Consider the following 72,089-nt stretch of genomic DNA (forward strand, 5'->3'; position numbering starts at 1 on the left):
GCTGCAGAATGAGCGGTTTTCACTCATGCAAAATTACATAGCATTTTTTATTATTAAAAGTCATTAATATACATATATTAACATTCTAATTAAGCAATTTTTTGTTTTAAAAAATGTATCATTTTATCTATATAAAAATTATTAAAAAAAATATTTTATACACTTAAAATATTTATTTCGAATTATGAGTATTTTCTAGAATTTCGGGAATTACAAAACATTTGTTTTATTTTGTTAGTTGTGTTTACGATAAAAATATATTATATTATTCTTTCTTATTTGTTCTTATAAAAATCAATAATAAATATATTAATTGTACTGATTATATTTTTCGCAACCTCAGAGTTACTAGTCTGAGACGTATTAGTTACAGTGGCGTAGCTATGGTGGGGTGAGGGTGCGGACCGTCCCGGGCGGCATTTGCTTGGGGGCGGCATATTTGCGATGGGATCGTCTAGTGTGGTACTTAACCCTAAATATATATATATATATATATATATATATATATATATATATATATATATATATATATATATATATATATATATATATATATATATATATATATATATATATATATATATATATATATATATATATATATATATATATATGTATCCACGAATTGCAAAAGCTTAACAATAACCAATTAATTATTTTAAGAAATGCTGATTTTTATGACCATGCAAAAAATATATAGGGGGGCAGAAATTTTAAGGATCGCCCCGGGCACCACATACACTAGCTATGCCACTGATTAGTTAGCTTTATAAGCTTTAAATCCGTATCATTTCCACTAGTAATAGAAATAAAAAAAATGTCGCTGTTTAATATTTGTTGTTTTCCTCGCAATATATAAGAAAATAAATTTGCAGTCCCATTTCAGCACTTAACATGTTAAATAGCAATCTAATATAATAAGGAAAAAGCAATTGCAATAAATAAAATATTGATTGTAAGCAACAAATGTTTTCAAAACCAATCGAGCAATCTAAGGATGCAACAATTGTTTCTTTTCAAGCTAGTTCTCAGTTAGCTAAAAATGCAAATCCTTTTCTGATGGAAAAGTTGATAAAAAAGCTTTGATTGAAGTCGCGGATTCACTATATTAAAAGCTGGAAAACAAATGGAAATAAAAAGAGCCATTCAATTATCTCGAAATACCTGTAGAAAAATTGATTGAATGAAAAAAATTAATCGAACAATTCATCAGTGTGTTTCATTTTCTTTACAATCGGATGGATTAATAAATATCTGTGATGTTTTAAAATTGCTAGTTTTTATTAATTTTTTTTTGCAGATTTTTATACTAAATAATAATCTTTGGAGATTATTTTATTGCGAGGGAGAACTCAAGCTGTTGATATTTTTACAGGATTCAAGGAATACGTAATATACAGTTGCGATTAATGAGCATTTTTCAGATATTTTGCGTTTATTATTACATTATTCATGAATTATTTCTATCTAGTAAATTATTTAATACAAATAGTGTAATTTATTAGACTATTTGTATTAAATAGTTTACTAAATAAAAATAATTCCTCTAGCAATATTTATATTGCTGAAGAAAATATCTTTTTCAAATGCAGTTACATACAGATGTGAGATGGTCTAGCCCAAGCAAGATTCTGCAGTCTTTGAGATCATTCATTTCCTTGTAGAAAGAGAAGAAGAACATTGGTGTTTCCTGGTTCTTAACCGATTTCACAGATTAACTTAGTGTGCTAAATTTAGAAAAATAACACAATCGGTGATTTGATTAGTAGTATTTCTGCATTAAAAAACAAAGGTTAATTATAATTTAAGACTTCAAGAAAAAAAATATTTTGACAGATTCCCAAACAACGGAAAGCAATTACAAAAAAAATCTATCGTGCAATACCTTCAGAGAAAGATTTAATGAATAAAAAAAAATCAAGTCCTACAGTTAAATCAGTTGAAAATAAATAGACATAGCAATTTTATTATGACAATTTAGCTGTTGTCAATGTTTCTTTGAAAGTCAGATCTTTGAAGAAGGATTTTTTAATTTGGTTTGCAATGATAAATATTTAAATTAAATATATGCGTTAAATACTTGTTTTGAGTCCATATGTGTAAGTGAGCATTTTTTTAATCTTAAATAATTAAAAAAAATCGGATGAGTTTGAAAAATAGTCACACCAAAGATTCTGAAGCATTACACAATTATTTTCTGGATTTTGCAGATTTGGTCATTACTTGATAACAAGAAATAAGATCAAGTGTTTTTTCCCTACTTTCTATTGTTATTTTGCGCACATAAAACATAGTTTTAGGAAGTTGAATACAGAATGTTGCCTCACATATGGTATAAGAATGTTGGTAACTGCGACGGCACCTCAAAAAGAAGAATAGGAATAAGAAATTTATGAGAAATCGCTGGCATTGTCGCAATTTGCCGACTCGGCGCCGTTAGCCCATTGTGCTTCCTATTCACAAAATTAGAACTAAATATAAATCACCCAGGACTAATTGTGCTTTGTGGTGCACGGAACAGATGCGAACGCCTCCCACATTGTGTACACACAACGGGCAGGTGAACCGAACGCACTTAACTCTCAGGCAATAGCTTTCGAATCCATTTTTACCTTATTTTTAGCGCACGGTTTGAGTGTGCATTGTCAGAACACAAAGAGTGTGAATGTGTCACTAATGCGGTGCAATCAAATACGTATTTGAGAAATATATATATGTACAAATATTTAGCCATTGTTCTCTAATATATTAAAATAGTATAGACTTGTAATACAGATCGATCATATTGGATATAATTTGAATAACAATAATTATACGAAACAGAGGGAATGATGTAACAACTTTCAATGAACAATTCAATGATTACATTGTCGTAAATTAGTTTAGACTTTTATATGCAGATAAACTATGTTCATATTAATGAGTCTAAGTTGCACATGTAATATACTATATTGTGGGATTTGTATCTTAAACTTATCGTGTTCGATCGTTAAAAAGTAACATATATCTGTGATGTTTTTTTAGAAAAAAAAATTGTTTTGATCCATAATAGCAATATAATGAGACGATGCAATGCGAGTAGCGTCGAAGTCGGTCAACACGTTCCATTATTGAAACGTGTTTGCCTATTAGTGTTTGGTTCACGTTTTCACGCTTTGAAACCCCTGTCGGGCGGCGCACGAGAATAAATCTCGCTTTTCGTGTGTATTATAACAATAATTATCATTGTTAAGTGTGATAATAAAGGGCGCTAGACCACCTAAGGACAAGACCGGCAGCTGGCCCTGTTCCTATTCCAAATTGAGCGTGTCCAAACTATCGCACGTATTCCTTATCACCTTAAAAATTCTGTTATTGGCGACGGCGCATTTCCGACATGCGAACCGACTTATCGGCGACGATAAACCCGCATGTTTATAAAATTTAACTCTTTAGCGTCGAGATAACCTAATAAATCGGCGTGGGGTTCATTTAGTAGGCTACATCAATGAGACAACTCCATTTAGAACAACTCCGAAGGCAAAAAACAACTCAGGCGTGTTAATTGGACGAGAAAACGTGCCAAAAACTACAGGCAAACAATCAATGGAAAATTTTGCAATTAATAATAACTTCCATGAATACGTGCTAAATGCATTTTTGGTGGCAAATAACAGGTAAGATAAACAAAGCGTTTCTGTTTTTGCTTATGAAATTACTTTCGTTAATAGTATATTTTATTACTTGGTAGTTCATAAATTTTATTTCTATCTGGAATTATATTAACAGCTTACCGCTCAGGTTTTCTGCCGAACTTTGCTAGGTGGCCGGCGATTTCGCAGAATAATGGCAAACAATTATCTTTCTTAGCAAATTCCTTAGAAACCTGTAAACCAATTAAGATATTTTATTGAAATTTATTATGTAGCTTCCTCATGATTTTTCGCATAAATATATTGAGAGATAGATTTTGAAAATTCATCTATGTGAGTGTACGACGCGCTCCGAATTCAGGACTTTCACAGAGATGAAATACATTATATAATCGAAGGAATGCAGTATATTAGTTTCTTCTGAACTATAGAACGAAACGTATCGTGAAAATTGGTCTTGTGATTGTGATTTTAATTTAAAAAAATATTTTTAATCACGCCAAAATGGACGAAGACGATGCAACATTTTTGGAAAAAAATTAAGACGCGTTGTCCAACGCTCCAGTGATTGTGAATATAGTGATATGTGCGAAAGTGATTCTACTATTTGAAAACATTGAAGAAGGTGACAATTTATTTATTGGTGAAGATTTGTTTTAAATAATAGTTTCAGATAAAATTTAAATCATCGGCAAACTCGCAAATACAAATATATAGAAACAATCGCACAATGGAACGATGCGACAGTAAGTGAATTAAAAAAGCGGTTTAGTTTACGTATTATATTTTCGAGTTATTTAAGCAATCGTAGACAGTTTGTAACCTATGGTGGCCGATTGTCAAAGGAATATTTTACCCCTTCGGGGGTTCCTCAAGGATCCAATCTGGGACCTCTGCTTTTTGTGTTATTTATTAATGACATAAATACAGCAATTAAAAATTCAAGTTTTCTTCTGTACGCAGATGATTTAAAATGATATAAATGCATTCGATCTGTTGTGGACTCCTTCTCTCTACAAAGTGATTTAGACTCTCTGTGGAGATGGGCTTCCGTTAAGTGTCGGAAAGTGCCATACTGTGTCATTTTCTCGATCCCGTTCGCCATCAGCTTATTTCTACCATCTCGGTGGTAACATTTTGACTAGAGAAACTTCCATTAAAGATCTCGGAATCACTTTCGAGAGCAAATGGAGGTTCTCTCTACACATACACGACGTTTGTGATAAATCTTCCAAGATGCTCGGCTTTGTTATGAGGAATGCCTTTCACTTTGACGATCCGTCAGTTATTCGCATCCTCTATGACACCTTAGTTCGTAGCATTCTTGAATCGGGATCTATAATTTGGAATCCTCGAATAGCCAAATATTCCCTTTTAGTGGAAAAAATTCAAAAAAGGTATTTAAGATACCTTTACAAAAGGACATTTGGTTATTATCCGTACTTATATCCCAGCGCCTTTCTTTTAGGGGCGTTGGGATATGATTCGCTGAATTCTCGCAGAAAGCTGTATGTCGCTAAGCATTTTTTCAAACTACTAAAAGGTGCTGTCGACAATCCAGCTATTCTCGAGGAATTCCAGTTTTGGGTTCCGGAACATTTTCGAGAATCACGATCGAGACCTCTTTTGATGGCAGTTAGGGCTAGGACATCCGCACTTGCCGACTCGCCTATAGCTGTGGCCATACGGCTCCTTAATACGCTTGCATTACATATTGACCTGTTTAATGTTAGCTACAAGGAGCTGATCCAGTTTGTCTCATTTAATTTTGATATTTTATAATTTTTTGTTATGTTTATTATTTTTAAGTATTGTTCTATTTATGTATATATACGTTTTTTTTTTGTTTTATAAATTTAAAATTTGTTTTCGACCATCGTGGCGCATTGGGGTAACCTGTTAGGCCACAATGGTCTTAATTTAATCTAAAAAAATAAAAAAATTAAATAAAAAATAATGGGTAAAGTTCATAAGTTCAACAAGTCCCATAATCGAAACTATGTGAAGAAATAGATTTAGACAAATTTTAACTATTTTGCTTTTTGTTAAAACTGCAACAATTTCAAATAGTCGATTACTTTTTAGACAAATTCAATAATGTTTACAAGTCAAAGTAAAACCTTTCTTTGTATGAGCGAATAATTCCATGGTTATGTAGATATATTTTTCGGGTATTCAGTCCTCAACCACATATGGAATGTTGAATAGAATGGTTTGCGAATTAGATACCGGTTATATTTGTAATTTCAAATTATACACCAGAAATGCAGGAATATTCGTAAGCACGGTGATGAATATAATAAATCGATATCTAGGCAGGTGGCAACGTGTTTATGTTGACAATTTTTAAAGTAGGGTTTTACTTACAAAATATTTATTTTCACGGAAAACAGAATTTTGTGGAACAATCTGGAAAAATAGGGGTCTGCTAGAATCTCAAAAATATAAAATTAAGCCTCCTACAAACGAAAACATGGCAGAAAAGGTAAAACGTTTATCTAAATTTAGATAATGAATAAGAAAAGAACGATATCTACTTTTCACAACAACCAGATGATAAACATGGAAAAAAACAGAACTTACAATATATAAGACTAAATGTATAATGGACTATAATAAATATACAAAGTGTTAATCGATCCGATCAATACATAGTTACATAATATTTCAAAAAACAATGGAATAAACAAACAAATGTTGTTATTTGTTTATTTCAATTAACGTTGTTTTGTTTGTTCAGTGTCGATTAAAATTTGAATCTTAACAGCAAAATTAAATTCAAAGGTTTTCTTTTGCGTAAGGCTAAAGGATGGACGCATAATTTAGTGTAATTTATCGATTCTGAAGACATTTTACTATTTCTACCACATCTTGCCGTGCCCGTGCTGTCGATCCACCAGCAAGGCTTTCGGATAAGCTGAAAAACCATCATACAATACAAAGAAAAAGTTCGGAGATATATGGGAGAAGAAATTGCCGTGATTGTTCTGCACATGGAATAAGAAAAAATACAGCATACATGTGCAGAATTTGTGAAACTCCTCTTCATATTGACGTATGTTTTTATACGTATCAAAAAATGTGAATAGTGTAAATAATAAAAATAAATATAAATAGTGATATGTGCGGTTTATAAGTATAATGGTGAAAATAAATGTGTTAGTGACAGTTGTAAGCAGAAAAAGGACGCCGAAAAATTTGGTGAGTGCAAATTATATTATATTTTAAACGGATGTTTTTTATAAATCGATTATACTAAAATATAAAAGCATTTAAACATACATATTATTCAATTATAAATATCTGATTTTTAATATTTGCAACTATTTTAAATTTACATAAAATACTAGGAATGAATAATACATATTTATTCGTTCATAATTTTATTCTTTAGAGATTCTTTTAAGCTCAATAATATTTTTTTTCAATTATTTAACAATAAACTAATACTGAAATAAATTATCCGAATTGTAACTTTTTCCCCCTGGTTTCTTAATCTGTGAACCATTACGGTTTTCCAAATGGTGAGGAAATTTCTAAAAAATGTTTATAAGTTAATGGATGATATTATTTGTAAGTTCTTTGATTACTGTGTTATCTAATTTATCTATATATAGCGTAACAATTTTACTTTATAATTTTGCAATTACATACAGAATTTTAAGTTGAAAAACTTTGTTAATTGATGTACTATCAACCGGGATATTTCGATTTCTTTTGATTGGATTGCTTTTAGCTTTACCTAGCCAGACAGTTGGACTCTGAAATTCATTTCTGTTCAAGCAGTATAACATAAAATATTATTTTTCATATGAAATTAATAATTATGGTTCACACATATTATTAAAAAAAACACGTGCCGCAAAAAGGCGACGTCTCATTGCATTGCGTCGCAATGGACGACTCTTTTTACAACAATTTAAAGTAGAATATAATTTATTTTTCATTAGATAGTACGTAGAAATAGTATTCCACCATCTCTGATTATCATATAGAGGCAAACTTGATAGTATTCCAGTATTTTTTTAATAAAATAAAACGCATAACGCAGGACTTGTGTAAGTTCACTGCCAATATGCAACGTTCTTTAAATAATCTATACTTACTTAATCAACATTTTTTATTATATAATTATAGTAGTCTATTATCGATTATTAATTATTAATTTAAAATCGATTACTTATAGTATATTTCTAATTTTTATAGTGAATATACCTAGTAAAAAAAGTTGACAGTTTCTTTATTTAACATAATAATATTTGTAGGTGCAATTGATATATTGTATAATTAAATTTAATTGTCTAGTTTAAACGATTTTTTTAACTATGTGAATGTACAATTTGTTATAGCTACGTGTTTAAATATGATATCTGTCTTTAAGTTTTTTACTGTTGAGATTATCTGCTTGCTTTCCGTTGATGTTGGCTTAATTGTGAGCAAATATTTTCATAAAATATTTATAATTCGAGTGCGTTCTTTGGGTGGTGGCAAAATCTTTAATTAATTTCACCGACTGAATTTTTCTACGTAGAAATATTTATTATTGTTTGATTAACTCTTCTTCGATCATCAATAGTAACTAAGTTAAAATAAAATCATTTTAATAAATCTTCCTTGCATAGCAAATATATTTTTGGAAAGACTTTTGTAAAGAAATTATTAAACTATCAAGTTTCTTCTTACTATTTTTTCTAAAATCTGCGTTTTAACTATTTATAATGATAAAGTTGGGTTAATGTCAGACAACTTTTTCAGTAAAAAGTTAGGAAATCTCGGATCTGGATCTAATTTTTTTGGAAGTCTTTGAATACGAGTCGGCACAAAAGCTAGGAGTTCTCAGTAATAATTTGCCTAGTTGTTTTGACATAAAGTCTGCAAAAACAATTAACCCTTTATTTTTTACGTAAAGATAAGTAAAAAGTAATATGTTATATATTATTATAAAATATTAGAAATAATGTCGAAATCGAGACGAGTGACTCTTTTTTACATACAGTTTGAGAAACGTTTTATATATAATAGTTTTAACTGTCCAATGTAAATTATAAAGTACTAATATTTAGTTTTATCCTATTGTCTCTAGAGAAAACGTCGGAAAAACTTTAAGACGTATCAGGTTAATTTTTTTAAAAGTTCCGGAACATGAGACTGCACAAAAGTCGGGAATTCTCGGGTTTTCTCGACATTAAAAAAAGTCTACTAGACTAAGTTTTGTGTATTATGAATACATACAGAACCGATTAAAATATAAATTGTAAATGATTCTGTAGGTATATAAAAACATTAAAAAGTATTTAAACTGTATTTTTGCAATGAGATTTATCCTTAAAATTAAAAAAAAACTTAATGGAAATAAATAAATACAACTCAATGAAAATAGTAAATTTAATGCTTAATTTGCAACTGTTTAATATTTTAAACCAACTTTTCTGAGAGATGAAATATTCTTGTCTTTGTGGTTTATATTTATTATGCATATCTACAATATAAAAAAAAGTTTTTCACTGTATAAATTTATTTTTATTTTCTATTTTTTATTTAAAAAATATTTTTTTTGTACGTTACGCATATCTTTATTCTGTATTTAATATAAAAACGTTTTTAGATCATGCTTAGATAATCCTAACAAATCATCTATTCCTCTTAGTTTCGTTTGGAAAATAAATAGGTACAATGCTGAAAAAAATGGAATACTTTGAGATTATATTTGTTTATGCTTTCTGACAAATCACTTTCAACATTAGTGTTTAAATATAACGACTCTAAGGTTTATTTATCTAAAATTATAAAATCTAAGTCCTGAGCAAAACTGGATAAAATTAATTTGTATAACTTACAGGTAAATGGTTTAAAATCAGCTTCGGGCTTCTAAATTTTAGTAAATTTTTAATACTACTAAATAATTATTTCCTAAGTTAGCATTTAAACTTTAGTGACGTTTTTCATAAAATATATATTGAAATATCACTTTATCGAATTAATAATTTAATTAATTCATATTTTTATTAAATTTTACTGGTAGTTGAGTGTCTTGCTAGATATTTTTACCAGTATGAATGAAAATATTTATAATATATTCTCAATATGATAACTAGGTACGCAAATATCACATTGCAAATTTATTTAGTGTCACATCAGCGTTTTTTATTTGTGTTTCTGAATCAAAGCTAAAATACTGTTGTATATACTAAAGTTCCTGAGCGAGGTGTCAATAAATCAATCTTCTATTTCCGTGAAGTGTATAACACGTGTCTCTTTAATCTAGCATATTGTTCTTTTGTGCAATTTGTAGTTTATGAGACAATAGCTTGACGAAACTCATTGTTTCCACACCATATGTGAAGACCGGAAGGACGTTTTGTTTCTTTTCTTAACAAATCTTCTTGCAGCGTTGATTTTAGCTTTCTAATGACTATCGATCGATATTTTCTGGAATTTACACATGTTTTTCTTTAATTTAATATTCATTTGCTTATTCGCTTATACTTATACATTTAGCTTGAGCCAAAATGATGAAGCACCCTTTGAGATATAATATGAGCTATCTCCAAATGTGACGAGAGACCCTTCATTTTGTTTACATCCTTAGTCTTTGAGAGCACATTACAAAATATAAGATAAACAGTATCAAAAATACAGTTTATCTTATATATGTAGACAGTTTCATTTTGACAAAATAATAACATAAATATGTAAATATAATAATACAACTTTTAGAAAAGCTTTAGAGTATAATACATTAGTAATTAGTATATAAATAAAATAAATTACACAAACACAAACAAAAAGAATTTGTTGGTCATATTTTGCTATGTAGCACAATTTTTTGGATTTTTATTTATTTTAGGCTGTCATGCATATTGGGGTAACTTTTTAGATCATAACGGTCCTAATTTAAAATTTTAAATAAATTAGTTATTAGATGGATGTTTTAATTAAATGCAATTTCATGGTTAAAATAGCTTGGAAATAATAATATTTTAGTCAATTTTACTAATAAATGAAAATTTATTATGTTAGTTTTCAATGAATTGCTTTAATATTATTATCATTGTATTGAATAATATCCTCTGTATAGGAATAGCGCTTAACTTTATTTCATTCACATTTTTTACCTTAAAACATACCTGGTTGTTAAAATTTACGCGATTTAAAAATGAATTTAAATGTTAAGATTTGTTATATAATATTTAAGGATACTTCTGTTGGAAAAATATCGCTGCATCGACGTACCGAAATAGATCAAATCCGCAATCTGCCAAAGGAGTGTGCGTTGCAAGCGGCGAATTCAATTTCTCGGCAATTAACCAAATTAACCATCTGTTCTGATTAACCGAGCGCGAGAAAATCTCCTCTCGTCTTGTATTTTTTTTCCAGCGACAACTCTTCGTCCGTTTTTTCCGCTTCGACTAAATGATTATTAATTACTCGACGTTCTCTGTCTAATTATGTTTCGCGGAAGAAGGCTTTCGGGGATTTATCGGTCGAGAATAGACGGTGGGCTCTTAATAACGATTACGTTAAATCGTCAGCAATTACGAAACGAGTACAAATGTATCTTTAGACAACGTAAAAATTGCCAATTAATTACGAGTTCTTTGCGAGCGAGAATTAATTAGTTTGGAAATTGAGCGAGCGTTTACTCGGGGTACAAAGGATTCGTTGTTGGCGTTGTTGTCGGAACGAGCGGTGCATAAAAATCATCATAGTCATCTTTCAAAATGTATACATCCACAGATATTAGTTATGTGTGTTACAGACGATGCCCGTAATGCAGACATTGTATAAAAAAATATTTTTTATTATTGAATGTAGGATATATATATTAGTTTTGATATATATTTTATCAACTTTCGACATTTTTTTTAAAATTTATAAAGAGCTTTAAAAAAGGTTAGGAATATTTTAGAAAATTTTACAGGCGTAAAAAATTTTTTTTTTATATATACGTACATAAATTCACAAAGTATTCATAGAACTCATAGACATACAAAACAATTTTTATGCCATTTAAATAAAAATAATTTATTAGTAAAATTGAAAAAAGCTAAAATTAGTCTGCAATACAATTAATTTTATTTATATATTCAATATTTTTTTTAAATAAAATAATTAATGAGGTAAAACATTTTTTACCTTTGTATTTAAAATAATCTTACATTAACGAATATCAATATATTGTACATATATTTTGTTCTAATCTTGCATTTTTTGTCGTTTTCAATGTGATTCTAATCAGTATTCCTTGAAAAATAAATTGTGATGGTTCGAAAGATTCTTTCAAAAAACATAAAAACAAATTTTTGTTGAAATAAGTTATTTACGTGGCACTAAAATTAATTACATATAATTTTAAAATATAAACAGGGCTTTGGAGTCGTTTCAAAATTTATCAACTCCAGCCTTAAACATTTTAATAAAATCAACCTTTTTGCTAACGTATATAATTGATAGCAATAAAAATAATGTCAACGATCTTTAAATTATAGAATTAGGTTGAATAAATTTGGAAAAATGTCACATTTATACTTAGTTTTGTAACTGCTACTTTTAAAAAAAAAAATTAAAAAAAACATTGTATTGGATGCTATTTTTAAAAACCGTACCTTTCACAAAAAAATATTATAGTTGATATTTTACGAATCCAACTTCACGTAAAAGGCAACGATTCCGACTTCGACTCAACAGCCCTAGTTGTAAAGCTATGTAACAGTTTATGCTAAATTGTCAATTATTACTCCACAAAAGAGTTTTTTTCGCTAATTTGTTTCACACATTCTCGGACATTAGACGAAACGTCCGAGATTCGAAGACATCGCCGCTAACGCATATTACAAACACACACAGCCCGTCTTATTATTATTTAAGTTAATAACTTAACGATCTGTGAAAACGGACGGGCTATCCGGCTCATCAGCAGATCGTAAGCGAGATTGAAGAGTGACTTATTGGCCGCACATGTGCCGCTCTTTTTACTGACGAAACGAAAAATAATTATAGACTCTGTCTCGTCACCGGCGGATCTTAATTGAGTTTTTTCATAGTCAACTTGGCGTCAATTGACCGACAAACTCCCTTTCTCCGTCTCTTTCCCTTGCTTGGGCAGCGCTCTCGCTCCGATTTTAATTACAAACGCCATTAAAGCTACGAATCGCAAACGCACAAATTGTCATCGGGACTATTTCTGTTTGTCTCGTTTTGGAAAATCAAATTAGAACTCGACGGCCCAAAAAAATCGTTTATGAAACTTGATTATGTTCGACAATTTGCTACGTCAAAACTTTTACGTTGTCTATTTTTGCTGCGAGATTAATGGATTGCGACTCGCCATCTACGTGTCAACGATCAGATATATAAAAAATGCTTGCATATTTTTGATAAATTGTTTTTAATATTAAAAATTAAATGGTCAAACATAAAAATAGAGAAACGTTTCGGGTGGATCGCTATATCTTTCAAGGGGAAGTTCGTAATGAAAATGTTCTAATTATTGACATAGATTTATCTTAGTGAGAAACAAATATTATAATTTTAGTTTTAGTTAGCTAGCATTTGTAGAAAAAGAGGTGGGACTGGGAGTAGTGTAATATATACATTACTAAGAGTCCTTGATAATATTATGAGCTGATACGCTGGCAAAAAAAGTTTATTTTCTAATTTCGGTTCAATTAAAAAAAATATGTCGATTCGGTTCAGCTTAAAGCATTTTTTTAATGTTTTTATGTATTAAAAAATATTTTCTACTATAATTTAAAACATTTCATTCCTTAAAGGTATATTAATTACAACTAAAAATATATAATATATGGCAAAAATATAATTTATTAAACGAAATAAATTAGTAGTTACCTCTAATTATTAAATATCTTTCAATGTATTTTCATATTACTATTTTTATTGACTCGTAGAATAAACTTTAAACCATAAAAAGCTCTTTCAACACTAACTTGTACTGCTGGAGTTCCTAAAATTACAACTGTAATTTTATATAAACGAGGATATATATTTTTATTTTTCCAAGCAAAATTTGTACATGGTTATTCAATGTGAATTCATTGTTTACATCTGTAGATATAGGGAAACTATACGTCTATGGCTAATTCTTTACTTCTTAAAAATCACTCTAAATCATCTACTTTTCATCAGATGTTTCAGTATATGATTGTGCCTTTTAATTTGTTCCAAATATTTTTTAAATGTTGCATAGCTTGCACTTTTTTTTGCACCGAAATTAACCTATATTTTTTTTGGTTCATCTCCAATTTTTATTACGACAAAAATAACGTTTTTTTTTCTGGTATTTGGATTCGTTACAGTTTTAGTTCGAAGCCCTGTTTTAAATTTTTTTTACCAATCTCAAAAATTTTATACAAGTTTCAAAATATATTATCGTATAAAACTAGATTAAACATTTATGTACATATTCATTGTCATCTAATATATTTGTCTTGCGTTTGGGGGATTTACAATTAAATTTTTTTTTTTTTTTTGTTAAATTTGCTTTTCGATGTTTACATAAAAGACATGTTTGTATATGAAAACTAAATTCTACTAAAATATGTACTAATATTGTAACCAAAAAAATTTTTGAGAGAAAATTGAATATAAATTCAGAAAACAGCTACATAATTATGAAATTCTATCTGCTGATAATTTACACATCCCTTGAGCATTATCTATGAGACTTGGCACAAATTCCTTTACATATATTGCATTTTAAACCTAGACTTAATTGCATTTAAAAACTAGAAATAATTGCAAGGAAATGTTTTTTAATGATAAATTCGTGCAACTTTAATCAAATAAAATCAAGTCAATAAATAATATGTATATCATATTATTAGGTATATAACCGTTATTTTTCTTATTTGTTTTTTTAAATTTAGCAATAAATATTTTAAGTGTACCTACTTATTATATTTTTCTAAACGTTTACGTATTATATTCATAATTTTATTGTATTAAATTGTAACCGCAGAACGAATTATTTCTTACTTAAACAAAATTACGTTATTAAAAAAATAATATAAATATGTATAATATATATACATATGTAATATACATTTTTTTTATTATTAAATATCTTCAGCCTAATTGAGATCTTTTCTGTTTTGTGAAATTTATCTTCTTACCATTATGCAATTTATTTAAAAATTCATTTTATATACATAAATTAAAATAATAATTCCGAATTATTATTAATAATTTCTGGAATTTCGGCAATTACAAAATATTTTTTTTATTGTTAGTTGTATTTTTTTGAATTGTATTTACAATAAAAACATATACTTTGTAATTGCCGAAATTCCAGAAATTACTCACATTTCCGAATTAATATCTTATTTCAGTGTATAAAATGAATTTGTATATAAATTGCTAATTATTGTATATTGTCGTAAAAATGTGCAATTTGTTGAATCGCACACTGAAAGCTCTCAACAGTTGCATCCGATTTATCGGCGCTCGAAAAAAGGTCTCGGCTATCCATTACCGCTCCCTTCTCTCGCGGCGCGAACGTAACGAGGGGGTTAATTGAATCGGCCCCGTCCCCTCCCCGTCGACAATCGATCGCATCGGCCTTTCGCCATTGGCCGAGTCGAGTCTAGGGGGCGGAGTCGGCAACGGCCCGACCCGTTCGCTCCGCGACTCCGACTCCAGTGAGCGCCGAACGTTCGCACGACGCGCACGCACACACCACACCGCTAGCCGAACACTGCTATGCGGCGTTCATGTTAAGGAGACCGACCGATCCGACGGACGTTAGCATGACGATTCAAAACTTGACGGCCGTCAAGCATTCGCACCACAAGGCCATGGCTCTCCCGACGGACACCACCACGCCCACCAACAACAACAATCCGAACAAGAGCGCCAGGATCAGCTTCAGCGTCGCGTCGCTCCTGGCGGACACGCGACCCTCCAAGCCGCAGGATGACGAGGACGAGTCGACCATCAGAAGATCCACCTCCCCTTCCATCCAGTCCTCGGAAGACGAGTACGAAGACTCAGTGAACCAAGAAGACTCGATAGTGGACGTGGAAGACCTGAACGACGGAAGACTCAGCGAAGACGAGTCTTCCTCGTTGTACAGGAGACAGAGACAGTTGATGCAAGACAGGGGGCAGAGTCTGACGGGGCAAGGCCCTATCAGACCGACCCCTTTCAGTGCTCTGGCCGCGGCGGCGGCGGCGTATCAGGCGGGTCTCGGGGCCCATCCGGGGCCCTGGGTCTCGTCGCCGGTGATGGGGCCTTTCGGACCCACCGGACCCATGTTCCAGGGACCCGGCTTTCCCGTGTCGCATCTATCGTCAGGTGGGTGTTTTTTCTACTTGGATTCTTATAAGAAAATAGTGCGTCGCATGTGTCGTTAAATCCGACAATAGTTTAGTTGTTCAATATTTAACGACACATTAACGACGACTTTTAGTACCTAAATTTACATACAGTGAATTTTTATTATTTGGCTAAATTTTTTGTCTCAACACATCGCGGTCCGTTCCCGCGTTTTCGCGTGATTGCGACTCTTCTCGGTCAATAAATGCTTAGACTTTTATATACAGATGGCAATAAATACATTTAAAATTATTTGGGTAGTTTTAAAAAAGTGTCACGTTTTGTCCAAATATAAAAATATATACTTTTTAAAATTCCGTGTTTAATGTGTAAATTTATATTAGCTAATATATAAGCAAATCGAAGTATATAATATTAAAAGGTATTTTATTTCTGTGGATTGTCCTAGGAATATTATTATTATTTGAATTCACACATTTGTGCAATATTCCTTAAACCGTACTTATACCTATTATATACACATATCAATTATTGCTATTTCTAGTATTAAATCTATGTACATCTGGTAACATAATATTTTTTAACATAAATAAAACTAAAAAAACGTTTATTTACAAAACATAACTATTTCCATTGCTTCTTTTTGTAATTTTTACAATATCATCTAAGCTTATTTGTAAGCATACACAATATTATTAAGATGAGAAATATGTTAAATATAAATATAAAAAAAATCTACAACAAAATTATATATGCTTAATGAATTAGATAAGACGGTTTTGCAAAATTACAAAATAGGGAAATAAGAGTATTTTAAATAAAAATATAAATATTAGTTGTAGAAGTATAATTGAAAGATTGGAATAGTTGTATATTCAATAAATATGTAAGTTAGAAAATAATATGCTACTAGAGTATTTTATTTAGATTTAATACTAGAAATAGAGATAATTGAAGGATAGTTAGGTATGAAAAAAATAATATACGGAGGTGTGAATTTGTATAATAATATTTCTAGGACAATTTGCAAAAATAAAAATGTAGTGGTTTTCTTCAATGGAGTATTTATTTATTAATACACACATGTATTAATAAATAAATTGGTTATATGGTTCATTTGCTTATATTTGTTTAGTATATATACAATTAGCAATATTAGCTAAATAAATAAATACTGCACAATAATACGAATTACTAGGTAGTATATATAATATTATTGTAGATCATTATAACACATATTTTTGATCTAAATATTTGATAATATAAACTATTAATGTAATGGGATTCTTAACAACGTGTCTATGAATATAATTAATTGATTAAACTTCCATTCAGTTAAAGTATAATAGTATAATATTTTACACTTCTATACAATAAATTAAATTATCGTCGGCAAACAGATGTACCTAACAATTTTCTACCTTATTTATTATATCGTTAATTTATATTAGAAATATGTTTATTAATAAAAATAATAAAAAATGATTGAATCTATGATTTACATCCACTTATAATATATTTATTTATTTTAGGATAGAAACAGGTGTTTATAAAATGATTGATCATATCATTCATATTATTTTAATTCACACAATTCTTTTTTCAATATAGTATATTAATATTATACATCAACTAAATAATAAATTTAAGCATAATCTGAATATAAACATATTTATAAAAAAATATTATAACCTAACATTTTTTTTGTTTAATCTAAACAATAATGTTATATATATATATATATATATATATATATATATATATATATATAAACTTAAGTGGATTATTATTATTCATATACTTAAAATGATTTTTAACTCTTACCTATATCCATATAAAAAGTAAAATATTATTTAAAAAAGCTGCAGAATTATAAAATAAACATGCGACGGAACTAAATAATTTGTGCTTTATAATTCTTTGAAATATAAACAATATTAGAAAATTTAATTAGGTTAACGATTTAATATAATAATGTTTAATTAGTCTGCGGGAAAACAATACTTCAGATAATTAAATAGTCGTTATCATAATATAATAAAACTTAACACGCAGGTCAATTGGCCATAAACACTATCTAAACACAAATATGTTACAATATTATTGTTTTGCTATAATACTTTACGAGCTGTCATTGTGAGTTATTTACGGAATGAGATATTTCTAGCACTGCAAAATTATATACCATATAAGTTTGATGATATTCGATTAAATGTTGACGCTTAAAGAAAATCATACGGGCGCATTTTTATGATCGACTAATTCATTTATGAACGGTTGTTTTTTTCAACCGACGATTGTTATAAATGAACGATTCCGATTAGCGCTCATTGTAGATAATATGCGCAATGAAAAATGGCGCTAGCTAGCAATTATGGATTAGTTCACACCTCCGAGAATTTTTAGAAGCAAATCTGAATCGTGCGAAAAGTTAACCGCTAGGAAGTCGGTTAATTGCGACGACAGCGACTAATTTTCCTCGTATTACGGTTAAGTGGATACACGCGAGTATTTTACGCGATTAATTGTTACGATCGGGTAAATTTCAAAGGTGATTTATGAACTAATATACTATCGATACACACCCACGGTTTATTGTGTGAAGGAATTTTTAATAAAAAATATACGCTATGGAAATCATAACTGCGATCGTTAATCAATTTAGGATCGAAATTTATTACCGATTATTGTTATTTTATTAACATAATGCTGTAAATTGTCATGTCGTACTTTTTACGCAATGCGATAAGTATAAGCGACACTTGATGTGAATCAAATAAATTGACCTTAATTAATTATTTACTGTCGACGATTGAATTATGTGATTGTTCTATTTTAATTTAGCGTCAGATTTTAGCTTTTTAATGAGTTATATATAACATTTTCAATTCTTTTCAATTTTAAGCTAATTGTTGATTAACAAAAATATAATATAAATGGTTAAATTAAATTTATTAAAAATATATAATACAAATTTAGCACTGAGGCTGAATTCATTTTAAATTTGGAGGTAAATAATCAATTAAAATCATTTATTAAATATACTAGACGTCGGTCCCTCACTATCGTGAGGTACCGCAGCTAGTTATTAATTGTTAATTTAAATTAAAAACATTTATTTTAACCTAAAAAAATATGTTGTAATATAATTTACTTTTATAAAAATATAATTAAATGAAAAATATTATAACATAAAGTGGTTGAAAAAAGCAATAAAGTAATCGAAGTATATTTTGATTATGTACTGACAATGTATTTGCAAAAAAATACATTTTTAAAACTATATATTATAAATTTAATTTTTTTCTTCTTCTAAATCTTTATTCAATATTATAATTGTGTAATTTTATTTTTAATGGTTGCATTTTATATAACAGCAATATAATCTAAATTATTCAATAAAAATACCTATAACAATTAAACATTTTATTACTTTTATAATACATTATTAGCTATAAATCATATTAAAAATACATCTAAAACTGAATTTATAATCTCTTTATTACACAATTAGACTATTCTATTATATAACTATAATCTAAATGTGTGATAAAAATATGCAAAATAATTTTAATCGTTGAATTTATTATCACTATCGCGCAATTACATCATTCTCTCTTACTGAAATGATCTAATTGTGTAATAAAATCGTCGCCATCTTTAATAATTGAATAGATGTTTGAAAAGCGCATATTTTACTCGTTATTAATACATAAACAAATATATATGCATATGGTAAAGCGCTAATTAATTATACGTAATGCGGTAGCGAGTGGCATTAAACGAGCGCCTTTTATATACATTGTTTTATAACTATTCATCGGCTCGGCCACAGGGTGAACAGGGTTTTATTGCCCGCTCTGTATTGTTACGCCGGAATAATAAACAGGCGCTTATATCGTCGTTTTTTATCGCCCGCTTCTTAATTAGGCACACGTAGGTACCTGCGTATCATAAGGGGAGTCGTGGAAATCCTTCGGATTGGAAACTTTTCCGGAAGCTGCTCGAATCTTGTTTCCGTGCCGGTGCATTTGTACTTGCGGCTTTTGAGATTTTATCGGATTTCAATTGATGCCCGACATTTCCCATGGATGATGCGCTGTAATCTACATAGATTCAAATGTCATCCACTCGCCCCGGTTTGTTTGTTTCTGGGAAAATAGGGCGGGTTTGTGGTATAAAATAACCATTTGTTCCCAAAGCGTCGGTCAATAGTGTCGAATAAAATAAATAACTCGGGAATTTGTCGAACTAAGTTATTGTATTGAAAACATTTTTTTTAAAGAAATATGATTTTTTGTGTAAAAATCTTTTTTTTTATATAAAAAAGCTATATCTATATAATTATTGAACATATTTCTTTTTTGTAATTTTAGAGTCATTAGAGAAGCTACAATTTGAGCGGAACAGCAACATAATTAAATCTTTTTGTAAGTTTAATTCATATATTTCATAAAATAATTATGTATTTTAATTATAGTAATTTAAAGCATGCTGTAAAATTTTGATCTTAATATTTTTCTTTAATAATAAATATTGCCTTAATACAAAATAGACCTAATTAAACGCAAAAAATATTTATGATTAAAATATGTTTTACAAAAAATGGCAAATTTTAAATTGATAGGTATATATAGAAATAGTTATTTCTATCTTTAAAAACGCATTTAAACCTGAGACTAAAAATACACTATTTGTATTGATTTAAAAGCTTTTAAAATAAAGATTTATTTACAATTTAATATAGTATATATATGTTATAGGTTTATAGCTTCCAATAATATCTGATATATTTTAACAATACAAACTAAGAAACCACCTGAATATACATACATATATGTATGTACCTCTTTAAAAAGGTTTTATTTATTTAACATTTACGTCTCTCATAAGCGATAAATATAACTATATTTAAAATTTGCTTCAATCTGTTAATAAAAAATACTATGATTTTACTTTTCTTTACAAATAATTTTTTTTTAAATATATATATAGTACTCTAAGCATTCAATTATTAAAACCACTATTTGTATTGATGTTAAAAGCTTTCAAATTTAGATTTATTTACAATTTAGTATCTTAAATATATTTTTATGCTGTGTTATAGGTTTATAGGGTTTAATAACATCTGATATATTTTTTAACGATGCAAATCTTAATATATTCCTTTTTAATAAACCATAGATTTATTTATTTAACTTACTTCTCTCATGAGGGATAAACATATATAGTATATATAAAAAAATGCATCACTCTTTATTTTTAAGTATTATCTAATATATAAAACATGGATCAATTTTAATTTAAAAAAGTAAGTCTTTTATATATATTTATTCTATTTGATTACTTACATATAAATATTTTGCTAATAAAACCTAGAGTAAATATTGTATCAGTAGATGTAAATGTAAATTTAATATTTTATAAATTTCTTATAATCGTCTGCGAAAAAGTTATGGATTTTTTTGTTGTAGTAAATCTCGGTTATTGTAAAATTGCAAATTTCTTTAATTACGTGGTATTTTCGAGATGCGATATTGTCATTTTATACGTAGGAAATTTGTGGGAATAAAATGGCATCTGTATGAAATTTTTGTTGCAAACTGCTGTTAACAAAATAAATTATGTGTCTAAAATAAGTACGTTTAAATTTACACATTGTTTTTCACACGATACTTGCTTTTAATCTTAGCAACGCTAAAAGCTCATTTATATTTTACTAATATCTAAAATTCAACCAGTTTACGTAAAAAAATATTTTCAGTGTTATGTTGCAAGATAGATTAATAGATTTTCTTATTTTATAAATATTTTCAAATGAAGCTTTGGTTTCATTCTGAATACGACCGAGAATCTCTCAAACCATTTGATAATCTGTAACATGTGCTTTTTAAAAACAGATTAAATGTTGTGAGAAAATTCAACCTTTTTTTCTGATTAATTAATGCAACAAGGGAAATAAATCTTTGCAACCGCCTTTATTTTTTATTCTATATAATGGTATTTTATACTAAAAGTTACTTTCTCAATTAATTTAAAAATGAAGAAACTTAAATTTTTTAGATATACAAAATCAATGTTGCAATCGTCTTAACTTTTTATTCTATATAATTGTATTTTTTAACTAAAGGTGACATTCTAGATTAATTTCAAAATTAATAAATTCAACGCATTTAAATTTGCAAATTCTAAGATATATAATTTTTTTTCATATTTCCTATACAATAAAATTGGTTTCTAAAATTCTCTTATTATTTTTGACTTGTGTCGGTTTTAATCCAGGGACGTAATTATAGCTATTTTCTATTTAATTAAGATTCTTAGTATATCATTAAATGACGCATTTTTCTGTCTGATTAGAATCCACGTCAAAAGCAATAAAATCATGCCGTCGCAGTTGAAACGCTCGGGTTTCTAGTGTTCATATTAATACTTTTTATAACAATAGTACGTGATAATTAAATGAAGCATATCTAAACCGAATTTTCCTTTGTTATCGCAATAGAAACGCTCGATATTATAACAATAAGTGATAATCAATGAAACACATCTATACCGAATTTATATGCGCCGTCGCGTTCCCACTACGATGGCGACGGCACGATTTTATTGCTTTTGACGTTACTTCTGAGAAGTGATAATTGTTTTTCGCGCCCTATTATTGACCAAAATTCGATTTGAATATACTTTGACCAACATTATTATATCAAAAGGATAGTTATCGTATTTTTAAAACCTAGTGTAATATCCAAGTGTAGGATATGCAAATTGCGACATTTTGCTGTACTTATTTTCTCTTGAAAGTTTAATTTGATATTTTGTATTTTAGACTTGACCAAATGAAAGTACTAAAAATATAATTAGTTTTAGAATTTTTAATTAGGTTAGGTTTGGGTTTGAACAGTAAACTGGCAAAATGAGTTTCATATACATTTTAGAACTGCATATAATTTCACTAGCGCCTATCAGTTGAATTATATTTTCGCTGGTACGATCTACTGGAATAAATGTATTTGGACTTTACTAGTGAAAATATAACTTTGCTGAAACATACACATTCACTGTAACATTTATACATCGCATATAAAAAATAATGATGAATATGTAAATGTATGTATTACTACATATTGAAAGGTTAAAACTATATAATTTACTAGTACCTGCTTATATTCAATACTAAAAATATATATCTACCAGTGAAAATGTATTCCGATATGATTACACTGAAGTGACATATTTTTAAATATATTTACATTCGAGACTGTTTTTTAATATTTTTATTTCATTAAACAATTATAGTATTTAATTAAATGGTATGCACTTTTCTGGGGAAATTCAATGGGGGAAAACTCTCTCATCTGCTTCTTCCAAACGACTTAGTTGTCTCTTTTTTATGATCCTGACACAGTTTTTTTGTGCGTTCTGTTGATGTTGACTCTCACAGCGCTTATTGCTTATTTATTTTTTGTGAATCTTACGTTGTAACATGACAGGCGTAACCACAATGAGTTGCAACGGAGTAACCACAATCAAAACCTACAAAGTTAGTGGTGAGACACCAGACTGAAATCAATTTATAAATTAATGATAAATTAATTTTTTTATAAGCTATTATTATAGCTTATTTTTAATAAATGCCACAATGTAAGACTTTATTTAATAAATCTAGAAAAACCTGAACTGTGATGATTGATTAATATTTTAAATATATAATAGTCTCTAATTCCGAACTCTCAGATACGATAAAAAATTACATAGAAATCGAATTCGGGTTTTAGGTATTAGTTATCGACTATTGGTCTATTGTGTTAGTTAATATTAGTTATTCTTTGGATTAATCATATTTGCAAATTAATGTAAATATTTTTTTAAGCAATTGCATACTATGGCACTTTATTATATATACGGCATAAAAAATAAACTAGATAAGATATACGAAATAAAAGCTTATCTAGCTTATTTTTATAAATCTGTACTCGTTTTTTGGTATGGGCTTAAAATGATTATAATTTACCACCGTTCAATAAATACTAGTACATTTTTAGAATGATAAGAACGATAACTTAAAAAACACATCAGCTTTATATAAGAACAACTAGTAGCTCCATTAATTATTAGATGAAAAAACGAGTAAGCATGTCAGAAATATAGTTGTTACTTTAATTCATATTTTACGGTTTCATATTTTACTATTGATGGTTCGATTTTAACTCTGATTTTATTCTGCGACTACACTATTTATATTTGTACATTAAAATAAAATAAAATATTCTTCAACGGATTTAATGAAACGTTCATTACCTGTATTAATTAAAATTTGTTTTAATTATTAATAAAAAGCTCATTAGTTAGATTAATTACCGTTTTACAAATAATACATTATCTCAGACGATAAAGCTAAATAATGTTATACGAAAACAATTGTACAACTTTTTTCAAACGAACGGTGCGATTTTTACAGTCGCCTGTTTCAGAACTTCCTCATTGTTGGGACTGCTAATAAACGCTTCTTTGTTGATTACGCGAAAATTTGCATATGTCCGTAATTAGCGTCATACAAAAAGGCGTCGAAAAAAACCGACAATGGCAAAACAGTTAGAAAAGGGTTTATATGTATTTTACTCGCGCCGTTACCGATTCGCATTGAATAATGTAATCGAAACGATTGTTTTCTATTGAGACGTACTACGGTCAATTTCACAAAATGTCTTGACGATAGTTCGGCCAATTTGTCGGGGCGTTATAAAAATAAGGCTATTGTTGAAAAAGCGAGTAGAATTTTCAATTACGGCTTAACGACCAAAGGCGCATATCGCGAGGCTGTAAAATTAAGGGGCAATAAATATAGCGCGCATTGTTTATGCCATTTAAACAAACTAATTTGTTGCTGTTTATTGCCGTGAAACAAAAATTCTGCATAGAACTTGTTGCAACGAAGCGGCGAGATAACTCGCTACTTCCCATAAGTAATTTACACAATGCATAATTTATATTCACTAGACTTAGTACAGTAATAAATTTATTCAATAATACTGTACAACAAGATATCTGACACATACATTAGATTTATATGTAAAATATATCCTGCATTGTTATATTTTTCTATTATAGTCAAAGTTTGAAGTAGTTTTTAATTACAAAAAATTAAAAAAAAATTTTTTAATTTTATTTTTCATTGTTATTATTATCATTGCAATTGAACTTAAAAACAAGAGCATTCAAATTAATAAACATTTGATAATTATAACTATAAAGTGGACATTTTGAGGATCACAGATTAAATTTTAACATCAGATTTTTATTGCGTTCACATATAGATATTTGAACTCATTTGAATATTTAATTACATGCATCTAATTAGATTATTTATATTTTAATATTTAAACATTCGTATAAAGGCATCATTAAATATGTATAAATGATGTATTATGTATCCTTTATTTTATTGTAATTAATTACTAAGATTGATTTATTAGTAATGGATATAAGATCTTAAAAATAAAATATTGAGAGTTACTGTATATTAATAAAAAACAAAAATCTGATGTTTGTATCAAATATCAACACTAATAGTTAATCGTAAAAAAACAGTTAAACCATCATCTGGTTATGAATAATATATAATGATATTGAATCTATCTAAACTAACTTCTGTCTTATAATTCGTGAATAAAAAAGTTTTTCTGGATTTATACAATTAATTGAGTGAATTTATTGACATTGTTTTACTCAATACATACACATAAATATATTATTTTAATTATCACTACAATGTGCTTTATAACTTTAATTACAATAAGTTTTCCTTTGAATTCCACCAGATACTAATAAGATTTGGTACTGGTCCATTTGGTAGTGAATCATTTTAACAGCATGCGACATATTAATTTATTTTAAATCGAATCGGCGTCTTAAAACAAGACCGAAGAACATGTTTTCTGGCCGATTTAACAGTTGTGTCGCTTTGCGAATCGGCGAGCGTAAAGACCGTCGTAAAAACGCAGTTTCGATTGAGACGTTTCCGCCTTTAATGAATATTCATCATAGACTAAGCATAATACCAGTAAAGTGCGACAGTGAAAAGAATCGGCTCGATTAACTGGTTATCCGGCGATTTATCTTAATTGCCAGATTCAAAGCGAGGCGGCGGTCGTCATTTGCGAGCGATTATGAGCTTTAATTACCTTTGATTTACGATATTAATTTCCTCCAAAGGGTTGCTTACCCCTGTATCGCCTTGCATTCCTAATTGGCTTAACAATACGCAGGATCAGCGCCGGGGATTAGATTAACTCGTCATATTAAAAATCGTCGTAAACTAATAATGCGCTCCTAATTGGGTTTATTTCGAGATGTCACTTAACACTTTGCTTGCGGAAATGAATCATAAAATTGCTTAAAAACATAATTTTGATTTTTGTACTAATGCGCATGCGCAACATAAGCGGAATCGCACTCAGCATTTTAGATGCGGCGCGTTAATTTTATTCACGTGCATATATTAAATTGAATTAAAAACGATTTTTTCTGCAAAATTTCAATTAAATTAATTTTCATAGCTCTAATAAGGATTATAAAAATTATTAGGCAATTAATTCAAGCATTATTATTCTGTTCATTGTGCTATCATTTATTTGAATTAATTAAAATGTTTTTCTTTACGATCGTTCTAATTAAATATTTTACTACGTAATAAATGCGTTATGATAATGCATTATTGTAGATATAATATTATTGTAAAATATATAAATAAATTAAATTCTCGGTAAAATTTTATTATTTTCATAATAAAAGTTTCATTTAATATTTTATTTAATTACTAATTATCGTAACAAGAACTTATAAGTTTAGTCTTCATATTTAAAACAATATTTAAGCCCTTATGGATTGAAAATGCCAGCATAAATAATTGTTGCCTTTTTTGCGTCCTTTGAAATTATTGCATCTTATTTCTGAATAACTGCTTAAAGTATTTAGATTTAAATGTTAAATTACATGTTTATTTTTGTTGTTACATCAGTATGTGTGTAATATTTTTTAGATATCGTTGATATTTTTTTAATTTTACGAAAAAAAATGTTTTTTTAATGTCTACAATATTATGATTAAATATGTTATAGTATGACTAGAGATTCCAAATATTCATTATTTTTAACAATTTAGATATCTAATAGTAAGCGATTTAATATTCGAATGAATACATGTTCATTATAAAAAAAATATTTATTTTAATTTTAGTATTAATGTATCACTAAATGTTTCAAACAAAGAAGTTCGAGATTTTATTTTAATTATTACTGTTACCAAAAATACTCATTCAGTTGTTGTTTATGTGTCAGCAATAGATTGCATAAAATAATAACTAAATATTAAGTGCTTCAAATTATAAATCAGTTCAAAGCTAAATTTTTAAAATATCTGCTGCCGAAAATAATATATATTTCAATCAACATTATTTAAATATTTAAAGTCATGTCTCGCATTATTTAAATATTTAAAGTCATGAATAGCGCAGTCATGTCTCAGAATAGCAACTCTAAAGTTGCGGGTTCGAGCCCCGGCAGCGGAATTCGAATTTTTATTTATAAAATTGCACTATTATTAAAAAATAGGTTATACATTTATTAATAATATATTGTTTAAAATTAATAATATTGATGTCACCGATTCTTAGACTTTCAGTTTGGTGGTTAATACTATTGCTATTAATTATCTCTGATTGACTTACCCAGTTGTAACGCATTGGGCTTACGCCTGTTAAAAATATTCGTATTAATTTAAAAGAGCTATAAAAATCAATACCAGCTATTGCACAAAGAAAGTCCACAGTTACAAAACATTAACTCGTAAATATGAGTAATTTCTGGAATTTGAGCAATTAAATATTTTTTTATTATTATTTTGTTTGCCAACTTTCAGTTGTTATTACGACCATGACTGTTGAAAATAACATAAAAAAAGATAAATTTCGCAAATTGGCTGTAGATAATGCATTGATACATCAAAGAAAAAAATGCTATTGATAAAAAAACAATATAAAATGCTTTTATTTGGATAAGAAATAACTTAAAAAATGGGTTAATATATTCCTTAATAAGTTTTGAGCTTAAGTATTTATTTAGAAAACTATGTATTTTATATTTTATTTTTAAATAGATAATAAAATTTTAGGTTTTCAAAACTTTTACTTAAAGTAAAAAAAAACAATTATTTAATGTTTAAGTTGAATTATAATTTGTTTTATATATTATATTTATTTAATTAAAAATTCAGTTTTTTGATCTAAAAAAAATATTGGGTTATTTATTTTATAGTTATTTTTATACCAAATATTTTTTTTCTACTTATAAATATTCGTAACTAAAATGTATTAATTATTAAAACTTAGTTTTAAAATAATTTAAATCTACTTATTATAAGAAGCATAATTATTTGGCTTTGAAAGCAAAATTGAATAAAAAAATAAGTAAGGAATAGGATAATTTTGTGAATAAATAAAAAAACAGACCTAATTGTAAATTTACACAGATTAAATTGTGTAATTTTAATGAGTAATATATTATCACTGAGTTTTTTTTGCTGTACATTAAAATTGAGACATTTGTTCAGAAGTATCTTAATTTTATTTATATAATGACAGTCATGGAGTTAAAGATATTATTAGTAAATATTACAAGCTATTTGTAATCTCTAGTTATTAAAAACTTATTGGTTTTATTTCACGTCACTGAATAATATGATCGTTAGACTTTAATATTTAGTATGAAAGGACACAGGTCTTATAAAATTCTATGTTCGTTTGCATACGAGTGTTTTACTACCTGAGCTAAGTCGGTTGGTTATAACGCTTGTGTGTGTGTCCATTGTTTTGGCTCGTAAATCACGTGCTCCCTTTGAAGTTTAACACTTTCACGGCGCACTAAATGCGCTGATGCATTTTTAATCTCTTTGTGCCTGAACGGGGAGGAGAGACTATTTTCGGACCTTTTTCCTCAAAACAAATTGGGCGCAGAGAAATTCGTCCATTCACCGTTTCGCACTTCGCATAGATAAGTGTCTTGCGTAATATATAACCACTCTCGATGTTTATTTATGCCGGTTGACATTTAAATTAATTGAAAATCGTTCGGCGTTGCGACAAAATATTTAACACGGATCGGGATTTGTAAGGCATTAGTATAATTTAATATTATAAATCGACGCTAAATACACGTTATTGTCATTTATCATATTTGCATTTCAAATTGAAACTTAAGCACGAAAGCTCGTCTTTAATCATAACGCTCGACAGTTGTGCTACTTTTTTTTAAGCGTCGTATATAATACGATTATCGACGTGAGAATGCGTATTAATTGAATATGATGAATGATAAACATAACAAAATTTAAATAATATTTTTTTTGTAAAGAAAAAAATAAACAAACATAATTCTTGCTATTTAATTTACATACTTAAAAAATTAAATAAAATTGATTTTATAGTTCATTGTTTTTATTATTATTTAAAACTATATGTTTATTTGTTGAAATTAACTTTGTATTAATATTAATTTGTTGTCGAGCGACGACGATACGCGGCACGAATGGGCTATATTGATTTTCTGCTGAAATATAAAAATGAGCGCTTTGCGCTAATTTATATAACCAATAAATGATCAGCTTTAGAGTTAATATAAAAAAATAGTACGTTTGGGTAACAACCCCTCGAAAGAGTTGGTTACTCCTGTCGCGTTAGTAAAAGAAAAATAATCGAGTGACGGCGCACGAATAAATCTATTAGCATCCGACGGCCCCCGGAATGGGCCGAGATATATCGGTTTTGAAACGGTCTCTTCGCGGAGAAAATATGCCGAGGAGATATTCACGGCGGAATGTCAACCCTCCGAGACTCCATTTATATTTTTTGACGTTTAACAAGCGTTCGAGATGTACGAGAACTTTTTCCGCCGCGCTTAAATAAGTCGTTTAACGCTTAATGACTTGTCGCGCATGCGCCGCATTTAACCCGCACCACGTGACTTATAAATCACGCCATTCACTAAACTCGCAGACTCTCCATCGACCGTTTGTTTCTTCTTTTAATCGCCAATGTTACAATACTTTATATAAACCTCAAAAGTATTTAATCTAATATTACATGTGACAATGTAACTGTAAAACAATATTTTTGACACAAATTCAGATTTTAATACTTTTTTTTTATGTATAAGTTATCGAATGATATCATACAGTTCTAGCATTAGTTTATACTTATTAAGTTCTTGTTCTTTAGATAACGTCGATTTGATGTGTTATGGTATATTTTTTTTATTTTATAATGATTTTAAGAAAAATAAATGAATATTATCGGGGGTCCAATTTATTCTTAAAAATATTTATTCATTTTATTGATATAAATCAGTGTTCTTACTAATGCTTACTCGCTGCCGCTCGTTCGCAACAAACCTGTTAAAATATTGAATCATATATAAACGTACATAAGTAGCAAAACATTATTTTGCTACGTAAATACGTATTAAAATTTATACATGCTAGGTGCGAACGAGCGGTAGCGAGTGAACGTTGGTCAGAACAGTAAGCACCCCATGAATGAATCAACTTAAAACGTGTTATTTATAATTGTGTATATACATATATAGCTATGCGTCACAATAGCCGCAGATTGTTAAATTCAAATATCTATAATAATCAGCTTAACCTATATATTTATAATACAAATTTTATACTGTAAATATAATATTAAAATTCTTAATTAATAAAATATATGCTTTGTATTTTAGTATATTAACCCTGAATTCATATGTAGGTAATAATAAAATAATAGTTATTGAAATACTATTTTTTTGCATTTATTTTGTTAAATTAACTTCATAGAATACAATCAATAGCAATAAGATATTATTATTATTTAAAATATAGTTAAAAAACCATGGTTACCTAATATTTTTTTCGCTGTGAAGCTGTTCATTTAAATTAATTAATTATTTTCAGGTAAGAAAAAAACCAGTTGATTATGAAAACAAATATTAAACAATAAAGATGCTTTAAATGTGAAATGTTCAGTTAAAAGCTTAAAATTTAGTATATATACAATATACATAATTAAATGTTGTAGGTTCTTACATCAATATTATAATTTTACTTATATTTAATATCAGTAATTTTTCACAAACATAAAAATATTAATACATTTTATTTTTAATTTAATTTAAAATATGTTAGATCTACGGAAAAAATTGCATTACAATTTTTATAACTAGCTCAAAATAGAAAAACAGTTACTAATTTATAGAAATTGCGAGCTTGCCAAACACAAAGATGTTTTCGATGAGGAGCTGGAAAAAATATGTTGGGTGGTGCTAATTTATTTTACGTGTGCACAAAAACTGTTTTCATTTTTATGGCCATCATGACGAATTTTTATTAAATATAATTTTTAAATATAATAAGTTACAATAAGTATATTACATTTTGCTGTTAGTGCTGGTTTTAAATATAAAAATTAAGTCTGCTGCGGGGACCCGAACCCATGGCCTTTGAGTTATTAGTTCAGGCTTCAAAAACTAAATAATCCCAATTTAATGTTATAATTAAAATAAGTAGAAATTTCTTTATAAGAAAAGGTAAAAAAAAACTTGTTGCGCTTTGGAAAGAATTGTGATTATATATTTATGTTAATTTGCAGCTTTGAATATAGATGCTGGCTTTCATTAATCTTATGGTATTAATTCATTACTTATTTATAGTCGGAAAATCTTAAGCATAAAATTGAGATTAAAAGCATATTTTCAAATTAGCAGATGGTATTAAATTCTGATTCAGTATTGAATTTATTATAAATTTAATAACTACTCACTTTTCTTTATATCTACATATATAATAAATTGTATCAATATGCCCAATTTGCGTCATTCGAGCACACCCTCATAAATTCTATTCGCTGGCACTAAAATATCAATTTTATTAATCGGCTTCTCGAAACCGGTCCTGAAAATAGATCGCCATTAGCGTTATTTTAAAAACTGACACCGACAATTACGATTTAAAAAATAAATAAATAATACACTTTGCATCAATCAGCGCGGTGATTAATTCGGATTCGGGTGGCATATTTTCACCGTCGCCTGATTTAGAGCCTCTTGAATTTATAGCTCTCGAATTGTCTCTTTACTAAACAGTACCGAACCGAGCTATTAATTATGGCTATAATTTATCCGGGAGCGTTAATTTGACCGAGCAACGAGAGATTCTCGCAATTGACTGTTAAAAGTCCGAATGTCATACGCGACGAGGAAAATGACGCCGGAACGCGAATCATTCGCGTTCCGGCGTCAAAGATCGGATCGTTAAGGATCAATTTAAATAGCTTATGAGGATCAAAGCGATCCTCTGCATATATTTTTAGGGTGGCGGTATGCGAAGCTGTAACGGTTATGCCTTTTAATTAAATCGTCCGCGCATTTTACGCGACAGGGTTTGCAATTTTAATTCAACGATAATTAGTAACAAATCGCATTTAAAATAGCAATCATTCTTATCGACATTTTAGATACAGATAGTCGATTATAAAAATTATTAAGTTAAAATAAATAAGTTACGTTGAATTTATGTATCATAATAGATTGCAATATGTAAGCTCGAATAGTGTTGTTTTTAATATTCGCTTTAATGTGAATCGTATATTATATTTTTTTTAACTCTAATGATCTTAATCGTTTAAAATCTGACAAACGCAGATTTCTCGGATTTAATAAAATACATAGAATAGATTGACGGTTGCTGCTTTCGGGTAAAGAGTGAAAGAGTTAATCGAAAAAATCGGGCAAAATTTATATCAGCCATTAAATTGTTGGCAGTTTTACGCGACAGCATCGCCGTGTGCCAAAAACAAAAGAAAAAATCGCAGTCGCCATAGTTTCGTAAGAACGGCCATATTGCTTTATACGGTCTGGCCGAAAGTCGCGTGCTGCACACGAACGCAACGTCGCAGGCATGCGAGCTTTCATGCCGCAGAACAACTAATTTACTATTAATTTTATACGTCTACATTTTTTCGATAATGCGCCGAGCATGCGACCTAACTTTACGACTGACAAATGATTATAAAAAAGTACTCTTATCACGTGACCCTTCTCATTCTCCTTCTTCTCGGGGCAAAATCGCAATTGAGCCTTAATAAAATATTTATTTATATATAAGCTAATGTTGCGTGTTTTATGCTTATTTGAAACGAGCTCCTTTTTACGATACACTTTCTAGCAATGCATTGAGCGCTCACCGCTGACATTTTCATTCAGTGTAATTAAAAACAAATACATCTAACAATTACATATACCAGTGATGCGCAAATTATTTTTTATTTCCGACCACCCATTTTGTTTCAAATTTTATTGCGACCTATAGATAATCTTTACGTAGGTAAAGTGAAATTTTTGCGTCACTTATGCTAAATAAAATACATATTTTTATAAATGCATGTGTAAGAAACTGAGAGAGTACGCGATCTGCGTTGCGTCGCTTGGCACTCCATCTGGCGGTTATTAAGGCCTTCTCCTGTTCGCCCCTTCTGCCGTCACAGATATTAACACTTTATCTACCGCTCACGCCAATTGGCGTCCTGAGTGTGCCGAAAGTTAAACACCGCAGACGCCAATTGGCGTCCTGTGTATGTTTTCGTTTCCATGTCAAATTAAAAATATATGTTTAGTGTTTTATTTGATTTTTTTTTAAGAGATGACTAAATAAATGTATGAATTTTCATTTTATTTTAATTTTTTTTTTTTAAATTATATTTAGACAAATGCGAAGGTTTTATAAATATATTTTATATTTCTTTCATCAGGCAGTTTCACTACCAGACAAACTTCTATATCTTTTGATGTGGTCCGAATATTTCAACAAATTTTTCTAGACATGTTATAAATGTAACAATGCATCAATTCAAGCCATTATTAAGTGGTTCTCAACATGTGGTTCGCCGGAAATAGAAATTAATTATTACATTTCCTTATTATTAGATTTTAAAATTGATTGATGATTTTAAAATTATAAAAGCAAGTAATCTAGGAATTTAAATAAATATAATTAAAATTGAGGTAACCAGCGGTTCTCAAACTTTTTCAAATTTCTAAAAACTTTTATCCAGCACACTTTTTTTTCGGACGGTGTAAAAAAAGAAAAAATATGATATTTTATACACAAACATATAAATATGTATATTTAAAAATAATTTATTGGGTAAATGGGTTTATTTAGAAATAAAGTCAAATTACATAAAATTAAAAAATACGATGTACATATATAAAAAGTACAAGACACTAAAAATTTATCATATCATTAACCATTAGATAGTATTGGATTACTGAGAATCTCAAGATTGTCAGATTAGTAAGATTCTATTGTATTTTTTTCTATCCTGCTATAAGGAAATTCCAACATATTTTTTGTGAGTAAATATTATCTCCCTTCAGATAATACTGGCTTACTGGAAATACTGAATCTCAGTGACACATTATTTTAGAAAGTGGGAATTTTTTCGAGTAATTATTTTTGAATTATTAGCACGATACACATAAAAACTTATGGATAAGAATTAAGTTTAAGTTATACTATCGTGTGAAGTGCATCTGGTTTTCGTGTGCTCGAGTGAATATTCGAAAAATATTACGAACTGTTTATAAAACATTTTTTAGTTAGATACGAGTGTAGAATCTACGTGAAAATAATTACAGTTTATGTTATTTAATATAATGTTAAATATATATAGATATTCCAAGTGACAATAAAAATAATAGTGATAGTGATTCAGACTCCTCTGTTCATGAAAGAAATCGTCCACATGCTATGATGCTCATGAGCAATGAGGAAGATGAACAAGAAAAATATTTAGAAGACACTTTACAAGACACAAAACTTTATTGAAGATGACTTGTTTCCCGTTATTGCAGAAGAAACGAATAGACACCATAATCGACACATCAACAGATACAAATTGCAAATAAAATCTAAAAAATGGGTGGATGTAACGGTATCAGAATTAAAAAATTGATATTGCTAATGGGCCTGGTAAAAAAAGGCTCATTACACCTGTATTAGACAATAAATCCACTAATAGGAACCTTGATATTTACAAAAACCATGAGTAGAAATAGGTTTTATCAAATATTACGTTACCTGCGTTTTTCCAATAATGAAAATGTTCCTGATAATGTAGGATTACTGTTCAAAGTACAAAAAATAATTGATTATTTCTCCGAAAGATTAAAAAAGATGTACAAACCAAGCCAAAACACATCTCTGGATGAGGGTATGATCCCATGGTGTGGAAGATTAAATTTTCACGTATACAACCCCAGTAAGCTCACAAAGTACGGTATAGTGATAAGAATGGTATGTGAATTAGTGTCAGGATACATATCAAAATTCTAAATATATATTAAGGACCTAGAATTTCGTTACAAGATTCAGTATCACATCTAACATCAGACAATAAACACAAATGGCATCATCTTTATATGGACGATTATTATAAGTGCTGAAATAGCAAAAAAAAATATATATGAAAAAAAATAGCATCTGTGGTACCATAAGGAAGAATCGGGTTTTACCAGAATATCTAAAAAATGCAAAATTACGAATATTTGAAACCAAATATAAACGATATGGGGTAATATTGTCGCAATTGTGAAAAACAGTAAAAAATCGAGACACTTTAAACTTTCATTATATAACTAGTTATTGTGAAAAGTGATTTACACGTGAAAGACAATGTAAATTATGTGTGTATGTGCCTGGAAAATTTCACATTACGATGGAGTGAATTACAACGGTTAGTGAATATTTTATTGCAAATGAATTATACATCAGTAAACTCGTATTAGTAAAAATGTCACAATACAAAAGAAAAGTTTGCTTGAAAAAAGTTTTTACAAATTTAAAAAGTTTGAGAACCGCTGGTTAACTAAATTTAAATTATTTTTATTAAAATTTCTAGGTTATTCGTTTTTATAATTTTAAAATCAAGATAATCATTTTAAAAATCTAATAATAAGGAAAAGTAATAATTATTTTTTATTTACGGCGAACCACATGTTGAGAACCATCTAATAATAACTTGAATTGATGCATTGATACATTTATAACATGTCTAGAAAAATTCAACGAAATATTCGGACCGTATCAAAAGATACATAAATTTAAATAAAAAAGGTAAAATTCGCGAAGTTTTGCGAAAAGGTGCCGGTATTTAGCGTAAGTCTGGTAGTGAAACTGCCGGTCGGTAAAGTGTTAATATAGATATTAATAATATCATTTTATTTCGCTATTGTACTAGTACTTGATTTTTGTTAAATAAAAGCCTTTATTTTTTTGCCCCCAAAAAAGTTTTTTCAACCAACAAAAGAGATTTGCCTAAGATTTGCGAACCACTGACATATAGTACAACAACTACGCCAATATGCTCACTAATATAGTAGTTTAAATTAAATGTTGTATTATTAACGTGGATTTGATTGAAATATATTCAAACTGAATTTTGGTCAATAGGAGAGCGCAAAAACAATTATTACTTCTCAGAAGGCAAAAATTCACGTCAAAAGCAATAAAATCGTGTCGGCGCCGTCGCAGTGGGAACGCTCGGTAACGTGCGTTTCCACTGCGACGTGACACTGCTCAGTATTGCCATATAGTGAACTTCCAGTTCAGGTCAATAGCAATAAAATCGCGCCATCACGATGAAAACGCTCGACTTATATTAAGACTTTCTATAAAAATCGAATAAAGCACATCTAAACCAAATTTTACCCAATAGGAGAGCGCAAAAAACAATTATCACTTCTCAGAAGGCAAAAATTCACGTCAAAAGCAATAAAATCGTGTCGACGCCGTCGCAGTGGAAACGCTCGTTACCGAGCGTTCCCACTGCGACGGCGTCGACACGATTTTATTGCTTTTGACGTGAATTTTTGCCTTCTGAGAAGTGATAATTGTTTTTCCGCTCTCCTATTGATCAAAATTCGGTTTGAATATATTTTGATCAATACTATTATATTATAAATCCGTAGTAATAATAATGATATTTTTAAAACATAGTGTCAGGTGAAGACTAACTATGGAGCAATATGCGAGATGTAACGCTTGATGGTTTTCTTAATTTGTGTAGATTAGGTTTCGGTTTGAACAGCAAATGTACGTTTCACAACCGTCAAATTGAGTTTCATAGACATTTTAGAACAGCATATCATTTAACTAGCGCCTATCTTATTTTTAAAACATAGTGTAATATCTAAGTGCAGACTAACTATGAAGCAATATGCGAGATGCGACATTTGTGTGTACATATTCTTTTGCTAATTTTCCCGTAAGAGATGAATTGACTTACTATGTATTATGTACTTGACCTAAAATATAATTTGTTTTAGAACTTTCATTAGGTTAGGTTTGGGTTTGAACAGCAAATATATGGTTCGATTCAGAGCAGCATTTAATTTTATTAGTTCCAATTAGTTCAATTATATTTTCACTAGTAGAAATATATATCTACTGGTGAAAATGTATTTGAATTTCATTAGTGACAATTGAATTTACTGAAAAATACGCATTTATTATAACATTTATAAATCGCATGTAAATATGTAAATATATTTATTATTACACACGGAAAAGTAGTAAATAATATAATTTAATGGCACCAATTTATATATTTTGCTAATATAGCTAATTGCTTATATATTAAACAAATTTAATCGAAACATGCATATGAAATATGAACAGAAAATATTATAATTTATTTATTAATGTACGAAGGTGTTTCTTTATTCCATTTAGGAAACCCGCTACATTTTTATTTTTGTGAATTATTCTAGAATTATTATACAAATTTACACCTTCGTTCATTATTCCCCTGGCCGTACTCGTTTTCTTATCCTTAAATTATCTCTATTTCTAGTATTAAATATATTCACATCTTTATTTCTTATTAAATATTTATTAAAATACTAAAACATTCAACTTTAATATATTTTGAACATCCGACTATTAACTTACTTGTCAGATAAATTATATTTTCACTGGTAAAAATATATATTTATTGAAGAAAATGTTTTCCGATATGATTTCACTGAAATGACATATTTTAACAAATATTTTCCAGATTAATTTGGGACTGTATTTTGTAGTTTTTATTTGAGACATAACCCAATAATTTCTGGTTTAAAATCAATGAATTCATTACAGATTTTTTTTAAGGGGAGGGGGAGGGGGTAGGGGCAAAGTTTGTCAGTCAGTGATCATTTTTTTAAAATATTATTATTAAGATTCATTAAATGACACGCATTTTATGGCCATATTTGATGCGGGCAAAAGCCTCCACCTGCCCTCACTTAAATCTCGTCTTAAGAGTAAAATATTTTAATATAAATAAAAACGAATACAAATATTTGGATTGGAGTCTCTACTTTTGATTATGATTAGATTGATGATCTCATTTATTACATCTAGAAAGATGTAATAAATATGATTACTTTTATTACAAAATTAATAATATTTATAAGCCACTTGATAAAAGAAGTGTTTTTAATTATTATTGAAAAAATTAAATTGTATATATAAATAATATAATTATATTGTACAATTAATATCAATTTAAGATTAAGTTGTTTACGTATGAACTATCGCTTATAATGTCAGTACAGTAAATTACTCAATTAATTATAATAAAAGTTATGTTAACATTGGCGATAAAGTCAATTATGCGTATTAATTCCGATCTATCGTCATTGTTGACGCATCTGAATTACTAACGAGGCTATCGACATTTTCATTGATAAGAAGCTTCTCGCGTTATGCAACATCTAGGTGCTAAATCAGTCGGATCTGTCGACGGTTTCTGGGGAGAGAGAAAGAAATAAAAAGAGCGTTAATAAGTTAGCGTATTTGATGGGACAGAGCTGTAAAAAGGATTCCGGAGTGAAGTGTTTAGTAAACTCGTCTAATTGAACACGTGTTGTACACATCTTTATCTCTCATCGCCGCCATCCATTTCTCGGCTTCCGCCGCATTTCTGCTGCAGATTTATGATCATGCGAAAATACCATATTGTTTGATATTTCCAACAGATTATGTTACGATATGTGCCATGTATTATAATATGGCGAATAGAAACGTTACAGTAGCGTTGGATAGGTTAACAGAAAATGTACGCTGTAAAACCGGGATACCGGAAAGAAATGCATTTTTGCATTCATATTTGTATTAGACTATTCATTATATATGATATTTTATATTATGGCTTATAATTACTAGATGTTTTTTTTTATTAAAATAATAGAAGCAGGGACAAATATATTTTTCAGGACCGTAGCCGTTTATTACCATAACTAAAGTAAAAATGGATAAGCCGAGCATCCAGCGGCTTCGTTCGGTTTTTACGAAATTAAAAATTTAATTATTCAAGCGTCACGCTTCGCAGTCGCAGAAATGAATTAGCCAGCGTGTTCCTTTGCGTATTTCAATTACGCTCTTGCGCGGATACGCGGGAGCGAATTTACGATCCGCCAAAAGTTGGAACAAATTCTGATCGGTCACGCGCGCTCGAGAACCGGTTAATCTTTTGTTCTCGCTATATGGAAGGTACTAAAGTTAAACGTTTGTGCTTTTGCAGACGCGAACGGAGAGCCGCCCAAGCTCAAGTGCAACCTGAGGAAGCACAAGCCCAACAGGAAGCCGAGGACGCCCTTCACCACCCAGCAGCTGCTGGCGCTAGAGAAGAAGTTCAGAGATAAGCAGTACCTGTCGATAGCGGAGAGGGCGGAATTTTCCAGCTCGTTACGGCTCACGGAGACGCAGGTGATTATTTTTTTTATTAATTTTAAAATATTTTTTCTCATCGTCGAACGACGACGATACACGGTACGAATCTATCCCTATCTACCAGTTCCACACTACTTCCTTTTGTTTATGCAATCATAAATGATGCAAAATTATGAGCACTAATATGCTTTAATCTTCTTCTTTATGAAATAATTTTTCTTAATAATGACCCTGATTTAGAGCTACGCAATAATTAGCTTAATGATTTCCTAAATTGTCCAGTAATATTTATGATACATTATTAAAATAAAGAGATTGTTTACAAAATATAAAAAAATACATAACTTGTATTTTTTTATATTTTTATCATTTTTAATTATTTTTTTTATTATGAAATATTGAAGATTAATAAGTTAAATTGTCTTAATAAGACTACATTCAAGGAACTTCAATATGTAAATTATATTTTAAAAATAAATATTATGTACTAATATTACATACTTAAACCAATAAATAATTTTAGCGATTTTGACGTAAAAAAATATATATTGCAACTTTTTTATTAATTTTTTGCTAAGTTAATCTTTAAATGACTTTTCTGCGATTGCCTTTTGTAGAAAAGCATTTAAATGTGATTTTTTTCTGTTCCATTTTCTTATTTTTTATTGTCTAATTTTGGCTTTAATTGTTTGAGATTTATCAAAATAAATAAGCATTTTTATATAAAAAGCAGTTAAATCTTGTTTCAAATTCACTATCTTTTTTCAAAATGGCGGTTATGAAAAAATCGTAGCTTTAGTAAAAAACAAAAATATTTTTTTTCAAATAATATTATTTAACATAAAAAGATGGAGATTTTTTAGATTGTAAAAATTAGCATTGGTAAAAATTAACTATTAAGCTAAATAAATTAATAAAATATATAATAAAAAATAATCTACCAATGTAGTATTATAGACTTTTTAGAGCATTTTCTTATAATTAAATTGATATTTACCGAAAAAATAAAATTTAACTTGGTTTGGTCAAGATATGAATTCCTTGGTTTAAAAAGATAAATTGAAATTAATTTAATCTTTATTGGCGTCAGATAATGCTATTTTTATCTTCTTATAAATTAATAATTTTTTTCTTATAAAGTCAAAATGCTAATTTGAGATAGATTTCAATATTTAAAAAAATTATAAACCTGTTTTTATATTTTGTAATTAATAAGTCTGAGTATTCATTAAATGATTAGCTTAATTTTTACTGTTCATCAATGATATTAATTATTTTTAAAAGCTGGATCAATTTAAACTAACCTAGTTTACGTAATGGTTTACCCAAAATTGATAAAACAATTATTTTCCATAAGTTTTCTTCAAATATAGTTAAATATAAACAAACTAACCTAACATTTAAACTTATTTTATTTATGCTAGGTTAGGTTATATTATGTATATAATATAGCTTTAAATTTAATTATTTAATGATCTGAAAAAACGAATAATATTTTTGATATCGAATTATTATGGTTACACTTAAAAAGACATAAGGATGTAATTCACAACTATTAAAATTATTATGGACATTTTTTAGAACTAACAGCAGTTAAAATCATATTTAATAAAAAATTTAAAAATTATAGGCATATTTCTTATAACAACACAAATTAAATTATATATACACAACAGCATTTATAAAATTATATTATAAAAATAAGAATACATGACTAATTAGATTTTCGTAGTAAATATTACTGCCGTTGACAATACTCACTCGCTTTCCGTTGATGTTGGTTTAAGTTTTTAGAAAAACGAGACATTTAGAGAAAAATAAATTTATTTATATTTTTTTGAATAGTCTGTTTCTAATTTTCATAGTTAATATTCCTACTTAAAAACTTGAAAATTTATTTATTTACAGGTTGAATTGATATACAATTAAATTGAAGTGTCTATTATAAACTATTTCTTTAATTATGAGGAGATTTTTGACAACTTTTACTCTACCTAAAAACAGATAACATACTCAAAAACGTAATTATAATAATTATAGTTACGTTTTTAAGTATGCTATCTGTGTTTAGGTAGAGAAAAGTTAGCAAAGAGCTCCTGAGAAATATCTGAGAAAAAAGTTTAAAGATACATAGTAAAATAAGAACGAATAACTTTTTACACACATAAAAAGTTAGTAGAACTAGATAGAAAGATAATGGGTTATGTTATTTTTTTTTTCTTCACATAATCTCCGCTATTTTCGTGGAATTTTAAATGCGTGTATTACTAACAAAGGTGACATTTATTTCATGATATCGAAATAATTATAAATAGTGTTTACAGTCATACCTCAATTTTGCGCTGTAGATGAATTCGCACAAATTGAGGCAAAAAACATGTACAAAAGTGGAACATACGTTACCAAAATAAAAATCGCAATTCATTATAATATTTCATAACTTAAAAAGGGATAGCAATTTTTATATTCTTCTTCGTCGCTGCATTAAAATCATTAGTATCAGAGGCATATTTAACAGAAAATGCATCTCGATTTACCCTTATTAAATAATCTGTTATCAATATTTTATACTGCATTTTCTTGATCGCGTTAATAGAAGTATGTTTGTATTGCAATCTCTTAATATTTTTACAAGATAAAATTATGAACTGAGTGTCAGACGCGAAAACGCGTGAGCGGATCGTAATGTGTAGTTCAAAACTTTCATCCAAAGATGCTTATGCTTTTATCTTGAATCTTTCCAGCAAGGAATCTTTTCGTTGTGGGAATATATGAAAGTCGGAAGTGGCTAGGTTTGTTAAATATAGAGCATCATAAACTACTTATGAGCCGGATAGTTGTGATGATGGATCAGGTTTTTTTACGTTAAAATCAATGGCGACTTGTCTTTTCCTTTTTGAGATAAATCTCCGAGCATCTAAAAATATTGAAACCACAACTTTGGCTTCAGATGGACCAGCTTTCTATTTTTTAGTTCATTGTTCCATTGTTAATGAAGAATCATTGTCATATGTTGCCATAACTAAACTAAGATCGACGATGTTTTCATTTTATTTTGACAGAATGTTTATTAATGTTTATCAGTAAAAAAACAAACTACTTTACAACGATATCTATATGTCATAATATAAAATATATATTAATATTGTATTATTGATTAACTAACGATATGTTTTTTGTTAATTATCCTCAGGTGAAAATCTGGTTTCAAAACCGACGAGCAAAAGCGAAGAGGCTGCAAGAGGCAGAGATCGAGAAATTGAAGATGGCTTCGTTCTCGCGGCACCCCCACCACGCGCTTTACCCCCACGCCCTGCAGCAGTACTTCCACCCGGCGCACCCGATGGGAGCGCTGCTGGGCGGGCGACCCCTAGGGCCCCCTTCGCTGCTCCCGCCCCACCTGGCGCTGCTGGGGGCGCATCAGGGTCCACCCAGCCCCAACCCCGCGAACAACCCCTCGCAGCCCGTGCAGCACACCCCCTGAACGCTGCCTCTCATCACTCGCTCATCACTCGCGCAGCGTAACGCCATAAGCCTTTATTGTAAATAATACCAAAGACCTGTCTAATTTTACTCTAGTTATTGTAAGATAAATTATTTAGTAGGACCTTTTTGTATAGACGCACATATCATAAACTCTGTAAATAACCATTGTATCGTCGTAAGGCTCGTAATTTTCCAAATCTCATGGTATGTGTATAAACGTAAGCGTGCGTACGAGTCTTTGTGTCTCAATTCGATATTGATGTGATAAATTATGGATGTATTATATTATATTAGGTGTACGATAATGAAAAACGATATCTTTTGTACATATTATACATATGAATTTAATGTAAATGAATATATTAACGATTAAGAGATTATAATTAAAACGAAATTAATTATTACGAAATAAAGAGGCGTCGAGCGAACGGCGCCAAAGAATCTTCGATCGTTGTTTGCTTCGCTTCACTCGACCCTTATCGTGCCAGCGAATTTTTATTTGACATTATGTTATTTCAAAAGTGATATATAGCTTTTGTAAATATGTCTTTTGCACACAAGACAGTGGAAAAATATACGCTTGACAAGTTTGAAATAAAGCTAATCGCGTCGCGCGTCAAATAAACAGGCTACTGTAAAAAAATATTGAGTTAGGTCACATTTATAGTAACCTAACCCAAATGATAGGTTACATACACTTTAACCTAATCTATTTATTTTTAATTAAAAAATAATTATTTTCAACTTTAAAGTATTAATTTAACCTTATCCAAACATTACCTCCAAGGTAATCTAAACTCAAGATTTGAACACTTTTAACTAGGACATTAAGATACTTTCACAATGCTAGAATGTTTTCAAACTAACCTAAGTTAAATGATATGTTACTACAATACTATAATTTATAAATTAATTTGAATCAAACATTACCAGTGTCAGTATGATGAATATTAATTAAATAACCATATCAAATTTTATTAATATATCTGTATTATTGCTGACATGCTTCTTGACTATTTTGTCTATGCTAGAAAAAAATCAGAGTTGTCATAATGTCTTTTTATTGAATCAACAATGTGCATGAATTATAACCAAAACAAGCACGATAAGATCGTTGCACTGTCCTCGAGAGATAGGGCGGTTGGAATATAAATAATTGCAGATAACTTAGTGACCCCCAATTGAGAGTCGAGATTAAAATTAACTGTGTCACTATCGCTTCCGGAATATTATGAAATTTATTAATGTTTTATTCGAGAGCCTAATTCACGTTTTGGCATATAAAATAAAGAAAGGAGAAGATAAGGAGGAGACACTACGTGTGAAACGACAGGCCCCGGCCGACGAGTTATCTCGCCAATTAATTACACAATTAATACACAATAAACTTTATTATTATGCTAAGATATGGCACGAGTAAAAATATTATACGAGAGATACAATGTGACGCGCTCAGTTTATGACTCGCGTTAAAATTAACGGAGCAAATTTCCTCTCGTCCCGAAATATCCATCTGCATATGCATTTTATGTTTCTCTGTAATGAAGCGGTCGCAAACTTTTAACAGTCCATCCGAATCGACTTTGACTACACTATAAAATGTTATGTTATTATATGAAAACGTCGCTGAGACAAAATCACAATTTAGTAAACGCAAAACATACATAAAAGAGATGGGTGAGTATTTCTTATTACTAACATCGATAAATTTCAGGTAAGCATACATTTAGTTGCTCCATATGAAGTGGATATTTTTGAGAGATTTATTATTTTTAACTACTACTTTTTTAATCAAAATAGACTCCATTCACAGAAATGGTTTTTTGCCAGTGATTTAACAATAAATAAATCACTTCTTTATAAAAATCTAATTTTTCAGTCATCAAAGGCGTATTTTTAATTTTTAAGAAGTGAGTATAATATTTTAATATCAGGGAAAGATCAGGGGAATATGGAGAATGAGTAAAAAAAAATAATTCTAATTTGTTTAATTTTACAATAGTAATTAGTAAAGCTTAAGAACTCGCATTATCATGGAGCAATATCGCAAAATCTGCTTACCAACATCGGATGTTTTATGGTTAATTTTCAATGCATAGTTTCAATTTTCATACAGTAAGATGGATAACTCCCCAGAATATCACGATACTGTCGTCATACTTTGATTATGCAAAGTCTTTTAGCTATTGTAGACAGGCTCGTCATTTGGAAGCACTTGGCTCCCCTTGAATTTGGGCAGAAAAATGCATGTCATTTAATTTAATATTGTAATAATCGTATTGTTTGAGCAAAAATTCTATCATACAGATATTTATAATAAATAAGCGTTTTATATTTTTGGCAAATTTGTGTATAAACATATTTTTTTAAGGTACAGAATTATTTTATATGTGGCTTAAATATTGTACATAGATTATTTTATTAATATGTAAATATATGAATAGGGCCAAACAGTTATCTTAAAATATTAGAATACTGAATAGTCAATAATAATATTTACAAAAATACGAAATTATTTGTAAAGTTGTATATAATCGTAAAGTACAGTTTAAATAAAACATATAGGTTCATACATTATCAATAAATAGTATAAAGACTATAAATTTTAACTTAAAAATTATTATATCAATAAATGTTTCAAACTTGAAAGAAATACCAAGTTTCGTTTTAATTATTCTTGTTGCCGAAAATATTCATTTAGTTGCTGTTGATGTGCGCTTTTTGTCAGCAATATGTTGCATCAACTTTAACTTGATATGCTCAAAATATTAAACTTAAAAAAATATGATAATATAGCATTGAATGCTTCTAATTTTAAATCGATACAAAGTTTACTTTTGAATATAAATCTCAAAAAAATCAAACTAAATATTATTCATATTGATTTGAAAAAGATAGATGGTTTATTATTAGCTATTTAGAAAACCCTCAGCTGTATAATATTACCATAAGTAATAAATTAAATTTCGGCAATTACAAAGTGGTTATATGTATTTTCTTTAAAAATACTTAAATAAATTACATAAATTTAAAATTAAAGATCCATTATCAGAAACTATATTTTCCTCATGGTTCTAAAGTGTAACTGATACTTTTTACTTATATTATGTATTTATTGTATATTAGTGAAGGGGTGGAGGAGTTATGGAGCATATGTTTTAAGCAGAGCCATAAAGAATAGGCGTATTTTTTTAATTAGGACCAGAAAAAGAGGTATATTTGTATAGAGTAGGATTTTCCAAGCTATGTTCCATGGAAGGTTAATAGGTGGTACAAAATTTAAGATGTTAGACCTCATAGGCGATTGACAATAAAAGACCACATTTTCGCATTCGATGCGCATGAAAAAAATGGTGCATTTGGTTTTTGTATGGCTGCCTGATCCCAACTGACGCGACAGCTGACTGTCATTAGTCTGTCGACAGTTGCTAAATTTGATAATTTTGTTCAAAATCTGATTAAAAAATATTCAGCAAACCGCTGTTAAAAATAAAATTTTGGTGGAAATAAGTCTGCGGAAATATTACCTATTTTACAAGTAAGTTTGTGTTGTTTATATGATGAAAATTTATTTAAATTTAAATTTAAACTATTTCTAAATTATTTGTCTATATAGTAATATTTTTCATATATCATATCAATAAAGGCAATTTTAATTACATCTACCCGCTTTTTCCAATAAAACGTATGAACTGATTACCCAAAAGTCACGGGTTCAGGCCCCTGCAGCAACTATTTTTGTGCGCTAATGTTGCAAACTAGTATCTATTGATTTAGGTTGTAATACCTGATTTATAATTAATTATATAGATGGCACCTATTTTCAGACTTTTCATCTACGGTTGTGACCTGATAGGCGTAAGCCCAATGCGTTACAACGGGATAAATATGTACCAACGAAAAAGTATGCTTAATTTATCTGTCTTATTGACACTCATTTGTATATAATTTAATATGTATGATAGAAAAGAGACAAATAAATAAAAAAAAATTTAGAAACTTTTAATAAAATTTCCGTGATATATATAATGGTTTTCTTAACTTATATATAGTTTTAATAAACATTTTTTTATGTTTGACGTGAGAGAAGTATACTTGAAAAATATGAATCCTATCAACAACAACTATTTTAATGCATTTATGAATATAAATGTAAATTAATATTGTAAAAAATGTTAACAACTAAATATATTTTTGTAAAACGAACATATTTTGAGTTTTGCTAGATTTTTTTTTAAATATGGTTGCAATTATGCAGTAATTGCTGTTGTACAGGTTCGATAATGAAATAATATTTCACAAATAAATACTGTGTGTTCTAATTTAAAATATGGTCACTATTAAAAAAACATTGCTTCTGTACATGTATTTAAAAAAAATTATATATCTTTATAAGGCAGTAGGAAACCACTACACCTAATTATTTATAATTCAGGTCACCAAGTGCACAAACTGCAAAAGAAAATTCCATGCGTTAGCAGTAAAATAAATATGTTTTCCTTAGTAAAATAAACAATTCTACTTCATCTTTGTTTATATTTAGATAAAATATTATTTTAATGTTCAACTAGATAATGCTTTAATTTTTATTAATTTGTTGTAATTATAATATTTACGATATACACGTTCATTATAAATTATCTAACATATCAACTACTGTATAATTAAAATGTCACCATAAATAATTAAAAATATAAGAACTAATAAGGCAATTGATGATAAATTAACCGTTTAAACTGAAATCTCATGGCTTATTGTTTCGGTTAATTAAACGCGATACGTTGTCGCACAAAAGAGAGACTATCCCACGGAGATTTTTCTCGTTCGTTATGCATTTGTGTCTCATCCCGGAGAAACAAAGTATGGATCAATTAAGCATGCGTAAAAGTGGAGTACGCATCGCGATGAAGCTATAAATTAACCTCTCGGTTAACGCACAAGCGAGAAAAAACCACAACGCTACTTAGATCGCATGTGTCTGTTAACGCCTACTGTTTTTTATTGTTATTTTGTTCGTCGAGACAGACAACAAAAAACTGACAGGTATGCAATTAAAACGCCTTTTTCACAATAGAATAATTTCTATGTAATTAATTATGGTAAATTCTCGAAACGAATACAATGTGTCATAATTTAATACGCGCGCGCTTAACGACCTACTACATTTTCATAATTAATTCACCCAAAAGCACAATCCCTTCGTATAATTTTATTCTTATTAGCTATACAATTTAGAGTTCCTAAAATTTTAAACGTTTACTTCACACATATCAACTAGAATAGAATATCGTTTTATTTTTATTTTATATAATGATTTTTAAATTTATTATGAAAAATGATTTTCTATATATTCTTACATAGAAATATAACAATTTCTGGTGTGAATATTTATTTATTATTAATCTTACATTGCAACGTGACAGGCATTAGCTCAATGCATTAGAGCAGGGTAAACACAAGCAACAACTACTAAGTAAGTAGTAAGGCACCAAACTGAAATCAAAGTCTATAAATCAGTATCTATTTTAATAGATATAAACTCTTATTATAGCTTACATAAAATGAATCTGAAAATAATGAATCTGGGCCGCATGACAAAAAATAATTTTATGTATTTTTACCGTCGTTACATACTTTTTTGAATAATTATTAATGAAGGTGCGAGTTAACAGGGACTTACTTAAAAGGATCTGTGGTCGTTTTTTTTAAATATTTCCAGACATACATTTTTCTGGCGAAATTCAAGATGGTCCTTGTTAAGAATCCACGTCAAAAGCAATAAAATTATGCAGTGGAAACGCTCGGTTATCTAGCATTCATCTTAAGGATTTTTATAACAAAATAACGACTTACAATAAGTGAGAATCAAATGAAACATCCGTCAAAAATCAGCGTCAAAAGCAATAAAATCGTGTCGACGCCGTCGCAGTAGGAATGATCGGTTACCGCACGATTTTATTGCTTTTGACGTGAAGTTTTGACTTCTGAGAAGTGTTTTTGCGCCTTCATATTGACCGAAATTCGGTTTGAATACAATTTGATTAATAACCGCATATAAAAAAATTGTAGTAATAACAATAAGGATAGCTTTCATATTTTTAAAAACAGACAAACTATGGAGCAATATAAGAGATGCGACGTCTGTTTGTACTTCTTTCGCTTATTTTCTTTTCAGATATGGATTAGGTTAATATATATTTTCGACTTAAACTAATAAAAGGTTTAGTTTGAACTAAGGAAATTATGTTAGGTTTGGGTTTGAACAGCAAATGGATGTTTCGCAACCGTTAAATTTAATATCAAAGACATTTTAGAACAGCATATAATTTCACCAGTGCCCATCAGTTAAAACATATTTTCGTAACTAGAAATATATTATATCTATTGATGAAAATATATTTGGACTTCACTAGTGAAAATATAATTTCACTGAAAAATACAAATTCGTTGTAAAATTTATACATTGCATGTAAATAAATAAGTATGTAAATTTATATTTTATTACATATGGATAAGTTGAAATCATATAATTTTACTAAATGCAATATTTTTTTAGATAACAGCTCAATAAGATCATCGTTTTCTTTGTTACGTAGTTTTTGATCTTTTCCCGAATCTGATTATCATTCAAGTCGCGAAATAAGCCCATGAAACTGAATGCATTATTTATTTCTTTTGCTGTACCAAATTTAATTGTCAAATTACCGACAATAAGATCTATAAAAACATTAAATTTTTATAATTCAGCTGGTGTTGTTGTTTCTTTTTAATTTTATTTAAGGTTACCACATATATGCTCTTTAGCAAAATAATTTTAATTATTTATTAATAAATATATTCATGTTAAAATATAATAGAATATAAGTTTTTTTAAATTTAATACACTATCCAAATGCTTTTACTTTCCATTTAGTAATTAACTTAGATTTATAATCAAAAATAACATGCTTTGCATAGATATTTTTATATATGAATCATCATCCTTATAACACAATTTTGTATTTTCGCTATATATCTTATGCTTGCACTAAACTCTCTAGAAGTTGTCCGAACCGAAGTTCAACTAAAGTCGGCCGAGGTCGCCAACTTCCGAGTAGCGGCCACACTGCCACAAATTTCATATGCCGTCCGTGAATGACATCTGCACGGCGGCTGCTGTCACATACAGCTGGCATATTTGCGCGCGATCGAAAAATGTGGCAAATAATCGCAATTTTTAAATTGTTATATAATTATAAAAGTTTGTGTGGGCACTCACCAATACAATATCAGTAAAAACTATTCGGTCGTAAATATTAAATTTATGCAAAATCTTTGTTGGCTTTTGCAAAATGTCATAAGGCGTAAAAATGATACTTCAGAATACGAACACCACATCTGTGACTATCCTAGAATTTGTCGCCATCGATTTTAAATAAGAATTTGTTATGGTGTGACATTTATATAAACCGATCTAGGAAAATACATTAGGATATTCGAAACAATTTTTTTAACAAAATCAAGTACCACAAATTATTTTATAATTATTTAATTTTATATGAAAAAAATAAAATAACGATATCTGCTAGAATAATATACTATTAAAAATATAAAGATGCCCTAAAATATTCAAAGATGTCAGTAAGAGTATGTTGAAGTCCCTGTAAAGCATGTGGTATTATAGCTTGACCACGTGACCACGATGCAGCGCTCGACATGCGTGTTGGTGTTGTTGAAATTGAACCGAGTTACTCGTTCTATCTCAGTTTGCGAAAAACCATATCATTATCTCTCCCACTGTCGTCACTTAACACGCGAGAGAGCAAAAGGGGAAGTATCTCACCGCTAGTGCTCGAAAGAGCAGCTTCGACTTCGGTTCCTTTGACTTCGGTCCGTTTGCCGACAATGTTCGGAAGCATTCGAAGCTGGCCAAGTCGACTGAATTACCCCCACTTTACCTCCCGTTCTCGGTAACCTCGAATAACTTCCGAGAGATTTTAGAGCGGGCAGAACCTAACTCAACCGAAGTCACCCACCATATTCTCCGTCCTTGGTCAACCTTGGCCAACTTCCAGAGAGTGAAGTGCAGGCATTATATCTCGAAATATATTGTTCGCTAAAACTTTTTGCCCTATTATCATATATGAAGAAAAAAATAATTTTAGCTATCAAATTTGAAATGATTTGAATGAAAAACCACAGAAAAAATATTAAACCACATTCTGTATAATTTCATAGTAGTGATTTACTTTAAAATATTTTACTTTTCTGATTTATTAATATAGAGTCAATAATATTGGCAATATGAGGTATTTCACAACTTTTCTTCGGCCTAAATATAAATAGCATATTAAAAACAATACCTCTAACTAATTGAACATTCACGTAATGATTTACAATACAACACGGGATAAATTCTATTTTGACAGCATATTGATATTATAAGTTTTTTGTATCGTTCTTTGCAAATGATAGAATAGAGGTAGTATTTTTTAATTGATGTAGAGCGACAATTTACCTAGGAAAGTCACTAGTTAATTTTATAAGTATCATAAATATCTGTACTGTTCCATTTTATATAAAATATTCTGTTTTAATTATCTAATCGTGTTTTAAAATTTCCCGAGATAGTTTTTACTCATATTTCTCGTCTCGGCGAGAAACTCTCGACGGACGCGACCACCCGCGCTAGGCGTGTGATTTTTCAATTAATTAAACGCCATTTTTGTCACGTTGCTAATTGAATAAAATTAACACAAATCATACCGTTTCGGTTCGTGCGAACCGATCTCGTTTATAACGCACTACTATTGTGGCGTTTCGTTTCATATTATGAGAAACTAGAGCGATTTTTATGTACAACGTTAACGTTTTTGCGATACACACGACGATTGTGTCAAACTTTGACTGACGTTACAATCGACAGTGAAAATCGCGAAACACACTAATTGAATACCACGAAGAAAGTATATGTATAAACGTTGAAAATATTGTTTTGATTAATTAAAAGCATTAGTAACGGCGAGTAATTGTTCATTATAATTTATAAACGTAGAAATTAATAATATATGTATTTTATTTATAGCACTATCGATGATACATATTTAACATGAGTAATTAATTTAATATAGCATTTATAAATACAATAATAATATCAATTAAAATTTTAATTAAACATACCTATTGAATTACTATTTATAATAGTTAGGTGTTCGATTGGAATTATAACTACATTAATTTTTAGTAACATTAATGTATGACTATTAATGATTCTAAAGTACCGGGAAGCGAGACAAAAAAAATTCAAGGTCCGGAAACTCTCGGGAAAAGCAACTTTCTTATCGGAAAAATCTCAGTGAAAACATATTTTCGATTAACATTAATATATACTTATGTGTGAAAAAAGGCAATAAACATGCATAATACTTTCTTCAAAAGAAATAGTTATTATTTATAAAAACTACATTAAACTCAATTTCGACTATTTATACAAAACAGCAATTGTACAATTACTTAAAAAAATAGAAATAAATATTTTACATTTGCTGGAAAAAAATCGATTAGTGTTTTTTTTATTTTTCTAATGAATAATAAATACTTGGATCATATTTTCATAATGCAAGTATTATAAAGTATTTTATTATTATGCCATATTAAAATATATTTTATTTAATTGACTGCATTACAATAAAATTACTGTCTATTATAAAATTGATTTAAAATTGAAGTGCAGATGTGCATTCATATGTATGACATATTACATAACATTAATATAATGAGTGAGAATAATAAATAACTTGCAGTTAACAATGTAAGTAATAAGCGAATTAAACACTCACTGCACCTTATAAGGTATAAGTGTTTAATTACGATAAAACTCACCATATACAAGCATGTTTAATGCATAAACAACATAAATAATACAAATAGTAACAACAAAAAGTTTCGTTTTCATACAAAGGGCGATTTTTTTTTCTCAGTCTGAACGCACACATTCGCAGAGCACTGGATACACAAAGGAGTGTCCTAACAAAGGGAGTCAATCAATTTCAAATTATGACATAGGTCAATCCACAAAGGCCGCAAAACGTTTTTGTCGCTGTCGCTGATGGATCGGCGCTAAAGGTGCGCAAAATATAATATAACCTGTCACTCGAGAGCGGTCCTCCGTTTCGGATTATTGCAATTAAAATTGAAACTCGCTGTGTTTTGGAACACCCGGTCGTTTTCACACCTCCGACGCAACACAATGAAATCGTTAAAGAAATCGACTCGACACAAAGCCGCATTACTAACACCTTTATCACTTTATGCTCAATTATCCGAAGTATTGTTAAGTGCCACCGTTTCTTTATATCCATGCACTGCATGTGTGTTCGTAAAAATGCACATAGATTTATAATAAATACTAGTTAAACGTATTTATGTCTTTGGAAAATAGGATTAAGAGTTAGTTTATTGTAAATAATAACGAAAATTTAAAATAATAATAAATTGTCATATATGTACATATAGTCATAGAAAAATCATATATCTACTGTGAAAATGTTAAAAATATATTTCGTAACAAAATTTTATTAATCTTCAAACCGTTATATACCAAGAGTTGGGTGCGTAGTTCGACCTTTGAAAATTACTCGTTTTACAGATTCTAACCTAGGGGTTGTGATCTATCCATTTCATAGCACTTTATTAAATTATTATTATTATGACAGTAGCTTTATTAATACATTAAGTACGCATTTTTTTCCAATAATTAAAAAAAAGATGTGCCAAACAGTGCCATATTAAAATAAATAAAAAGTTTTAAAATAAACTGCTACGAAACATTGTGAATGCTCCGTGGTATGTTCGCCATAGAGACATACAACGCGATCTAGGTGTCGAATACGTTGCCAGTGCTGCTAAAAATAAAGCGAGACTCGCACGTCAACATCGAGGCAGCAATTTCCTCATTGTGGACAACTTGAAAAGACGACTGAAGAGGACTAAGCCCTTCGACAGTTCGAATGATAACTAGACCAGTGTCTAGTTATCATTACTGAAACTCATTCATTATTAGTGATTGTGTAGTGTAGAACAGAAAACTTTTGGAAGCCAATGGATGAATATGGTTTTTAAAAACATAATCAAAATTATTTGTTGGTCATAAACAAGATCAGCTTGAATTCAAAAAATAAAAAAAACTCTCCACATTGCATTCTAGTAATGCCATATTTTAAGAATATAAAACCTCTCTTAATTTAAAAAATAAAAAAAAAATATAAATTGAAAAAACTTATTAACTTATTTTCAATAATTCGTCTGCTACAAGTTCATAGAATCAGACACATTTTGCAGTTTATAACAGTTTGAAACTTTTAATATACATTGTTAATTTTGTGAGCATGTTGTGATTGATTTACATTTTTACTGTCAAAAAAAACCAAGGAATTCCCGGCTTTTTTGAAATTAACACAACTTTCTCACTAAAAATCTTTGCAACGCTGAAATAAAAGAAAGAATCAATCAGCAATTTATTGCTTTAATAGATTTTTTACAAAAAAACGACTTGTTGCCAATGAAAACTATTTTGCCAATGAAAACTATTTTATAAGTTGCTCCGAAAAATATATCTGAATAATAGACATTTTTATCAGAACAATCTGTTTTTAATTTTAATCGCCATCATCTAAATATTCTAAAACAAAGTTCTGCGAATGATAGTCGATGTTTTCTGGTATGTTTTTAATTACGTTATACATAATGACTAACATAGAACCGATAATAGATAAAATAACGAATAAATACACAAACAACACACAGAGACAAACTAAAAATCCATTTCAATGATTTAAACCATCTGACAAACCTCACAGACATAGAAAATATTTAACTAAAATTATTAAATTAGTTTAAATAAATATGGAAAGACATCCAATAGAATATTTTTAAATGCCAATATCGTATTAAAAAAATATTTATTGTTATAAATAAATAATAATAAAAAAAAATTCGGAATTAGATACTAAAAAATTAATGAAGATAATACTTAAGACGTTTTAATTAATTTACTACAAAAATGTTTCTCTGGTAAATATAAAAGATGTAGTCGACGAACTGAATTAAAGATTTTGAAACCAAACAGACAACGAACTTACTTAAAATCTTATTCTTGTATGTAAATTTTTGCTCACAAATTATCTAGTGAATATTCTCAACAACAAGAATATTTACAACCAAAATTAAAAATACATCAACTGAGTCGTCCCTATATTTTTATTGAACCCAAATTAATTTAGCCTCTATTGATTTAACCCAAAACCGTGATTAAAAAAATGAGTAAAAATGAATCATATAAAATATTGCGAATGATCAAAACAAAACGAGTAAAATATAAAGTGTCAAATTATAAATGAAGAATGTAAAACATAGCAAAAATGTAAATAAATAATAGCTAAATAAAATGTTATAAAAAGTCAATGAATTGAAAAAATTAACCCTACCCAGAAAATCAAAACATAGTAAATTAAAAAAAGGAACAGGTACTGATTGTATGTAAAAATAAAAAAATAACTGTTAATATAAAAACTATTATATCTATACCTAAAAAAATAGTAAAAAGGCTAGGGAAATGAGACGAATTAACATGTTGCTTTGTATGGAAAAGGTGACGGAAGAAGTAGTATTTTATTATTTCATAAAACATTCTGTGTAAACAATAGTCGGGATTCAGAAGAAAACATTCCACTGATACTGCATTACAAGCAGTGACTAACGATTGGTTGTTGGCCAAGGATACGAACACAATCATTGAAGCAGTTTTCTTGGATTTCAAGAAGGATTTCGAAACAATTTTGACAGAAGTATAATGTTAAAAAAATTATAGATATGATAATTATTTAATAAAGAGAAAGCAAAAAGTTAAAATGAATAATTTTATACCAAAGAGAAAATAATATCTCACAGTGTACCACAGTGTACCAAATTAGGACCATTGTTGTTTATATTATATTATATATAAATGATATAATTCATATTATAGAAAAATGTGAATACATCTGTTTACAAACGACACATTAATTTATTACATAGGTAATGTTAAAAAAGTTGTAGATAACTTAAATAATGAATTAAGTATAATAGAAAGTTCGTTAAAAAATAATGTACTAAAACTAAATGTATGTTTATTAATTATATAGATATTTTAGGTAATAGTATAAAAATAGTTATAGATAACTCTATTATGAAATAAATATTTTCAAAATCAAACATAACAATTTAAGACGATTTAAAATTCTTTCCAAGTGATTTCTCAAATAGCTGAAAAAATCTTTTTCTAATGGCATATTTGTTAAAAAAAAGCTATTAAGCAGAAATCAGAAACTAGTCGCGAATTCACTTTATGAATATATAAAGTATATTGTATTTGTATAATAATATTCCTAGGACAATCCATAAACATATAGTGTGCTTCCTTAACGGAATAAAGAAACACATTCGTGCATTAATAAATAAATAATTATGTTTATATCATATTTTAAATTTGTTTTTTTTTGTATAAACAATAAGCTATAATAGCTAAATAAATTAATAAAATATTTTTTTTACTAAGCCGGTAAAAATGTATCAAGCGATTGATTTACATTTTTACTGTTCAGTATCAGTAAAACTGTATTTGTTCATAAACAGATAACCTGGTACGCGTATTTTATCATTATCAGAGATTCGCAGAATTGTGACGTCATATTGTTTAAGAAAATATTATAATATTTATAATAAGTTAAAGCAAACCCAAACCTAACCTTCGAATGCGAATTCATATAATACAAGTTAAAATTTATAGATAGTTTTAGAGCTTTCATTGAATAAAGCTGGGTTTTATTAACAGCTAATGTACGTTTCTAAACTCTCATATTGAATATCACGCAATTTAGAGTGGAAAAATTATATATATTATCGCTAGTAGAAATATATATCTACCAGTGAAAATTTTACTTCACTGGTGATACTCATTTATATTACATAAAATATTAGTTTAATACATTTTGGGACTGACATTGTTCATTTAAAAAAATATGCAGAAATATTGCACAGTCAAAACAATTTTTACGCGTGATAAAATAATAATTTATAGAAAATATATGCAAAATCAATATTTTATTTAAAAAAAAATTTAATAAGTGAAACAGGAAATTTCTGCTCTGAATTTTTAAGTTGAAAGTTTAATTATTTTATTTATATAATTTACAAGCGTTATTCAATATTATATAACCATTAACTGACGGTTAGTACAATTACGTCCTTCATTTTTATCCAGAAATATTTGTATGAAATAATTATAAACTATATTAAATAATAATAAAAATAATAATACAATATGAACAGTTTGAGTATCGCTGGCGAGATAGATGGCGTTATGCAAATATGGGTACAACCTTACATTTTGTGAATCTTGCCTCTCGCTCCATCGCGTGGAAAATTCCTCGCAAACAATGCGCCGGAACGGAGAAGCTATCTCACTGAAAAGGGACAGTTTTCCTTCTCTTTCCCGTCGCGTCGTTTTTCCACACGCCAGAGCGAGATGGTAGATAGAAGCCGTTGCGTCTCATAAACGTACTCGTTTATCAAGGGAACAAAAGGCTCGTCTAAATTAGCTTTTTGTCATTAGCCATTATATAATTTTGGTAATTAAGAGCGGCGCAAGGTAAGAACGTCGCAAGCGCCATTCATAATTTGAACAATACTAGTATTTATGTTAAGTATGTTTAAGGGTTATTATTGCTCAATCGTAAAATAGACGGGACGCTGAAATTTGTAATTAAATAAAATTAAGCATGCCCAATGGGCTTATGCAAACAGTTTCCAGAGGAAATTAACTTTTCAAAGAATTGTAATTTAGCTTTACACACTCTCCGAAAAGGTAGGTATTTATTAGGAATCCTAATTAAATAACTAAAGTTAATATCTGGCATTGTTCGAGCTCGCGGCGTTTTATTGTGAAAGGTGTTTACGTTTCTTTTAGATTTATGTCGCAGATATGCGCGATTCCGAAACGCATAAAAATACTTTACAGTAATTTATTACACGGAATAAATTTCGATTGTTAGCATGTTAGCTCGGACAAGTGGTATTCGGAATCGTTTATAGTTTTTTTTCTGGATAGGAGCAAATAAGCCTATGTTCGTAGCTGACTTTTTGATTAAACATAACCTTTAATATAATATAGAGACTATTGATATTGCGACATAAAATTGATCACAAGAGAATCATTAATCTCTTAAACCATTCACTGTCACATATTTATTAATTATTTTAATCATAATTGAGCTCTCCATTGTACAGTTTTAATAGACCCAAATTATTTTAATCTTAAAATGCATTTTTTATTTAATATTTTAATTATCCAAAAATCTACTTTCGTTTATATTAAATGGTTATTATAGTAGCTATAAAAAACATTTTGTCAATAGTAACTTTCCCGGTAATGAATCGCTACTCGAAAAATCAAAGGGTCACAATAGCGTTTAGTGTTAGCGGTGGATGGAGGTGATGGTGAGGTTGCGCGGGTGTGCGTGCGTGTGTGTGAACGAACACAAAATGGTTATACGTAAGTAGTGTGTGCGATAAGGCCCGAACATAAAGGCTGGCTGTTTCGTAGCTATTAACGATTTAATAACGCAGTAATTGTAGCGGCAATTAAGCCCGCGTCGGCTGATTATCTACGCCGTAGCAACCCCCGAAGACACGGCTCCTACTACGGTGGGTCGCGTAGACTTTTAATACATCTTTATTATTCTAATTACAACTTGATTATAATTACATTTTAATATATGTATTTAGTGCGTTGCTATTATATTTAATTAATTCAACTAATTCTAAACGTAATAATGCTTTTGAAATGGTGTTTTGTCTTAATTTTCCTATCGTCATTTTTATTTTTGTGGTTGTAACTTTTAACTTTTAACACTTTTAAGAACAGTATATTAATACTATTTATTTTTTTAAGAAATTTTGATATAAAATATAATAATATTGTATTAAAAATTATTATTTTTAGCGCGACGACAAAAAAGTGGTACTCAAAAAAATGCTAAAATATTTTTTTAACGAAACGTCGTCATCGATAAAAATAACAAAAATATTATCGTTACCTTCTAAAACTTTTACCAGTTTCACAAAATTTATTTTTATTTAATTCACCACACTATAAAAACACAAAACAATAACTATTGTATAACATTAATATTGGACTCAATTTAGACTATACTAGAATTACTGTTTTTTATATTATTATTTAAAGTATTTTTATTTATTATATAAGATATTTGTTGTGAGAAATTTTATTTATTTAAATATATATAAATATTTATTAATAATAATTAACATATTAAATGACATTTTAAGGCAAAAAACACTATCTCAATCATATTATTATGATTAATGGTAGTGTAAATTTCGAAAGAATAAATCTACAATATGTCTGCCTAATGTTTGAGCCAAAATAATAATTTCAAACAATAAATTCGATTATCGACAATGATGCAATTTTTAAAATACATATATTCAAAAATTAAAAGTCTAAGGGAAACGAAGTAAATAATGAAAAAAAATAGATAAAAATGGCAGATGTTAAAACAAAAAAATAAAGAAAATTCTACTCACAGTCTAAAGCATAACATTGTGAATAATATAATCACGGAGGCCAAACATAAATGGTTAAATTCTCATAGCAATAAAATATGGGAATTAAAGCAAAATATGTATAATATAATATAATAGCTGTAATTTACACTAAAAATAAACAAATAACTCAACGTTATCGTATAAAATCAAAACTAGTAGATAAAGACAATAGCATAAAAACAGACAATATAAAACGAAATCTACAGATGTTAAATTTAAAAGTATAAAATGCACTAAAATAAGTTTAATATTTAAATAGCAGTAGAGTTAGAAGAGGTATACGTCGAAATAATTGACAGCAATAGAGATGGATGAAAACAAATATGAACATATGTCGTAGAATATTTATTTGTTCAAAAATACATGTAGAGGACATAACAACTTTAGGCTAATGCATAATAATATAATTCATAATATAAAATAATTATATTAAAATATATATAATAATTGCTGGACTACAATGCGTCCACCAACTGCGAGTACTTAGATGAGAATAAATCAATACTATCCGATTAATTAAAAAATCATATTGCTGTGTTTAGAGTGGAGTTGTATAATATCCATATTTTTCACAGGCGGTACTTCAGACAATACCCAGGAACGCAAGTGCTTGTATTTTTTCCCCCAGAATCACTGAATTGTTTATAATTATAATTGTGAAATATTTCCTACTAGCAGCTTAATTGCATTATAATTGTAAAAAAATCCTATCAGCGCCTACCAACAAGTATACTTGTTGACGCAACCTGAGAAAATCATATTCCATCATCTTGTAAAGATTTTGTGGAAATTAAAAATAGACAATATTTAATAATATCGATCATAACAGATTAGATTTACCTAGATTTTCCTAATCTCACGGATGAATATCGTGCTGATTAATTAAAATAGAGCTAAGTCGTATATATCTGGTATTGAAAATTATCTAATATTGAGCTAATACAGCTGCAGAGAATATCTTATATGAATTAAAATAAAAAAAATAAATAAAAAAATCCTTCGTGTACAAGAACATGAAAAACATTTTTTAGACATTTTCAAATAAAAACGAGTCAGTTGCATAGTTTGCCAAGCAGACCAAAAAAGCATGCTTGAAGTTACTGCGTACTAGGTGAATATACAAGTCACAAAGTGCCCTCGAGCTATTTAATCAATGCGCGTATCGCAAAACAAATCCCACCATCTTTGAGATTTTCTGCATATGTTTTCTATATGTTGATGAAATGTGACACCGTGCGTTGTTTAATTTTAAATGCAAATTTAAGTAGTATTCTTTCTCTAGATTAGGTCAAAGTAAAATATTTTTTGATGCTGAATGGTTTCCTAAGAGTGGATGACCACATACATAGATTTTCAACATCAAATTAGAGTTTTTACATCTCTTATGGATTTTATTTTAAGGCATACTGAAATTACTTTTAATGTCATTGGAAAAATATAATAATTTAGAATTATGCAGCGTTTAAACCTGAACCGAACCGAAAACCAGAAACCGGAAAAAACGTTATTTTTGTTGGAACGAAATTGCTATAAATATTGATTTTAAAAAAATAAAGATTTTGCAATAGATACACATATATTCCTTATTTATACAGATGTGAATATTGAATTTATATCGAATAATTTTAACTATTTAATTAGTCACCTGGAGCTAATCTGAAAAATAAATTAAGCCCGTATATTTTTCGGAACGAAAAGCATAACCAAATTGATATATTTTTTTAATTGGACTAAAATGAAAATCGTAATTAAAAAACGGGTAAAACCCTGAAATTATGAAAAAATGTATTCAGATGATTTTTTTGTCCATTTATTGAGAATTATCATTTTATGAGAATTAAGGCATGACTTTATCAAAAGCCTTTTCAAAATCAGTGTAGATGACATCTACTTGATTGTCTAAATATTTTGTCAAAAAACAGCAAATTTGTTGCTACTGATCTCGATATCCGAAAATATAGCGGTTCTAGAAAATGGTGCTGAAGATGAGTATATATAAATAAAATAAAGTAGCCTACAAAAAAATGGAAAAGTATACATAAGTATTAATTTAAAATAATCACGATGATTGCAAATTTCCATCGTGTACAGAAGACAACGTAAAACAGGATTTGTAGAACTGTTTTTTTTTGTCCATCCAGTGATTATCTGCCGAGTTTCTGCACTTTGATATATTACAGAAGAGGGGGTTCTTTCAATCTAGTGCTGGATTTATATGTTTTTTTTTTAACATAAATACCTTTCATGTAATTGGCGAATGCGATTTGGAAAGTTTGAGTGCTAGCGATACGCCCCCGTTACAATTGTCCCACCCTCACCCTCTCCGGCAGAGCCTTTGGCTTTTATTAACGATGGGGGAGCTTTCTACGGCAATGGCTGTCTGCTATCTAAACGGCGCACTGATACACCACCCACCCCGTGTGTAATTAATTCGTAGCTTTTGTTGCCCGAAAATAATATGTGCTGCAGATATAGGCTTTATCTGCGAGTTCCCCCCGCTTACCCTACTTAGCCGCATCTCGTTTGTGGATATGCACAATACACAGACCGCTGCTTAATTAGTACAATTGATGCACTGTTTTAAACACAAATTCACTCGGTTACATATGAAGTTAATAAAAACATTAAACCATTTCCAGAAGAATAACATTTTTATTCTTAGCAGTAAAATTAGTATAAAAAATAATTGTTATATTTCACACAACTTTAATAGAGCTCGTATATGTCTAACTGTGCTATTAAGTTAAACATTCTAATTATAGAATAAAGTATATTTTCTTAGTCATATATACAGCCAATTGAACATTGAGCCAATAGAGCACCGACAAAAGTTTACTTGCCCAAAGCGCGCAAATTATTAAAAAACTCTTATTTCAGCGATTAATGAAATATTAAACAAAAAAATTACCGCAATTAATATCTGTCTCTAATACACAAACTTGTTGATAATATTGTTGGGATAACGTGTAATTGAACATATATGTATTATTTAAAATATAAAAATAAAAATAGTATATTATAAAAGTAATTTGATTTTAGAGATACATACTTTTAATACTAAATTTAGTACATTGTATGAATGATAATGTAACAATTAAATGTATTCGTTAAAAAATGTTGATGCTTAAAATTCCACTTTTCCCTTATTCCAAAGCATAGCATTTAAATAATCAAATGCACAATAAAAATTATATTTGTCACATTCAATAAAGAACAAAATACTTCTGGTAAAGTTTTCGAGATTTCTAAAAATCTAGATCTTATTAAAAAAAATTATAAGGTTCAAATCAGCGTCAGAAAAATCATATGAAGCATAACATTTTGGCAAAAAAATTGTTGTGCAGTTTTATTATTATTTAAATATAGAATTAATTATTTTATTACTTTTTTAGAGTACGCTCGGGATAAGGATTCCGGTTTGTTATTGTGTGCGTGAACTGTGTGGCTCAAAACAATTTCGCTCAAAATATTTAATTTTTTTTAAAAGAAAATATATGTTTATTTAACATACATACATCTGAGCTAAGTTGGAAATTTCAACGGACAATAAAAATATATTATATAATCGAAGAAACCAGACATTGATGTCATTAATTAAATATTTGCAAAATACAAAATCTTTCACTAGTCAAAAAAATAATGAAGTCTTAAGCTATTCTTCAAAAGCAAAAAGATGTAAAATGGGGAAAGAAATTATTCACAGATTGTTTAATGGCTCGACGAGTCTATTAAATCATTAGAATCCATTGAATAAATTAAAAAATTATCATTGGCGCAACGATAAGAATAATATTTTTTTAAGCCTTACAGAGAATAGTGTAAAGAAACCAACAACGTACGGATTAATCGAAAAATAATTAAAATATTTTAATCCACGGGTAAGAGAACGAATAACTTACAGTGTATATTTGAAGTCTTGATATCAATTAACCCAGATATGCCCAAGAAATTTTGTTCTCTTAAAATTTAATTTATAAATAAAAAACAGTGGCACGAGTTTAGTGACCTACCCATGGGACAGTGGGCATATCTGGGTTAAACCAATATCAACACAAAATTATTTAAAATAAATCACTAGAGAAGATCGAGCTTCTGTGCCACACTGCACTTTAATGACGAATACCAGCGTTGACGAATCAGCGACTGTCCTTAAAAGAGAAAGCGAGACAACGAAGTACACGCTACATCGCTTCTCCCTCTCATATACATGTACACGCACATAATAACAAACCGGCATTCTTATCCCGAGCGTACTCTAATATTATTTAAGTATACTATAAAATAATTATGAAAAACAAATTACCGTTTTATCATACTAATATATTTTTTTTATATTTATTTATGGATTAATTCATAGACATTCTTGTACAAAAGGTTACGCTAAAGTCGCTATTTACTGTATATTAAATAATTCCTAAAATCCTCTCTATTATAATTCATATTATTAAAAAGCAGAAATAATAATAAGCATCTTTGAATAATTATCACAAAAGTACAAATATCAATGCTATACTCTGGTGCCACAATAAGTTGTATAATATTATTAATTTCTTGAATACTAACTTACTTCTGTGCTCTTAATTATTTACTATATTAATTTATGAAACTATTTTTACTGAAAATAATCTAGTACAGTATTGGTACATATTGTTAAATATGTAGGTAAGTAATAAGTATGTCGTGTATATAGTATTGCGAAATAAAGAGGGAAGCTTAAAGCTCGACTCGAGTGGAGGGTCTCTGCAAACAGGTTTGGCTTGTATCGACGCTGGGGTCCAATTAAGACGTTAGGGGCCCCTAGAAGGCCAATTTACCTCTGGGGCCACTTTATCGCCGCCGACCGCAAAACTTGTGATTAACCTCGCGTAATTATGCATTTAACAGGACAAACAGATCGATACTCCGCTTCGATTCGTATGTGTTTTATTTAATAATATTATTTTATATGCGCATAAAGGCTGCTATGAATTAATTAAGTCCTCCGTCCTTTGTGTCGATTTAATTTGTCGGCTGGAGGCAATTCCCAAAACGAAGTAATTAAAACTATAAAGGCTGGCGGCAATTATGAAGGGAGAGCGGCCTCACCTTAATAAACTAACTACCTACAAACGTAAACCTCTCTCCCCCAATTTACCTCTCCGAGATCAAAAGCGCAATTTCCTCCGACGAGGAGGTGCTTTCGTGCAAGTGCTACTATATTTGTTACTAATTTATACTATAATACAATTTATTTTATAGCTAATAAATTTTATTATATAAAAAAATTAAAAATGACATTTTTATCGTTTGCAATTCAAACACCCAAAAGATACGAGTTTTAAATATATTATGATACATATTAAGTAGACATATATAAAGTAATTTTTTCCAGTGATTTGCAATTCAATAATGGGTCACAAAATATATAAATCAGCGATATATTTTTTTAATGAATATACACTATTTTATTACAGCTTTTAAAAAGCGATCCTTTTTTATCTATTGATAAATTAAGATCGACCAGGGGATAAAAAGTCTTAATATTTTGGAACATATGGTTAAATGAGTACATGAGTTTCGTAAACATTTATTTTATTATCGTTTCTCATTAGCGTATTTTTCTGTATGTAAATCTAGCATATGTACGCATAATAGATTATTGTTGTTTTTTAGAGAAAATCTAAAGTTTGATCTGAGAGGGCGAACACAATGGTCGGTAATTATTTTTGCTTACACAAGCGCTTATGCGCATTAATTGATATAATCCCGAGATTAAAAATGCATCAGATAGCGGGGTAATGCTATTAGGGGCATTACAAAGAAGCTTTGAAAATTTTGCCAGGGGGCGATAACGACGCGCCGTTATCGAGACTCGACTCCCTGATCGCCGTCGTCGATTCGCGGCGATTCCCTTTACGCAGTTGTCACCTCGTCTCCGTTGATTGACGCACAATGGCGTCGAGGGTCGCGACGGTCACTCTGCGAAATTTGTTTCAATCGAGTGAATCGAATTTAATTAAATATATGGCAACCCTATCTCTCTTTCGAGCTAGAGGGTGGCCGCTCGATAATCGAGTTTTTACGATGGGCGCGAAAAGTTTAGCCGACCGCGTTTATTTGAGGGATGCTGCTGCGAATCGAAGGGGCGGACTGGTGGCGAAATTGAATCGCCGTGAGAAATTGCCCCGGGCCCATAAATCTCCGGCAACGGGAAAAAACGATTCTGCGGACCGAGAGAGAGATTTACTCGCATAAATTGATACTCAATCTTATAGCGAATTACTTTTTAAAAATATATAATCCAATTTAAGGAAAGAAGCGGAGACGAGGATGAAAAATACGTAACTTCTTCTTCTCAGGGACATCATTTCAGCTATTTCAAGAGGGAGGGGGAAGGAAAAAGTAGGCCAGTTAGCGATTGATTTTTTAATATTTCGATATATTAGCACTTTTTATAACAATATTACGACTTAAAATAAATGAGAATCGAATAAGGAACATCTAAACTAAATTTGCTGGTTAACTAATGTAACAAGGGAAATCAATCTGTGCAACCGTTTTCATTTTTTCTTCTACACTAAAAGTTAAAAAATTCTCGAATTATTCAAAAATAAAGTAATTCAATGTATTTAATTTTTTTTCTATATACTTTATATAAAAAAATATATTTAAAAAAAAAATTGAATAATTTATCCAGTCAGTAGTCGTTCATTTATTTTTTCAATGTCATTTAAATTCATAGTATTTCATTAAATTAAAGGGTGTTTAAAATCCACGTCAAAAGCAATAATATCGTGCCGTCGACATCGCAGTGGAAACGCTCGGTCATATGACGATAATATTAAGACTTTTTATAATAAATAAAAATCGAATTTAAACCAAATTTTGATCAATAGAAGAGCGCAAAAAACAATCATCCGTTCTCAGAAGTCAAAAATCGATGTCAAAAGCAATAAAATCGTGCCGTCTCCGTTTGCCGAAAATACTCGGTTATATAGCGTTTTTAATAATACTTTTCATAACAATATTATTACTTACAATAAGTGAGAAGCAAATGAAGCACACGTAAACCAGATTTTTACCAATAAGAGAGCTCAAAAAACAATTATCCCTTCTCAAAAGTCAACGCCAAAAGCAATAAAATTGTGTCTTCGACGTCGTAGTATGAACGCTCGGTTATATAACGTTCTTAATAATATTTTTAATAGCCTTACTATGAGTAAGAATCGTATTAAGCATATATAAACCAAATTTTGACCAACAAGAGAGCGCAGAAATCTACGTCAAAAGCAATAAAATCGTGCCGTCGCTGTCGGAGTGGGACCGCTGTGAAAATACTACTGTTTAAAAACGAGTTTATTTATTGCTTCGACGCTTTTAAATACATTTAAAATATTAAATCTTTATATATATCTTTATATATTAAAAAATAATTAAGTTCATGCTGTCTATGGCTGCTGAGTGTCTAGTCTAGACTGCACGGACAACGCTATTTCAACCCAGTGGCGTAGCTAGGATATGTGCCGCCCAGGGCGATCCTTAAAATTGCCCCCCCCCCCTATACATTTTTTGCAGGGTCATAAAATCAGCATTTCTAAAAATAATAAATTGGTTAGTATTAAGATCTTGTTATTCGTGAATTCATATATGATTTAGTGCATTCTGGGTTAAGAACCACACTAGACGACCCCATCGCGAATATGCCCGCCCCCTCCGCCCACCATAGCTACGCCACTGTTTCGGCCTCAATGCATTAGGTTAACGCCTGTCATGTTGTAACTGAAGATTTACAATAAATAAGCTTTATTCTCTTATACCTTATACATATATGAGATATATTATTATATACATACATATATAAATCGAAGTTGCTCGATTCAAAGTTTATATCACGATATTTGTCCGTGAGATTAGAAAAATCTTGGAATACCTAATCTGTGACGATCAATCGAAATTTTAATTATTTCATCAATAATTCCGATTTCCCAAATTCGTGAAACTCTAAAGAACACTTATGAAGAGGAAAATCTCTATATATTCCGAATTGAGAAAATCGTTGGAAACCGGATTGGAAAATATTTTTTATGGATTAAATATGATATAAACGGAGGGGGTGCAAATACATAGATTAGGGTCGAATTCGCCTCTGGGTTATAGAGGGCTCAGATCGTTTACGCGAAAAACCAATATGCTGTTGTAAGGCTCAATTCAATAAGCCACGCTGTGAGCCAATGGGCGGTCCGAGCGCGAGCCACCGTTCCACAACCGCAACCCTCGATGATTCATTAATGATCGCCCGCTCGGTGATAATTATTATTTTTCTCAAGGGGCACTTATTGCATTACCACATTTTCTGCATATTTTTGAAAAAATTGTATTACGGAATTTAATAAAATAATAAAATTTCTCAAAGCAAAGCTTATTTATTTATAAATAAAAAAAAATATGTACAAAATAATATTATTTTGTAGCAAAAGTCATGATGATGCTGTGGAAATTCTTATTTTGTTAAATGTTAAGCACGATATTGCAGATGACATTGACATAGTAGTAAAATTCAAATCAGCAGAACTTTAAGCTTTCAACGCTTTTGAATCATTTGATAGAAAAATGAAGCTAAGCTAATCGCTAAAAATCGCGCAACAACAAAATATTCGAAGGGTATAGATTCCTGCAAACATACAAATATACGAGTATACTTTTGTGGATGCACTTTGTTTACGTCAGAATCTTTTAATGTTAATCAAATACAAATAGAGCCACTACATTTTTTTTTCGAAATTTATATTTAGAAAGTCATATCCTCGCCAGGAATTAAACAGTCTATTTCAGATATAATTGGATAAATACTGATGCAGCCAGAAACTCTAGAAAGACTTCATGCGAAAGTTGGATGGAATTCTTGGAATAAGCTAAGGAACAGATTGAATAAAATAAAATGCATCTTTAAATGTAATTGTTTTAGCCTCTAAATACAGCATATCATTTATTTCAAAAAGTAATTAAAAATTAATAAAATAATATATAATACAATTTGAGAATAAAGTTTTCAATTAAGTGTTAACACTAACGACTTAACTAACCGAAACGTAATCCCCGGGGGCGGTTATGAATCCCGAAGTGATACAAGTGATATGCAATAAAAAAATGAACATAAATCTTCGGGGCCATATTGCGGCAATCAAACACAACCCCACTGGTTACATCATCGACCCCAATGAGTATTAAATATCGCGCACTGTTATATAATAAAAGCACCCCTCTTGTGTTATCCTTTTTATTGCCAGGCGGCATTAGACTCACAATCGTTTTATTGCGTCCCACGTAAAAATTGCATTGCAAATAAACTGAATTAAATGGCTGCCCATATATTTAATAAAATATATATTTATGCTTAAAAAAATAAATGACATTATTATTTCAGATTGACGTGAATTTCATCAAAGATTTTGCAGCTGTCGTAAGCAATTCATTCACTAAGTACTCAAACAATTTGACACAGTGGCCTGGCTTGTCGAAAACCAAAAGCAACAAAACTAGAACAAGCTGTTCATACGATAATATCGGACTTATGCGGTAAAGTTTCGAGGAAAAAGCCGGAAACGTCCGTGAGAAAACGGGCCATACAATCGGGCATTTTATAGTCAGTATCTGTAGCATATTTTGGTAGAAGGCCTAAATATGTTTCTATTTAAAATGCAGATGATGTAGTGCATACTACTCGGAGACCTTTGATCTTATCTGCTCTACAGTCAATGAATCTTAAACCTCAACAATGAGTAATGGTGTGCATTTTCATATTTTTGAGAATGTATACAATCAAAATTCTCGCTTCAAGGAAACTGCAAATCCTCACATTATATGCTTAAAGTTGCCTTTACTAAAACTATCACTGGAAATATTTACAGATTTTTTTTGTTGACAACTCTTTGTCAAAAAAAGACTGCCCCAGAACGCCGGACGAGCTGCTTGTAAAATAAAAATAAACAATAGGATTTATTTTACGTCATTTCAACGCACATATTGTGCAAAAATAATTCCTTTTACGGTTGAAGATTACCGAAACATCCAAAAACTTTTAAATTATTTTTTTATTTACACTTTCCGAAGACTGCTACGTACTGTCATCCGCGGGCTTAACACGACTTATTTTGCCGATGAGATTAAGGAAGAGCTGATCTCGTTAACCATTGAGATGGAGAGCGTAGCCCAGCTCATTAGTAATAAAGCAAGAAAAAACAATGCTTCTGTTCGCTGTCGCACTAAAAATAGCAAGCATAACAAATCCATTTGAACTTGGAGTATTTATTAACTCAAAGGGTTGCATTTGAGACCCAAAATATACAAAAAAATCATTGCCAAAGATTTCAATTATTTGTCATTTTTTCATAAATTGCAGTGCTATTCCTACTTGCACCAAGTGTACTGGAACGCATCTATCTTTAAATTTCCCATATGGCACTAAAATGTAAAATCCAGTTTGAATCCAGGCTCAAAGAATCCTAACAATAAAATAAATCACTCAGAAGCGTGCTACAGGGACGTCAATTTGGGGGGGGGGTAGAATAAGTTATGGGGAGGGGGTTTGAAAGCTGACTTGGCATCTTTCAAACCGTGGCAGGCAAATTCGGAGAAATAGTTCTCCCAAGTAGTACATGTAGGAATCCCAAAAACCCGACCGCCCACCGCAACCGCTCCGATTGCAGATTGAAGCAATAAAAGCATATTTAAAATTATAATGGACATGCAACAACAGTTACAACATCTTTTAAATATTCACTATATTAATTAACTCCAAGAATATTAATGTATAACGTAACGGTTTAAAAAAATTAGCTTGGAATGCAAACGGTTTTCGAGAGAGACTGATTGAATTAAATTATTTTTTAATAGATAAAGACATGTAATTATAATTAATTTCTGAAGCTCATTTAAAAATGTTGATTTAATAAATAAACCCGTTTTTAACCCTTCACCGACCTTTAACCCTTTCGACGCAGTACTACGTAAATAAATTACACGCACTACGTAAATAAATTTCACTGTAGCACAAACTTATTTTCAAATCCAATTTCACAACTGCTTTTGTGTATTGAAAAAAATATTTGCCTCCTCGCATCTCTCGTTTAGTTGTCTACGAATGAAGTCCTAACCCGAGATATATCTAGCTTTTGCATTTGTATACAAATGAAATAGTTTGTTTTATGTTAATTTATTTTTTATATAATCTAATAAATCAGCGGTCGACATTAGGTATAGGCCTCGTAAAAAGTGTAAAATTTGCATAATACCGCTCGGAATTAACGCAGGCGCGTGCTGGAGATTTCTCGTAGCATACGCCATAGCTATGACAAAGCGTGTGTAATTCGAGCTTAGGATCGTATACATAAATCGGCCGCATGCGATTTCCCGTGTCAAGTCGCCGGCACTGATATAATTGAAGTCACGTGTCCGACACGTGACGCTATTTTTGCGCCGGTAATCTATCCCCCGCTTTTTGACTGCGCCTGGTATCGTTGCGCATGCGTTGGGTAACTAGCTACAAATCATACCATGGAACGAACAAGCTTTTCAGGACTGCCCTATAATTAAAAAAAATACTCAATTGCAAAACATTAAAATTAGACCTCTGCAAAAATAGCATTCAAATGTAACTAAAGGTGTGTCCGCCATTTTTTTTATTTTACCTACATTGATTCAATTGACCATCAGTGATTTATTTTTCTTACGTAGAGAACATATGTGCATTTATTTTTAGCAAAGGCAATATGATTCAGCGTTTTCATAAGCAAAGCCTTGATAAAATATCATGGACATTTAGCTAACGACGTTCTCAAGAGCTCTGATATAACTTGATACTAGATTAAGAAATTCGGTCTGGTAAAGGCCACAAGAATAAGATTTCAGTATTACTATATATGTTACACTAAAATAAGAAAAAATTGCGTAATTCATGAAAAGTACGTTGCTTTATTCATGAATTAGGCAAATTATCTGCCGAATGCTTCTATTTAAAAAATGAATTTATTTAAATTTATATATTTAAATGTGTTATGATATTTTAAGATAAACTTTTGTTGACAAACAAACTTGGATGAGATATTTACAAAAACTATTTTTAAAGAAGTACCTGTTGGCACTAGTTCAGATAGGATAATATTATTAAAAATCATCAAAATCATTAAAACTACGATAGTTATTGTGTCTTGAAATTTTTTTACGTTACACATAAATGACAAAAAACTA

At 29.4% G+C, this 72,089-nt stretch overlaps 1 protein-coding gene across 2 annotated transcripts; it reads left to right on the top strand.

Moving 5' to 3' along the window:
• The first annotated feature begins 15,230 nt into the window (after positions 1 to 15,230).
• Positions 15,231 to 43,666, top strand: LOC148227858 (muscle segmentation homeobox-like). 2 transcript variants are annotated; one of them, XM_088202397.1, is made up of 4 exons: positions 15,291 to 15,944; positions 20,303 to 20,356; positions 39,586 to 39,770; positions 42,928 to 43,666. In XM_088202397.1, exons 1-4 carry the CDS (start codon positions 15,362 to 15,364, stop codon positions 43,216 to 43,218), a joined length of 1,113 nt encoding a protein of 370 aa, XP_088058523.1. In that variant the 5' UTR covers positions 15,291 to 15,361; the 3' UTR covers positions 43,219 to 43,666. The 2 variants fall into 2 exon arrangements, with proteins under 2 accessions (XP_088058524.1, XP_088058523.1); XM_088202398.1 differs by lacking the exon at positions 20,303 to 20,356 and having other exon boundaries at positions 15,231 to 15,944.
• Positions 43,667 to 72,089: the final 28,423 nt, after the last annotated feature.

The sequence above is a fragment of the Plectrocnemia conspersa genome, unplaced genomic scaffold, assembly GCF_051122295.1.
Source record: "Plectrocnemia conspersa isolate PC_06_02 unplaced genomic scaffold, ASM5112229v1 ptg000013l, whole genome shotgun sequence".
Lineage (NCBI taxonomy): Eukaryota > Metazoa > Arthropoda > Insecta > Trichoptera > Polycentropodidae > Plectrocnemia > Plectrocnemia conspersa.

Bases quoted from the DNA above. Each gene is read 5' to 3' on its own strand.
- LOC148227858 (XM_088202397.1), top strand. From the start codon at position 15,362: ATGTTAAGGAGACCGACCGATCCGACGGACGTTAGCATGACGATTCAA. The intron at 15,945-20,302 runs GTGGGTGTTTTT...TTGTAATTTTAG, and splicing joins CGTGTCGCATCTATCGTCAG to AGTCATTAGAGAAGCTACAA. The intron at 39,771-42,927 runs GTGATTATTTTT...AATTATCCTCAG, and splicing joins TACGGCTCACGGAGACGCAG to GTGAAAATCTGGTTTCAAAA.